The 72,089-nt window shown below is 34.7% G+C and overlaps 2 protein-coding genes across 2 annotated transcripts; both read left to right on the top strand.

Annotated features, from left to right (window-relative positions):
• The first annotated feature begins 23,129 nt into the window (after positions 1–23,129).
• LOC140808368 (agamous-like MADS-box protein AP1) lies at positions 23,130–44,155 on the top strand. The gene is made up of 8 exons (XM_073165470.1): positions 23,130–23,520; positions 26,669–26,747; positions 27,201–27,265; positions 27,431–27,530; positions 27,640–27,681; positions 27,861–27,902; positions 43,702–43,832; positions 43,991–44,155. The coding sequence occupies exons 1-8, from the start codon at positions 23,336–23,338 to the stop codon at positions 44,088–44,090; spliced, it is 744 nt and encodes a 247-aa protein (XP_073021571.1). The 5' UTR covers positions 23,130–23,335; the 3' UTR covers positions 44,091–44,155.
• On the top strand, positions 41,211–43,174 carry LOC140808367 (uncharacterized). Its single transcript, XM_073165469.1, has 2 exons — positions 41,211–41,250; positions 41,404–43,174. Exon 2 carries the CDS (start codon positions 41,517–41,519, stop codon positions 42,585–42,587), a length of 1,071 nt encoding a protein of 356 aa, XP_073021570.1. The 5' UTR covers positions 41,211–41,250; positions 41,404–41,516; the 3' UTR covers positions 42,588–43,174.
• Positions 44,156–72,089: the final 27,934 nt, after the last annotated feature.

The following is a 72,089-nucleotide window of genomic DNA, read 5'->3' as shown; positions in this document are numbered from 1 at the left end:
CTCCTGAGACTATCGATTTGAGCTCGTCGATAATATTATCATACATACATCTAGGAGATCCTTGTCTTTCTCCATTACCGATTTCAACAGATTTTGTTCTTCAAGAGCCAACGATGATACTCTCATCTCATGCCTATTGTTTAAAATCACGTTTTGTTGAGGAGACGAGCTTACATTGCATGCATCAAGCCAAACTTGAGGGCACATGGAACCAAGATCCATATATGGTGTCATATGACACGTACTTTGGGCGTCAGCCGCTCTTTGAATGAGTGCTTTTGATGTCAAGCATAACGACTTAAAAAAAATTGCGCTTTTGGGAGGCAACTCAAATTTTAGTTCTTGTATTTTTATTTTTTTTATTTTATTTTTCCAGTAGAGGTTTTAGCATAAGGCGTGGCCACGCCTTACTGAAACACCTCTACTGTTTTTTCAAACAAAAAAAAAAAAAAGAAATTTTTTTTTACAGCAGAGGTTTTAGCATAAGGCGTGGCCACGCCTTATTGAAACACCTCTACTGTTAAAAAAAAAAAAACAAAATATTTTAACCTATTTCTTTTGTTTCTCACAGCGCCGCCGCACACACCACCGCAGCGCCACCTCCATTTGCGCTCGTCCACCTTCGCATAGCGCACAGGAACCACCTTCGCACAGCAACATCGCACCACCACAGCAGTTTCGCACGGCCACGATCTCCTCCGCCTGAAAGTCTCTCGGCCTTGCACACACATCTTCTCCAGCGCACCATCGTTTCCCCCTCCGCAGCAATAGATGATATTTCTTTAGGATGCTCAACATTTTTCAGGGGAGTTCTCTAACTTCATACTATTTTATCGTTTTAGTTGAGCATCTATTTTTTGTCATTGAGGACAATGTCAAGTTTAGGTGTGGGAGTTTTTGATGTGCTGTGAGAAGTTTGACTTGATTGTGGAATTTTATATTTTATTTGATCTTTAGTATTTCGAGAAAAAAAAATTGTTGTTTAAAAATTTAAAAAAAAAAAATTTGTGACGTTGTTAGTCCCAAGCATCTAGTTCATTTGTTGTCTCTTTCTTCTGAATCTTGATTGCCTCCGATGAAAAAAAAAATGATGTTTTCTTTGCGTGCAAATTATTTTTGCATTCTCACTTTTGCATTATGAATAAGTTGCTCTTGATGATAGTTAGAGATGACAAGTGTGTGGGATTTAACACAATTGCTATATTTTCTTTGCTGAGCTTTGAGCCTATGAGCAATCATGATATCATGCTCCATTTTCTTTGATTGTGTGTTGTCATTGCATTGTTAATTTTTCTAGAACTTGCATTGTTATACATGTCTTTGTCAACACTTTGTGGTGGATTAGGTGCATAAACAAAACGATAAGGGCAATAGGTTCAACCATTTTCATTCGCATCATTTGAGCCGTTCGTTGAGCCTACCCTGATTATTAGACCCCTAGTTAACCAAGTTTGAGCCTCAGCCTTTTTCTTTGAATGAAAATAGCCACATTACAAGCCGTGTCAAATCCTTTTTGTTGGTTATCCCCCTTTTTGAACCTTGAATTGGAAAATCATATAAAATTTTCATAAATAGCATCATTCAATCCAAAATAGTGTGAATTGTTGGGATTTATTCAATCTCGAAACCTCATAGTCGCCGTCTACAAAAAAAAAAACCAGAAAAAAAAAATAGAAAGAAGAAAAGTAGACGGAGTGAAAGAAAAAAAAAAGAAAAAAAAAAAAACACAAAACAAAAAAAAAAGAGAAAAAAAAAATGCTCTTGATTGTTATAATGAGATATAAGAGTTTTTGGATACATTTTTATTTTTGGTGAGAAAAATTTGATATGGTTTCTCCAATTCCTTAGCTCATTGTTTCCTTTTATCCTACCTTACCCCTAGCCACGTTACAACCCATTTATAGCCCTTTTTGTTTGTGTATTTTAATTCATTCATTTAGTGGAAGGATGTGATATATTTGCAAGCCTATGGTAAGAATTTTCAATGCATTTGACATGAGAGTTTGTTGATATATATCCTAGACACTAATGAGCGGAATGAGCGAATCTTGTGAGGAGTTGTTAAATCCCATGCATTTTAATTTCTACACATTCTGATTACAGTGATTGTTCATGATGTTATTTTGTGGGATGCTCTGAAATTAAAATGTCTTGTTGCATGAAAAATGTTTTGGATAAGTAGCGGAAGCGGAAGGAAGACGAAAAATTGAGATAATGAGTTGATCTATTTTATGTTTGAGGACAAGCATCGTTTAGGTGTGGGAGATTTTGATAGGCTTGTAATAGTTAATATTTTATTTTCATATTTCCCGTTATTTTAACCTCCGATATGTTTAATTGACACATTTTTGTGTAATTTTATTGTAGGAGGAACTTTTACGGTCTTGGAGCAAATTTGAGTAAAAAAAGGTGATGTTTATCACATTTGAAGTTTCCAAGACAGAGTTTGAAAGAGAATGACCAAATCAGAAGAGGTCTAAGAACAAGACGTGGCCACGTCTTGTGATGATAATTCAGCTGCCAAAAATTACAAGGAGAAAATCTAGATAAAATATTATCTATTATTTTATATTTTAGGAATTAATTAGGGTTAATTAAGAGTTAGTGGGCTTTTAGCTTAAGATTTTAGACCCAACCAATTTCTCTCCATCAAACTCACGTACAAAGGAGGCGGCAACAAGAAAAGAATTCATTCCACAACCATTCCATCCTCCACAAAAACGTAAAAGAAAAAGAGGCGCACAAGAAATAAAGAAGATTGGAAAAGAATTTCTCACCTTCTCTCCAGAATTTTAGGCTAAGTTTTACTTTTGATTCAAGAGATATTTTTACTATTTCGATTTATCGCTGTGAGACTTTTTGCACTCTAATTTAATATTCATGTTTTGTTCAAGTATTTGTTGATTTATGATTTATTTATATGAAAGTTGTATCTCGGTTAATCTGACAATTTAATTCGATATATAATTTTCTACTGCTAACCATGAATTCAGTGATCCGTAATTGTCATGAATGATTGGTACATGAGTAGTGATAGATTATGTGTGTTGTGCTATCATAACATATTTAATTTAAATAAATCAACGAAACACGATCTATCAATTGCAGCTATCTCGGTTGTTAGATTTAGGATTAACTGTTTTCACAAAACGAAAATGCTATTTTTAATTAATATGGAACGCTATCGTGCCCAGTTAATTACTGATAAGTTTTGACTGGATGCTGGGTTTGGTCAATTATTTTAGGAAAACACAAGAATTTTAGCGGCTATCCCTATAATTCTAAAGTTAATTGCTTGTAATTGCATGAATAAATATATGTTAGCCGATGAACAATGATACAATTGAATAGTGGAAATCCCTTGAATCGAGCTTGATAATATTAATTTCCATTTAATTAGTTTTTCATCTTGATTTGTTATTTCTTCTTGCATGTTAAATTAGTTCTAGTATTTTATTTAATTCATATCCGAAAATCCCCCCTTTATTTTCATTTTGCTCGAAAGAAATAAATCTCCCGTTCCCTGTGGATTCGACCCTACTCACCATTACACTAATTTAATTTAGAGAGGAGGAATTTAAGTTTGGTGGCACAACGACAGCACACCAGGAGGACGAAAATTGAGATAACGAGTTGATCTATTTTATGCTTGAGGACAAGCATCGTTTAGGTGTGGGAGATTTTGATAGGCTCGTAATAGTTAATATTTTATTTTCATATTTCCCGCTATTTTAACCTCCGATATGTTTAATTGATACATTTTTGTGTAATTTTATTGTAGGAGGAACTTTTACGGTCTTGGAGCAAATTTGAGCTAAAAAAAGTGATGTTTATCGCATTTGAAGTTTCCAAGATAGATTTTGAAAGAGAATGGCCAAACCAGAAGAGGTCCTGGAACAAGGCGTGGCCACGCCTTGTGATTATATTTCAGCTGCCAAAAAAATTGAAAGAAGGGAAAAATCTGATTTTGATAAAATCATGCAAGATTTGAAAGAATTATTGAAACTCTAGATAAGATTATATATTATTTTATATTTTAAGAATTAGGGTAAATTAGATATTAGTGGGCTTTTTTTTGTTAAGCAAAAATAATTTAGACCCAAAAATTGGAAAACCTCTCACCAACCACTAACGTGAGAAGGAGGCAGCACAATAAAAAATCTTCTCCAACCAATTCCACCCTCATCACACGTGAAGAGTAGAAAAGAAAGTGCAAAGATTTTCTCTCAACTTCTCTCCACAACTTAGGCTAAGTTTTATTTCTATTCAGGGGATATTTTTACTATTTCAATTTATCACTGTAAGGCTTTTGTGATTTAATTTAATATTCGTGTTTTATTCAAGTATTTGTTGATTTATATTTAATTCTATGAAAGTTGTATCTCGGTTAATCTGACAATTTAATTTGATATATAATTTTCTACCGCTAACCATAAATTCATTGATCCGTAATTGTCATGAACGATTGGTACATGAGTAGCGATAGATTAGGTGTGTTGTGCTATCATAGCATATTTAATCTATTTTATGCTTGAGGACAAGCATCGTTTAGGTGTGGGAGATTTTGATAGGCTTGTAATAGTTAATATTTTATTTTCATATTTCCCGTTATTTTAACCTCCGATATGTTTAATTGACACATTTTTGTGTAATTTTATTGTAGGAGGAACTTTTACGGTCTTGGAGCAAATTTGAGTAAAAAAAGGTGATGTTTATCACATTTGAAGTTTCCAAGACAGAGTTTGAAAGAGAATGACCAAATCAGAAGAGGTCTAAGAACAAGACGTGGCCACGTCTTGTGATGATAATTCAGCTGCCAAAAATTACAAGGAGAAAATCTAGATAAAATATTATCTATTATTTTATATTTTAGGAATTAATTAGGGTTAATTAAGAGTTAGTGGGCTTTTAGCTTAAGATTTTAGACCCAACCAATTTCTCTCCATCAAACTCACGTACAAAGGAGGCGGCAACAAGAAAAGAATTCATTCCACAACCATTCCATCCTCCACAAAAACGTAAAAGAAAAAGAGGCGCACAAGAAATAAAGAAGATTGGAAAAGAATTTCTCACCTTCTCTCCAGAATTTTAGGCTAAGTTTTACTTTTGATTCAAGGGATATTTTTACTATTTCGATTTATCGCTGTGAGACTTTTTGCACTCTAATTTAATATTCATGTTTTGTTCAAGTATTTGTTGATTTATGATTTATTTATATGAAAGTTGTATCTCGGTTAATCTGACAATTTAATTCGATATATAATTTTCTACTGCTAACCATGAATTCAGTGATCCGTAATTGTCATGAATGATTGGTACATGAGTAGCGATAGATTATGTGTGTTGTGCTATCATAACATATTTAATTTAAATAAATCAACGAAACACGATCTATCAATTGCAGCTATCTCGGTTGTTAGATTTAGGATTAACTGTTTTCACAAAACGAAAATGCTATTTTTAATTAATATGGAACGCTATCGTGCCCAGTTAATTACTGATAAGTTTTGACTGGATGCTGGGTTTGGTCAATTATTTTAGGAAAACACAAGAATTTTAGCGGCTATCCCTATAATTCTAAAGTTAATTGCTTGTAATTGCATGAATAAATATATGTTAGCCGATGAACAATGATACAATTGAATAGTGGAAATCCCTTGAATCGAGCTTGATAATATTAATTTCCATTTAATTAGTTTTTCATCTTGATTTGTTATTTCTTCTTGCATGTTAAATTAGTTCTAGTATTTTATTAGTTTTTATCAAACAAATCCCCCCTTTATTTGCATTTTACTCGAAAGAAATAAATCTCCCGTTCCCTGTGGATTCGACCCTACTCACCATTGCACTAGTTTTATTTAAAAGGGTAGGAATTAATTTGGTGGCACAACGACAGCACACCACCATTCAATGAATATTAATAGAAATTCGGTTACAAATAGTTCAATCGATTTACATTCTAAATTTACGGTTGAAGTAAATTCTATTTGTACGGTTTAACCTTAGACTGAAACGTGTCCAAAAATTTGAACAATCACAAACACATATATTCGTGCCGCCTTTCCTCAGTTTTCTCTATTCATTTTTCAAATAGTCAAACATTCAGACCAATCTATTTTGCAGAAAAATCTACACAAATGGCACGCCAAACCCTAGCCTTTTCTTTTTCATGCTATGGCAATTGATTTTGGCTATGTTCTATCTGTTTCGAATGAATATGTTTGAAGCGTATATGTGAAGATAGAAGCTACAGGTCTGAAGCTTATATGTTTGAAGAATATATGTGAAGATAGAAGCTACACGAATATTTTGTTGCTCTTACGCTGGAAAAATTTCAAGTACTGACTGCGATCATGAAGGGCACGATATGAACTAGTCCACAATCATATTCAATATCTTGAAGAATATGGTTCAATCGTCGAAGCATCAAATGGATTTGCTCTGCAGCTAAGCTATTTGATGGAGAGCTCAGGTATTCTTTGTGATTCAGCTAAGAAAATTTCCAAATTCAAGTTGTTCAATGCCAAGAATGTTCATCCAACAAGAACAAAACTAGACATATCCCCAGCCAAATTTGTGAAAATCAAGAACGAGATCGAGATGTTAGCAACTCCAAAATCTGAGAAGACTGCTAAAGCCAAAGCTATGGCTCGCTAGCTGACAACCAAAAGGAAACTGGTTGTCAAGATAATGATTCAGAGAAAACACATTATCCAAAAATTCTGAAGAAACCGAGGTCTCAGAAGACCAAACCAGCTGATATTTTAGGAGCCATTCTAGAGATCAGATTGGTGTATAATGGTCATCCTTTTATAGGGGCTCACTGCTATCTCGATTGTGTATTATTCTCGCGTTTGAGTTTTTGAAATTTCGAAATTATATATCCATTTCCTTGGATAATATCGAAAATAATCTCCTGTCCAGGCCTGAAATTTCGAATTCTATGTCTAATTTCTATCATTCAGTAGACCTTTTATTTTGCACTACGATTAATCCTGGCCTTTGAATCCCAATATTTTCCCTGTTTAATTTCGAATTTAATGGTAATTTACCCAAAAAATAGGACTCTTGATTTTTCCTAAAATTCTCGTAGGTAAACTTTTGAATTTCTCATGCATGTATTACTTTATCATGTAGAATTTTCCATATCTATATAATTTCAAAAATCATGAATAAATACTTGAAAATTTCAAAATTCCTAGATTATATTATCCTCTTGCTTGATCTTAATCCATATGTATCAATATTATCTCAAATTTTATACCTTTATCTGATATTTTCTTGCTAAATTCAAATTTATGTCTCGAAATTTACCTGCTTATATCCAATATCTTTTTATTTAATTTCTTAGATCATAGTTTATTTATTTATCATAAGCTCAATATATATATATATATATATATATATCACCTTAAATTTTGAGCTCCATAAATATTGTACTCTGATATAATTATTTCATACAACTTTACATAGATTTGAAAATCTTGGATAAAATAATGATATAAATAACAAAATCCTATTACAATTTTAAAGTATAAAATACTATCACAAGTTAACAAATCGTGGGTTTTACAAAAATAGTTGAGAATCATAAAATGCCTAGCGTAAAAACTTAAAAGTACATGAAAGGATGAACAACTAAAAGATCACACATAAGAAGGCGTAACTCGTATGACCTAGTAAGAGGAAGAGCAAGAGAGGGAAATGATGGACATGTTGAAATCTCGTTTTTTGAAGCCGACTTTCTTAGTAGATTGAGAACACATTTATTATATTGGCAAATTGAACAACCTTGCTAATTGTACATTGAACCGAAATTAATATATATAAAAAATTAGTTTTTATTATATTCGCACATTGGACAACTTTGCTAATTGTATATTGAACCAAAATTAATATATAAAAATATATTATTTTTTTGGGCCACTCGGGTAACAGTCTAGCGAACTGATACCTTCACCATGAAAATTTCACGTTTGAGATTGACATTTATAATTGTTGTCACATTTTTTAAAAATAAAAAATATATATGATGATATCCGAGTGAATTGGGTAAGCAGGGTTGGGCAATCCACCGGATTTGATAAGAGTTTTGTTTGGGAATATGAGAAAGAAGATATGTCTTGTGGAGAAGATATATCTTTGTAATATGGCTTCAACTGTAACCTGCAAACAAGGAAATGAACTCGTGAATGGGCATTGGAAGGATGTCTAGCCTGACCACTCCGATGCTTAAGTCAACAGGTGAAGATGAAGGGATAAAAGGATGTGTATATAGGTTAATATACATGAATGCCAAGGGCTTGGAAACAAGAGTATTCGAATCATTCAAATGAAATATATATACCTGCTATTTATAAGAAAGAATGTGATGAGTACCTTGTTTTCAGTACCTACTTACTACTTGTAATCTTAGATGTTGATTTCTTGTCATGCCGTCCTACTTTCCAACATGTCACATCAGTAGTATTTTGTTAAGAACGCTTATCGAGGTAAGATTTTACCTGTTCTCGCACTCGAATACGGCATTGTTATCTAGGTACCTTGGTAGAAATCATCCGGGAACTTATATGAAAGCCCAAACTTCTGGTAGCCTGAGGAGAAGTTGTCTTGGGCATCTTCCTGCCCGGCTTCAGAATAATTCCTCCTGCAAAATTACCCTGGTCTGGGCTATCCATATAATATCCCGGGTCATCCATGAGATGAAAAAAATTACCCTGGTTCCGAAATCCTTTCCCATATCCAACCCGGCTTTTGTGGCCAAGATTTAGGCTTGAAACCTTGCCTAACTACATGTCTTCGGGCACTATGCCTTCAAGAACATGCTCGATAGGTTTAATAATGTCACGTACCATATTTGGAGAAGTAAGGGTATTCTTGGCAATTTCAAAAAATGGGGGAGTTAATTTGAAGGGACGAGGAGTGAAAAATAATTGAAAAGGGATCGGAGATGAGGATTTTTAAACAAGTTGCCCTTAAGATATATATCTAAGATCGGGAAAATCCTTTTTTTTTTTCACCAACACAGATCAAGAAACCTAATATATATATTCAGATTGGGAAAAAGAGTTTCATTGTCGTTTCTTCATATGACTTTGTTTTATTTTTATTATTTACTGTCTGAAGTTTAATTTTATGAGATATGAGTCACAATATTTATAACTTGCATTTTAGTTCTTGTACCAATAATTAACTTGTTAGAATTTTAGTTAATCAGAATTTGAACCAAACATAAAAAAACACACACATATTATATTATAGGACCGAACGTTTTCCATTGCACTAAAAGTTATAGTTGATACTAAATATGTAATTATAATTGTTTAAATTATACAACAACTGAAGCGAAATGTTTATTTCTTTTCTAGCACTTGACACAATTATTGTACCACAACATACATATATACACACACACAGAGAAGCAGCTATCTTCATTATTAAAAATTAATGAGACACCTCATACATGCTCGAGTAAAGTTAATATACAGGGACCTCCTCTTAATTGACAAAAAACTACTTGGAAAATAATAGTTCAAAACACGAGAAAATAATTTTTTTGGTTTACCAAATTTGTTTATTTTGGATTTTGATTCACTTAGTTTTAAAATTTTAGTTTTAATACACTAACTCTGAAATTTTTTTGGCTTGATTGATGATGTAACACCGGAAAATACTGACATGAAATCAGAAAATATTGGCTGATATGACATCGAAAATTATTGATTTGTCTAATATTAAGTCAACAGTTAAACCAAAATAATACAAAATTTTGTCACATTTGTCCGCTACCCCTTTGATTTTAGGCAAAAATTTGTATGAGACGGTTTCACGGGTCGTATTTTGTGGACATATTTCTTATTTGTGTCATCCATAAAAAACTATTACTTTTTATGTTAAGAGTATTACTTTTAATTGTGAATATCAGTTATTTTGGTCATCCATTGAAAAATATTATTTTTATGCTAAGAATATTATTTTTTATTGTGAATATCGATAGGATTGACCCGTCTCACAGACATACTCTTAATTTTATGGCTTTCATGTCCGCGGCCATATCTTTTACTTGGCTTTCCTTCGAAATTAGATCGAAGTAGCCATCGATATTCAAAAAGTGGAACTGAGATTAATTCCTCAACGGAAAATTTTGTAAAATGAAACTTGATTTGACCCTATAAACCATTATCCCGGAAAATGAAAGCTTGTGCGATTAAGTCTATTTTAATATAATGTAATAAGATTGGAAATTATATCGATGCATTTAAGACAATGTATACTATTTCGATTTCGATTTCGATTTAATAATTTTTGAAAATCAGTAATTATTGTTAGAAATCAGTAAATATTATGTCATGAATAGTCTCCATCCACTCTTAGGTACATGCATGTGCATAGGAGTGTTCATCGGTCGGTTCGGTTCGGTTCGGTTTTCGGTTTTTTAATTCGGTTTTTTCGGTTTTCGGTTTTACAAATATATAATCCCATTTTTCTTCGGTTCGGTTCGGTTTTCTACCGAAATGGTTCGGTTATTTCGGTCGGTTATTTCGGTTTTGATTCGATTATTTAAATTAACAATATAAATATATTATAAAATATAATATGTTATCTTTTTAAATGATTTTTTAGTAAAATATTTAAATATAAAGTACAAATGAATTACATAAACAATAATCAACTAAGTATTATTCAAAATAATTCTTCATTCACTAATATCATCTCAATAAATAATATAAAATAAAAATAACATTATTAATTTAATTAAATTTCGGTTTTTTCGATCGGTTCGGTTTTGAAATTTATAATCCGAAGCCGAACCAAATTAATTTCGGTTTTAACATTTATATCCGAATTATAAAATTCGATTTTCGGTTCGGTTTTTTCGGTTTGGATTTTCGGTTTTTTCGATTTGCATGCGGGTGAATTGCCATTTACGTCCCCAGATATCACACAGGGTGGTATGGGTACAAAGCACCCTTTTTTTTGTTTTTTTTCCCCTTATTTATTTATTATTATTATTATTATTTAAATTTTTTTTAATAATTATTTGCATTCATCTTCTATAGCAATATTGACTCCAACTACTAAATAACTTGATTGTCTGTCATTCTAATTTCTTGCAAGATTTTTCTACGTTATATGCAGGGATGAAGTCATAAATATAGATTGAGGGATTTTTTTATTTTATATTTGTATTTTTAGTGGAGGCAAGAGCAAATATTAGTGAGAAAAGTGAAAAAATATATATTTTTTTGACACTTAGTCAATAAAATTTATGGAGGACGATTGGACGATTGCACACATCTACCTCTATTGGCTCAGTCCCTGGGTATATGATGTTGCATTGGGACAAAGACGTCGTCCCATAACTAGTGTTACGTCGGAGGTGGTCGATAGTTCGAAAACTTTAAATCGGATATAGACATGACTGAAACTTAAAAAGTTGCACAATCAAATTGAATTTGATTTAATTAAGCTCTGATTATTTTGTTAGCAAACTCTCAGTTCTTTCTCTTCTTTCTTTTTGAATTTAAGTTTGTATACTTAAGTTAATGATTTTTTTTACAAAATTAAGCTACCAAACAACTTTCATGTCCGAGTCCAAATCTCTTAAAATCTGTTAAATTCTTTACAATATAATATAAATTTAGAATTAATTTGAAAATGAGACCCAAATGGGGTATGGATCTAGAACCGCAAGCTACGGTTTGAACTGAAAAATCCGTATCCTTCGACCCGGCCGATTCCTGCTGGGAAACCGATTTCGTTCTAAATATTCAAGATATGTATATGATCTTGTATATGTTAGAGTCGGTGACCATGTCTTGGACTTTCATTGATTCTAATATAAAACGGTCTTCATTTTTAATAATATTTTATGGTTTTATTCAATTATTACATTATGCTTTATGTGTATACTCATGCAAACTACATAGATAATGTGGGGACCCGGACGCTAATCAAGTTCTTAATCATCGTTGGGACTAATTAATCAATTATAAAACAGGGTCTAATTTTTTTTAAAACGCGGAACGTAGTGAAATCAAATTCATATACATATCAGTATAAAATACAATACAAGTCCTGTACTGCATGCATTCAAATTAGACTAAGGTTTAACAAGTAATGTCAAGTGTTCAAACCCTATTATATATCATAATCAAAGTCCGTAGTCTCCACTCTAATCACGATCTCTCCTCATCTCCTGGACTCTGATCCTGTCTCACCTGTTGTCATGCACACATACAGACAAGACAACAGCCGGATAACTCCGGTGAGAATAAATCCCAGTATAAATCAACGAAACATGCAATCATATAAACAAATATAAAGCATGTAATCAGGTAACAGATATATGTATCAAAATCTGAAACATAAACAATCATAGACTTTCGACAAGGCTCATAACTCTATCATTCAGACTAGACTCAATCCTAGTCTAGGGATCCCGATTTCTAAATGTGGTGTTCCTATATCGAATTCCGAAATAGAAGGAACTCTGATCCTATTACTCGATATAACCAAATATGGTGTTCCTATATCGAATTCCGTAATAGAAGAAATTTCAATTCTATTTACTCGATATAACCAAATATCCGGTGTCCTGACCTAACCGTCATGGACTGTAGCTCTATCGCTAATATTCTATCTTGAGACAATCGTGCAATGTGCCTGTGGCGATCCCACCACTATCAGGCACTTCTGTCACAAGATTACTCGTCTAATATCTGCTATCTATAATTCAATAGAACAAGTACATCAGTCAAATCAATGCAATAAAGTAAATATGTGATTTAGGGAAACTCAAGTCTAAACCGACTCAGTCGATCTCCCAATACCACATTGACTTATACCTTTCTTTCGTCGGTTTCTGGCTCAGTCGAAGTCCTGAACTCACAGCCTGTCTGGCAATGACAATACCAATAATCTCATGTCAATATACCTTTCAAATCAATAACAATTTGATAAATCTGGATTTAATTCAAATCATCGGCATAACGGTACAAATTCAATATTTCCGTCAATACAACATCACCAGATAACAGTTATAGTCCATAACCCATATCCAATACAATCCGTAATTCAATCGTAAATCAAATCTGTCTGGTATAAATCAATATACCCCAGAAAATTCATAACAATTCCATAATCAGTCTGTTTCTTAATCTGACTTCGATTCTATGATGTCTAATATGTCAAGAACAACATATATGAGTTCCATTCCATTCTGACAATATCATAATTCCAAAACATGTCACAACGTAGTAAAACTTACGTCCAGTTGTAGCCTACGTCGATAGGAACTCAATACCGAAATCGGATTCAAAATCAGACGGACGGATTTCTCACAAAAGGTGTAAGGATTTTTCACTCTTTTCCCCAGAGCTTTTCTCGATTTCCCTACTGATTTTCGAAGGAATTCATGTTATATATATATCATTGCATACATACGGCGAGGTGGCCTCATCTTTGCAAAACACGTCGCACCGCGGGTGCGCTACATTCCGGACCGCGGGTGCGCTCAGCGTACTGATCCACATCTATTTTCCAGAAACTATGACCGCGGGTGCGGTCCTGCACCGCGGGTGCGGTCTTGTTTCTTACCGCGGGTGCGGTCACCCTACTGTATCAATTCCCAAAATTCCAGTAGCACGACCGCGGGTGCGGTCCTGCATCCAATATTTTTTTCATAATTCCGTTTTCAAATACGTTTCTCGGTGTCCCGATTAATCCCTTCCTAATCACATGAAATTACAAATCAATCATCATTAATTACAGTGACTAATTATCGGGCATTACAGATAAAATCTTTGAATATACAATAGGTATCATAAGATCTGCCTCTCAATGTAAGATCTTGAAACTCATTAAGAAGTATACCGTCTATTCTAAACAAGTTTATATTCGAATCAGTAGCCTAAAATAAGGTTAAAGGTCGTTTGAGCTCGAGACTGGTATAATTGATGTAAACATCATGTTTCATTGGTAAGAGAATGAAGATGTGCATTCATATAGATGAGTAATCATAGGATGATGCATTGAACAACCCTCCCTCGGACGATCCAAGTGGTTCTCAGTTATCGAGTGGAATAGTCTGCAGTTATGGTTGTACACCATTAGTCCTTTGACACGACACAATGTAAGGACTATACGTACTAGCATGCACTTTGATTCGTTTACTGACTCCATTGAGGGTCATCAGGTGGCAAGGTTGTGTGTAGTTTCGAAATACACAGGAGCAAATGCATTGTAATCGGGGGATTCACCGTTTGCTTACGGATGAAGATATCCTATGTGATCTGATGTGTTAATAGTGCAAAGTATATTTGGTCAGAGCAAGAAATGTGCTTTAGAAAAATGTGTTTTCTTAGTTGCACATATCATGCCACTACTAATATTCAAAGATAAATCATATCATAATTGAATTCATACACAACTCTAGATATACTAATGTTTGCAGATTTATCGAGATATACGTATTAAAGGGATCGTATTGTACGTTAATCATAGCTTAAAGTTCTTGCAGACACTATAAGCAATACTCAGGGAATCATGGGCCGATGCTACTAGACGTTCTTACCATGATCCGATGGATATAATGAGAAATGAGTTCTGGTATTCTTGTTCAAGGAGTTGATTAAAATAATGAGGCTAATTAGGATAAGCCCAAATAAGAATAAATGTTATTATGAATCACCTGAAGATGTGAACCCACGGCTAGTTGTATCCTTGAACCATTGAAGGTCACAAAGTATCGAATTTTGTGTTCCCGTTTAAAAAGTCAACGTTCAAGGAATTGAATTTGGCGACTATAGTTTGATTGAAATAAAACAGAATACTTATAAAGGAGTTTATAAGTTGATTATATAAGTTGAAAGAAATGAAAGTTAACTTAATTGTTAATTGAGGAAAGAGAGTAGAACTGCCTATTTTGGTGAAATAGTTCACTAAACTAGTAGCTGCTTGATCAATGTGACAAGCGAAAATTTCGATCTTCGAAATTTTCGATTTTTTTTATATGAACAATACTTGTATTCTTGATACATCGACGGTGTCAGATAGTCGATCATGATTATAATGAGTTCAAAATCATTTATTTGATGAATTTAGAATTTACTAATTAAATTAGGGTACTAGTACTGATGACTACTAATATGTACAAATTTTCATAAAATGTTCTAGAGGAGTCTAGAATTAATTAACTAATTATGTAATTTAATTAATATGTCTATGCATGTATTAAATGTGCACGTATAAATGTGTTAATGTTTATATATATATATACACACACATTTTATATAGAGATATAAAGATGTGTGTGTGTGTTTGTGTGTGTATATATATATATATTTATATATATATATATATATATATATATATATATATATATATATATATATATTATGTATTACTAAAATTTGATAAATACATGATATAATAATAATTTGAGAATTTATTTAATGAATATTAAGAATTCTGGTGAGAAATGATTAAGAATTTGATGGGAGAGTGATTGCTGATGAGATCATAAATCATACTCTATAAATATACCATAAGGGGGCAAAAACATATCCCGAGTTTTTGCGAACAAAAATTATACAAAATCATTCCTGCTCATCCAACAAATTTTCGGCCATCTGAAGGACAAAATTTCGGTCAACTTCTTCCACTGCTGCACCGACTCTTGATTTTGGAAATTCGGACAATCCAGTCTCAATGCACAAATCATTTGACTTGTCTAGTACGATTCAAGCGTGGAACACATTATGTCAAAACAAATGTTTTTAAAACTTTCATAAAGCACGAGAAAACGATGACCCAACAATATCACCATGTCCCACACAGAATTTAATTAGTTTCAAATGATGTAATTATATTGCCATCTATAATATATTATTTTGTTTCTGGGAAGGTGTATAATTAGGTATAAATTTTGCATACTTAAAATAAATGAAATAACACGATCAAGGAATTTATTTATTTTAAAGATATATATATATCAATGTCGACCGTAGATTTTTTTATGCATGAGGCGAGAATGGTTCCCTTAAAAGCTTAATATTCATATATTTTTTCATCGATAAACATGATAATATAAATAGCATGAACTCTAAAAATAAAATATAAACATAATATATAATCCAAAAACAATATATCATAAACAAATATTAATAAAGTCATGACCATCGAAACAAAATATGAAATTCATGTTTCGAATCAGTACATAATCATTTTGAATAATATTTGTCTCGCAGTTCTGAAATGGATAGATAGACCGATAAACCGAGTGATAGGGAGCTTGGTTGTCATAGAATAATGAATGATTTATTTTTTGGGGGAAACTCACGATATATGTATATTGGATTGATTATCGATTCTTGTTGAATATTTATGAGCAAGATTAAAATGATTGAATAGATGGCGAGACTTCAAGTTTTCATCATAAACCAGTGTCTATTAATTAATTAATTATGAGATGAGTTCATGAGTTGAATATATTATATTATACTAGTAAATTTTTTTAGATTTGGGGGCTCGAAACACTTGCCTCAAATTAAACAATAATTGTCTTGTAGCAAATTAGTTACATCACAAGCTGCGGTACTTCAAAAACAAAAAAAATAGTTATAACACAAGTGGTCCATGCCATTAATTGCATTCACTATGTGTACTCTTTTTTGTAAGAACTCACAAATAATTAAAATGTAATTTAATTTCATAGGTTTCAAATTAATGATAAAATTAAATAAGACACTTTGATTACATGCCGCTCAATAAATGTATAAATGTGGACACAGTTGTCGCATAACCATAACAAATGAAATTTACAAAACAAAGAATATTTCGTAGAGATAATTATTGCATCCTAATATTTTGTGTATACAAATTTCTCATAAAAAAGTGTTTATTCGAAAATTAAGGTTTGATAAAATAAAATAGCTATTTTAAGTGGTTCCCGATACATTAAATCATCACTCAAACTTCCCAGATCTTTAATTCAAATTCGATAAAACTAATTCGAAGTCAATATAGGTGAGACTATATTATTAAGGTGTCCGGGGTGGTGCTCTCACAATACTTTATTTCTCAATGTAAGGAATATTGTTTGACATATGAAAGTTAATATGATATCACTAGTGTACGATTATGAATTTATGTTTTATCAGAATTAGGTGTTGTGTTTTTTCAATTTTAGTCATTTTTTTAATAGAGTAATGATGTGACATCGGACATTGCTTGAACATATCGGACATATAGCAATGTTCGAAGTCACATCACCAATTTTCGATGACATGATCATTTTTCGACGTCATGTCAACATTTCAATGAAAAAACTAAAATTAAAAAAACATGCCAGTTAACTAGCTAAGATCATAAATTGATCGAAAACAAAGCTAAAATGAAAAATGTGCAAGTTATATATATAAGTTGTATAATTGTTTAGACTCTAATTCAACTTGGTACAAGTCCTAAATCAAGCCTAAATATGCAACCACCCTATATATAACATTTATTGATAATCAAATAATAAGTACTTACAAGTTAAAACTGAACCCTCTATCATTAGCGTACGATATCGATTGTGAAAACAATTAATTATCATGCATTTATGAGTTTAGATAGTGAAATTAAATCACATTTTTTACTTAAAATTCCATTTTTTGGACTTTCTTAGAATTCTATTATATATAAATAGTATATGAATATATATTGATAAATATTTGACATTATAAAATAGAGAATCTGTGTCACGCCCCGGGAGGGGGGTTGGTTGACACCGGCGTTGCTCTCAAATTTACATTCGAAAACAACAAGCCTCAGAAGTACGAAATTCAGAAACCAGTCTTTTATTCATAAATACTGAATATTTCAATGTCTGATACAAACTCGAATAATTAATGTTTTACAGCGGAAATGTAAAATAAACCAGACATCACAATGTCTTACAGACGCAGCGGAAAACAACATAAATAAAACTGAGAATTAACAATCTTCTTCACCAGCCCCAGAACTGAATCTGCTCCTCTTCTTCTAGCCTTTCTTCATCGTTCTTATCTGAGATGTTTTGGTGGGTGAGTGATATGGTTGTCACTCAGTAAGCGGGGGCGGGAATAACTCCCAGTTTTCGAAATCATTTTCATACAGAACAGTAATACGAAAATATACAGAAATTCTTATTTTCATAACAGAAATCAGTGTTCAGTGTTCAGAAATCAGTAATCGGTATTCAGTAGTCGGAAATCAGAAGTTTATCAAATAAGCACTGAGCACATTCGTGAATTTCATGGCTAAACTGATATCAGTCCCCTATATGTTCTCTCCTCTAAGGGGTGAGGCCAGTAATCAGTAATCAGTAATGTTCAGAATATATATTCCTACCATTAGTTCACTAAGTTTCAGTGCTTCGAAATCAGATAACATGATTCAAGAATATACTTCGCTTTAAAACAGAAATCACCAAACGGTTTTCAAGATATTTATACATAAGCCCACTTACCGTAATTTGCTGGAGAGTTTCGGTTGAATTATGGAAATAGGCTTGCTCTCGCTACTACTTTCTACTGCTCGAAAATAAGCACTCTCTTATTTCAAATATATCAAGTGATAATTCAAGATTTGTGTAACACCAATTCAAAGGTTGAGGGTGCTATTTATAGGCAAATATTCTGACTGTTAGCTTCCCATTTAATGGTCAAAATCTACCATTAACCACCTTTATTCCGTGATAAATGTTTCAGTTACAAGTCTAAGCTGAATCAGTAACTGTCTGCTGGAATTCGCTTTTCTGCTGCTGGATTTTGTCTGCTGGATTCGATCTACTGGATTTTGTGTAGTGACCCGTTCCAGAATCACCTACTAGGCAAGAACTAAGCATGCAATTAACCTAATTAACAATAATCAGAGATAACAGCGGAAAAGTCAACAAAATAATGGTTATACAACCCAATCGAAGTAGAATAGTACTGAAAACTAAACCAACCAGATACTCACCGTCCTCCTCCTGCTCTTCCCGAGCTGTCCAACCTGAGGCCTGCCCCGAGGGAATGGGGTGTCCAAGAATAAACAAAACCGAGGACGTGAGCGATAAGAACGCCCAGTACAAAAGTATGAGTATACAAACCTATATGAAATGCACATGCTATGATATGATACCAGGGTAGTCAAGAAACAGGAATCACAAAGGATCTCAAAATGCTCAGTCTAGAGGCGCCAAGTGGATAGTGCCGCGCGGTCCAACCTCTGGGTCACTGCATCCACTACAAGACAGACGTGGACCTAAAATGTCCCGGACCACCGAAGCCCTCCCGACCCGTCGGCCACTGTGTACTCTCGGTGTCCATGCGTCCACAAGACAGGGCTGAGCGGCCCCAAGATATAGCTTATCTCGAAAGAGATACAGCTCAACAGTAAAGGCTATCTCGAAGAAGATACGGCTCAACATGAAATGCAACGTGTAGTAATAAACGTGACATAATAGCATGCATCATATGACATATATCAATGCACCACATAATCATGCAACACATATAAGAATGTATACTCAACCAGGATATCTCGGATAGTACTTTCGTACCTCTATCACAGCAAGCCTAGCCTTACGCAACACCGCTAATCAGGTCTAGAACAAGCCTACGCATCAAAAGCATACTCAATCAATACTACCATGCTCGACTAGCAAAACCAGTACTCCCTAGTACTACCAAAGGTTTAGGGTTTACCTTCGTCCGTCGACAGCCCTTTGATGTCGATTGCCTCGTAACTCAGGCGCCGCTACGCTACTACTCCTGGCAGCTCTTGGCTATCGCTCGACCAACAACTAACCCTAGAAACCTTCCAAACTCTCCAAAATGAGAGAAAACTCAATAAATTGGCAAGTCAAAAATGAGAAATCCGAGCACTATTTATAGGCCATGTTCGGATCCTCCGAACAACACTTCGGAACGTCCGAACGCTACGTGTCCATTGGCTCTTGACAGCTCATGATCGGATCCTCCGATCATACACTTCGGACCGTCCGAACATGCACGTGTCCAGCTGCTCTTGACACCTCATGATCGGATCCACCGAACCTACACTTCGGAACGTCCGAACTCCCACGTGTCGATCAACTCTTGACACCTAATGATCGGATCCACCGAACTCACTTCGGACCTTCCGACCTCTTCGGTGCTTCCGAACCATCTTCGGTCCGTCCGATCATGACTCGGTCAAAATTACACATTAAACCTTCTTAATCACCATTAATCCGTTAATTACCCAATTTGGAATTCGGGCTACTACATTTTGTCTGCTGGAAAATGTCATCTTCTGAAATATGAGTTGCTGCTGGAATCATTGGCTTCTGCTGAATTTGGCCAGCTGCTGCTACTGCTGGAATTTCAGGTTCTCACAATCTGTGATACAAATATTGACACTAAATATGGAGAAGTCATTTTGGCTTACATATATTATATGGAAAATATCAAAATATTGCCCACATTTATCCTTGAGTTGGTAGCAAAATTTAGTTTAAAATTGATAATAGAATGAAATTTAATTTACATATTTTTAAAATTTTATCACGGAATAACTACAAACTTAAATGCAAGACGTAACGTTGTGTTTCAAATAAACTTTATAAAATATAACCTAATAAATCAATCAAGAAGAATTTTCACGGATACAAATTAACATTAACGCAAGACGTAGTTTAGTATTTCAAATTTTAAAGTGTCGCTGCATTAAAAAATACAAAAAATTGTGTGAGACAGTATCACGTATCGCATTTGTGAGACAGATCTCTTATTTAGGTCATCCATGAAAAAGTATATATTACTTTTTATGCTAATAATATTACTTTTTATTGTGAATATCGGTTTGGTTGACCCGTCTCACAGATAAAAGATTCGTGAGACCGTCTCACAAGAGACATACTCCTTATAAATTTACAAAGTTCTTTTTCAAAGTTACAAAATTCTTTTTCAAAGTTTACCAAAAATACATGTACAAATGGATGTAAGTATGTGTGTCATAATTAAGATGTGAAATAATTGGGAAATTTAAATTGGGCAATGTAATTATTGTATATATTTTATTGCATGAGACATATATATTGCACACAATGAAAAAATTAATAAGGAAATTAATCCTTACTATTAATGTATTCTCTTTTTGGTTGCCAATAATGTAGTCTTTCATTATTTAAATTTAATTCCAATTTTTTTGTCTTTCCATCCATTTTTAATTTTAGCTAAACTTTTGAAAATTTTCTTGGTGAGAATCGTGGGTTGAATATAATATAAGAATTATATTATTTACGAAAATTTAATTTCATTAGTTAACTATGTACTATATTATCTGCTAAAATGCTTTTGCAGAGCCAAAAAAGGACTGGCAAACTATGGCAATATTAGTATATATATTGAATGAAGGTGGGGGGGATCGGAAAAGCTAGTACAAAATGTAATAAATATATATCACCAATGCACTTAAATGTAAATTAATTGGGAAGTTAGTGTGAGGAAAAAAATATTGTAAAATTTATAGCCTAATTAGTTCGTTAAATCATCAAAATCTTAATATATGGAAGTTTAATTTTCCAACTAAAATAATTATTTGTTCCTAATACATGATTAGTGGATTGTTTAGTGCACAAGGCTCCAAAACTAATTAACTTGAAAATTTGAACAAGGTGAATTCATGTTTTTGTAAGATACGTCTCACAAAATGACTCGGATCAGAGATACGTCTTGTTCTTGAAAATTTATATATTTGAACAAGGTGAATTCATGTTTTTGTAACAAGGTGAATTCATGTTCTTGAAAATTTATATATTAGATCGGATCAGAGACACGTCTCACAAAATGACTTGTGACGAATTCATAAGAATTTTATTTTAAATTTATTTCATTCCCTCCATATAGATACTTTTTAAAAATAAAAACAATATTTTGTTCACATTGCCTGTCAATTCATGATATTAATTAACTATTTTGTAATTTTCTTAATATAATTCCTTTTTACCCAAGTGTTGATGTAGTATTGGAAAATGATGATTTGACATCCAACTTTTCTGAAAATAACTAAAATTAAAAAATTTAATCGACTAACATTATGAATTTACTAAAAACAAGACCAGAAATGAAAATCATGTTAATTACCAAATCAAAAGTTTAAGTTCCCTTAAAAAAAAAAACAAAACAAAAAAAATGATTTATCAAAAGTACAAGTTCCCTTTAAAAAGTGACACTCAATGGTATTGCATTCAAGTCTCTGATCAGATGTCATTTTTTAAAATATATTTTGTAAACATAATCAAAATATCTCCTATTGATCACTACTCTCCCATGCATACACTAATCATGTAATATTCTAAATCTTATTTATCCTTAACTTATCCTTATATTATTTATCACATGTTTATCCTATCATGTATACCAAACTATGTCTTAATGCTTGTTTTATCATCTCAAATTATCAATCCTTCCTCCACAAAAGTATCAAAATCACAGGTTAATTATCTACATCAAAGAACTCTCAGGCCAAACTTTTGAGAGTGAGTATCATGTGAGACCATCTCACGGATCATAATCTGTGAGACGGGTCAACCCTACCCATATTCACAATAAAAAGTAATACTCTTAGCATAAAAAGTAATACTTTTTCATGGGTGACCCAAATAAGAGATCTGTCTCACAAATATTACCCGTGAGACCGTCTCACACAAGTTTTTACCAACTTTTGACAAATCATATCATAGAAACGACTGAAATAAATAAATAAAAAAATAATAATCTATCTTTATTTATGAACATCGAACAAACCAAGTGGATCGATCGGTTTGAACATAAACAAAATTGAACTCATAAATCCAAATCCGTATATATCCCCATCGCATGCCTTATCGTACGGTCATCCCTCTCAAGAACTGTGAACCCCATAATCCACCAGACAACCAACGATCCCCACCCATCGCCCAATGACAACTCGACAGCACATCCTTAAAAAGCCACCTGGTTTCCCCTCCCCGAAACAAGAGCGGTTTCCGGTTTCACATCCCATCAATCCACAACTGTACTTGCTTTACGAGACAACATTGTTGAATTACCCCATCGATGAACAAACCCCTCATTCTTTTTTCACTAAAGGGAAACAAAAAATATCGAGAAAGAAGTAATGAAAACCGAGCTGTTTCTTTTTTTGTTTTTTTACCGCGATTGATACATCTTAATCTCATTCTGTCGAGGTGAAAAAATACACGTTACATTTCAGGGTTTCCATTTGTAGGCCTTGTTTCTCCTAAATTATTGGGTTTGCTTGGTTCCAAGAAAGAGAGAAAATTTGGACAGAAAAATAATCAATGGGGAGAGGAAAAGTACAGATGAAGAGAATCGAGAACAAGATCAACAGACAGGTTACGTTCTCAAAGAGGAGAGGGGGTTTGCTGAAGAAAGCTCATGAGATCTCTGTTCTGTGTGACGCAGAAGTTGCTTTGATTGTTTTTTCCCATAAGGGAAAGCTCGTTGAGTATGCCACCGATTCTTGGTAAGTGTTCTACATACGCTTTCGATCACTTAAATCTTGTCTCTGAACTGATTTTGTGAAATTGATCTTATTTTGGAAATGGGATCTAAGGGTTCTTGTGGAAATTATCAGCTTTAGAACTAGGGCTTCTTTCTTCTTCTTTATTTATTATTTTTGTTTTGTGTGTTTTCAATGGGTTTATAGTCTTCTTCCAACTCAAATTTCAAGATTCGGGTAAAGTCCTTAACAAATCATCACAAATATGTATTTTCATAAAATTAGACTCCGAGTCTTTATTTTTTCCAAAAACACAGTCATTTCTTGTTTTATTCTCAACTTTTGGCCAAGAAAAGACCAAGATTTCCTTTTACATAGCATATAGGTATTCGTTTGTGTAAATATTTATGCAAGATTAGGTGAATAATCTCATCCAGTTTGGTTTCTATACAATCTGTTTTCCACTTCTTTTCAATTATTACACAGTAAAAAGCAAGATTTTAATTTTCAGAAAAGCTTTCCCGGCAGATAGCTTAATGAGCACTTGACAGATCATCTTATCCCGCTGACGTTTTATCCAGTGTATATGTACATAATCTATTCTATAATGCCCTTGCTTTCTGCTAACTGCAGACATCGCATATATTCATATATATATATATATATATATATATATATATATATATATATATATATTAAAAATAGATTATTCAGTAATTGACACGAGTTTTTCAAGATTGTTTTTATAATTTTTAGATCTTGGGACTTTTCAATAATATTGATATATCATTGATTAAAAGAGAAGCTAATTTGCAGAGAAAAAATAATAATAATTAGCTTTGTTATTGAAAGATTGTGAAGGAGAAGTCTGTTCGAATGATTATAGAAGCATACAACTTTTTATGTCATTTAATGTCATATGCTTGTATTTTTAAATAAGAAAATAGCAGATAAATATTAGTTTTTTCATTGCTGTGGTTGGGAAAATTCGTTCTGGTTGGTTGGCCTTTATAGATTTTTGGTACTCTTAGTCTTACTACAATAAATTATTTTTTTGCATATTTAGTTTGATATTTACTGAAATTCTAATGTTTGACAATGTGCATGTATTTCGACAAAAACAGACTAAATATGAAAAAAAAAAAAGCAAAACTTTATATAATTAACACCGAAATTTGACAACTATGACCAAAATAATATCTAATCTAATTTATTTTTGTCTTTTTTCAAGTTAAAAAAAATTCCATATGGTTGGATTAAGGGTGGCATTAGAAAACTACTTTCACTCCATATATTATGAGAAAAAAATTTAATAATAAATAAAGTATGGAAGTGATGTTTGATTTGGATTTCCATTTGACATTCTATCTCTAAGAAGTTTTAAAATAATTTTTATGAAACTTCGAAAAATGTTTGAATCGTGATTAGTTTAGCTTTTAGTACAAGTGAGATATTTTAAAATTGAAATTTGCTTTCAAGAGTAGGTCTTTTCTGAGACGGTCTCACGAATCTTTATCTGTGAGATGAGTCAACCTTATAGATATTCACAATAAAAAGTAATACTCTTGACATAAAAAGTAATAATTTTTCATGGATTACCTAAATAAGAAACTCTTTTCACAAAATAGGACCCGTGAGACCATCTCACATAAATTTTTGCCTACTTTTAGATATATGTTTTGAGAAGAGAGAGATTTAACTTTATTTTTTTTTGGAAGGAGATACATTTATTTTTAAAAGTATATAAACTGAAGTTGATTTTGGAGATAATAAATGTCCTATATTCAGCTTTTGAGCAGAGAATCTCCACTGAAAAATCAAATAAAGAATCCAAATAAATTTGAAGGAAAAATACACATCAGATTCAAACCCTTTTTTCATAGTGGATGGATATATATATAGTGCGTTATCAACTTTGTTGGCTTCATCAGACAAATTATTAAACACATATAATGATTATTTGACGAATTTAATTAACTAAGGAATAATAAATGCCTCCCATTAAAGAGAAATAAAAAGTGAGGAAAGCCTTCTGTTAATTTTAATAATATAACAAATTGTCTTAAAACCTCATAAATGCCAAATATAACATTTTTCTTAAGCTTATCCAACTTCTTATGACTTGTGCCTACACACTTTTTATGATAAGGATTTATGCATTGCTGGTTCGGGGGATTTGATGATAAATGATGTGTAATATAGTGATATGATAAATCGATATATATGTGTAACTTATCATTTCTAAAACTTGAAAAATACTTGGATGGAACAAGGATGAGTAAACATTTAGAATAGGTCTCTTGTGAGACGGTCTCACGAATTTTTGTCTGTGAGACGAGTCAACCCTACCGATATTCACAATAAAAAGTAATACTCTTAACATAAAAAGTAATACTTTTTCATTGATCGGATGACCCAAATAAAGACCTTTCTCATAAAATACGACCCTGTGAGACCGTCTCACACAAGTTTTTATCAAACATTTAATGTCTTACTTTTCCCACAAAATTTTCCACTAAGCCACTAATCCCATGATCACACCACAAAGCCCACTAAATTTTAACCAAATTGACTAAGCAATAACACATAAATTCAATATAGTTTGACTCATTTTTCAATATTCCAAACAAGATTGACTAGATAAATGCATGTGAGCTCGAAACTGTGCAGTACATATTTGCCACATTGCGTATAGTATATTGAAAATTATCTTATTGACGTTTATTCCAGGTAGTACTGAGTTCAAGTTGGTAGGAAAATTAATTACTCTTTAATTTCATTTTCATATGTGGCTTCAAGGGCAGCAGTTGATATGCATGCCATGTCCCCTATTCTGTGGCATGCATGACAACGTATGGATTCAAATACTCGTCCAAGAATCTTGCTTTGGATTCAAATACTCGTCCAAGAATCTTGCTTTAGTCATGCATGCCACAGAATAGGGAACATGGCATGTACTTAGTTGTATCAGCACATTGTGCCTCACAAGAAATCTGATGGATTTTGAACATACAAAAAACAGATATCTGATTGATTTGTTATATAGTGTTTTTGTTACCTATAACTAAATTATAAGTTTACTTCGGAAATATAAATATAATATTTGACACTCAAATTTAGAGACAACTGAATTTAACCAAAGCAATTAGCTGATTAGTTTCTTGGATGGCAGCATGGACAAGATCCTGGAGAGGTATGAAAGATACTCATTTGCGGAAAGACAACTAACTCCAAATGAGCCTCAGTCACCTGTAAGCCCTGAATTATGCATATATATATATATATATATATATATATATATATATATATATATATATATATATATATATATATATATGAGCATGAAAATTATTATTTCATTTAATTTATTTATTCTTAGGAATGAACATAACTGTTCTATTTTTTTTAAAACGTACACTTCATATATTTTCTTTTAAAATATTATGATTTTTATTACTAAATCACCCTAGGAATTTTTTGTATAACCTCTTTTAAAAAGTATCAATCTATATTTATTTGTTGAATATGAGTCCTTCACTAAAACAATTAAAGCACAATTAAACAACCAGAAACACGGAAACTGTTTTAAACAAATGAAAAACAAAATATTAAAATATATTACCGTGCTTATATTAAAAAATATCGCTAATGCACGTAATCTATGGTATATAATGGTTTTCTGGAATTACTTTTGAAATGCTCAGGCAAATTGGAGCCTCGAATACAGCAAACTGAAGGCTAGGATCGAGCTCTTGGAAAGAAATCACAGGTAAAATTACCTTATATTAGTTGAAGGGATTACGAAGAAAAAATGCAAGAGTATATATATATATATATATATATAAATGCATGCATGACATACTTATTTTACTTTATTTATTTTTGGTTCATGCTTCTTGGTCGAATATTTGAGTTAATTAATTTATTGAGCCAGACACTATGTTGGAGAAGATCTTGATTCAATGAGCCAGAAAGATCTTCAGAATCTGGAGCAACAGCTTGATACTTCCCTTAAGAGCATTCGAAACAGAAAAGTAAAATCTATCCGTTTAATCATATTTCGATTTGTTTTCACGTTTTCGATCTCTCTATTTTTGTACAAACAATCTCTAAGCCTGTGTCGTGCATGCTCTTTTCTAACAGAACCAGCTCTTGTATGATTCTATTTCTGAGCTGCAACGGAAGGTTAGGTCTTTTAATTAACCTAAAAGTTTGCTTTCTTTTTTTTTTACTAAATTTTCTCAGTGTGTGTGTCACTAAAATTTATGTTGCCACTTGTGAAGCATATTTTGAGTATATGCAGTATGTTTGGTCCACATAAATTTGATAATCTTGAATTTAAAAATTATTATATTTTTGGACAGGAGAAGGAAATACGAGAACAAAACAGCATCCTGACAAAAAAGGTGATTACTTATAAATGCCTTATATTGTCAGCAATTTTCAGGTTTATATTTGATTTTGACATTGTAGGACTGAATGCTTGACTAACACGTATCCGAAATTTAAAAAGTCACGAAACATATTTAAAAATTGTCTTTCTCAGATTTCACTCTACAGTTTCTAAAATTTCTCAATCTCAAATCTCTAGAAGAAATTTGAATGTTGTTGCAATCGATTTCGACTCCATTTTCACTGATAAGGATGAAGCAGTTATCGTAGTATTTCAAAAGATTGAAGCGCCTGGGCTTCGAAATTTCTTGGGGCTAGTTACTCAAAAAATATATTCATCAGAGCTCCTATCTATCTACGAGTCCAGCTCGGTATCTGATGATGGGAAGATTCAGATGAAGGTCAAATTTTTGATGAATAGTTTTTCAAGAATATGTTCCAACTATCAGCTGAAGGACTCTCAAGCTTTTTAGAAGTAGCTCTTCTGTTATCGAGGAGATGCAATCTCTACTCTCAGCTAGAGGGTAAATGATCAAAGTTTCAGATGCTAAGAGAGAACTGAAGCCAGAATATAAGTTGCTGGTGGATATTGCTGCCAAGGGAATCTGGGCCAAGGCTGGTTCTTTTGCCATAGTGATATTGAAAAAGTTTCAAGTGATTACAGCGATAGTCAAAGGAATCAAGATGAACTGGTCGTCAATTCTGCTCAACATCTTGAAGAACATGGTGCAATCAACGAAGAAGTTGAAGGGATTTGTGCCACAACTGAGCAAACTGATTGAGGAATCTAGAGTCCCTCTGGAATCAACCTCAAGAATTACAAAATTCAAGATATACAATGCCACAAATGTTCAGTCGAAGAAGGCTGGAGACAAGGAGGTAGCTATCAAACCCAAGAAAGCTGCCAAGTCCAAGGTAGCTGCTCATCCTAAGTCAAAGCAAAAATTGGTTTTGACAACCAGTGATTCCGAAAATACTCCATGTCCGAAGCTGATCAAGAAGCCACGGTCTTGAGACCACCAAGCCAGCTGCCGCTCCAGGAGCTCTACCTGAGCTTATATTACTTCCATCTGGAACTAAGGCATCAATCTCTGCAGTGCCCATCCAGTCAGTCCAACCAATTGCAGAGTTCAAACCAAGAACCGAGAAGACTTCTCTCAGAAGATAGTAACTGAATCGGGGGAAATTCTGAAGCTAACCGGGATTCCAGCTACTCTCACCGGAGTCATCCGCCCAACTATTTTCCCTCAGGCACAGCCAAAAGGCATGATAATTAGAGAAATAGTGGACACAAATGGTTCTGGATTAGATCTCCCTCACGCCATAATTGATCCGAAGGGTAAGGGAAAAATGATTGAGGAACCAAGGCCTCACAATTTCATCCAGACTTATATTGATCTTAAAATAGAACAAATTAGTGAATATGTTGAGTTGAATATGGAACACTTTGATGAATGGGTACAATTTAGAACTATAACCCTTGCCAGAAGCCGAAGAAGAAATCAGTTCTCAAGTGCTTCATCTAAATGGAGTTTGCAGTAATGAAGGTAGTAAAGCTACTTCAGTCACCCAGGCTACGGAAAGAAAGGCCTATTCTTCGATTTAATGAGAATTAAGAGGCTGATTAAAATAACTGCTGAACTGATTAAAAACTATGATCTAGTTTGACCAACTTGGTATGCCGTAATGGCAGTATTTCAGCAACTGGACTCATATCTCGTCACCCTCCAAGTCAAGGCCAAGAATTATGAGATGTGACATAAGCTGCACATTCCAGTTGACACATGCAGTCCAACTGAGGAGTTAATCACAACTGTTGCAGAGTCTGCCGCTGAACCAGCTGATGTAGAATCAATTCTGGAACCATTTGTCAAATAAACAACAGAGACTGATCTTCCATTAGTTTCTGAAACAGCTCAACCCTCCTACTCCATACCTTTAATCATTCTACCAGTTTCCGAACCAGCAGCTCAACTGGCCACATACACAGAAGAAGAGCTATATTTAGCCAATGTAGATGAGCCATTTTTATTAGTTGCTGAAGAAAAACAGCAGGAGCATAGGGAAGACCAAGCTGCTGATGAATATATTGTCGAACCAGTGGCTACGGAAGTCCATGCACCGGTACTGCAGCTGAGATACAAACTGAAGAAGTTCAATTGAGAACTGAACATATTACTACTGTTGAAGCAAAGCCAATAGTCTAGGAACCATCAGTTTTACCAGAACTGATCTCCACTAGCTTGGTGGTTCCTGAGACTTTCTTTGTTTCAGAAGCTTCTCACAAAACGATCTCTTCAAAGAAGACAGCTAATGCACCAAGCTGCTCACAAACTGCTTCTGACTTTATCTGTACAAGAAGAGGCAGTCAGTGAGGTAACGGAAGATGTTGGCCAAGATGCTAGCCCTGGACAGTTAGCAGTGGTGGATTTCAGTGAAAAGAAAGCCAAGGCTATTGCTGAAGATCTCTCCCCTGAACAACCACTTGCAACTGAGGTGATGTTGGACAGCATATTGTCGAATCTGACAGATCTTGGTTCAAACATCTCTTAAGTAAAGTCAACTCAACTGCTGCACATTTTAAGTCTGGATACTCTCAAGGAACATGCGATGAAGGACTTGAAGAAACTGACAAGAGGTGTCTGCCTTATTCTCGACTATTGAAAAATGAAAAGAAAGGTAGTCACAACTCCTAAAAAATTCACTTCCCAGGAAATACTCAGTCAAAGGATAATAGTCTGATACATCGTACCTCTGTTAGAAAAAGTCATCTACATGGACTAAAAGATGATGCAACGAATATTAATCATTTAATGAATTTAATGTGACCGTTGGAATCCAAAACTATGTATAGCTGATGAGTTCAGTTGAGAAAAAGGTCAACCATTCACGAAATACTACAACAAGAACAAATCATTCAGTTGTGATTCACTTTCGATTTTATTCTTTTTACAAATCACACAACCTAGCTCTTACTTAATTGATTTATTCGTAGCATTCAGGCTACTCATGCGACTTATTCAGTTATCAACCGACAAGAAAAGTTAAGAGTTTCAGTTTGACATTGTTTAAGTTGAACTGAAGTTGGTTATTACAGTTCATTGTAATCAATCAAAGTCTTTTAGTGAATTTCTATCCTTCAGATAGAAGGGGTGACGTAGGAGCAGTTGAAGTCTCTAAACTTTCATAAAACTCTATGTCTTCATCATTTTATTCATTCTGTTATTGCAATATCATAGCCACAATATTCAATCTATTATTCAGTTTGTTTCCGCACCACCATTTTAGTTAAATGATCGATATAGATATACAAGATTTCAGGATTAGTTCTTTATTCATTTTTGAAAAGATTTCAAAAGCCGAATTATTTATTCAACCCCTCTTTGTAAATACTTCACCCTTATTAACCGATCCTAACAGACATTAACAACACAATGGACTAAACAATCGGGTCTTATAAATTTCTTCCAGCTTGGGTTTGATTCGAATTAGTCTAGACTCAGGTTGCATTTGGATTGATAGATTTCAAATCTATTCAAATGTATTTTTGTTATTTTAGAGAAGCAAGACTATGAACTTTAAATCCACATTTTCATGTTTATATAGTTTTGTTGGCGTACCATTTTCTCGCATAAAAAACACGGTTGAAGTTTTAAAATTTTTGTTTTGATGTTCAAAACGTTCTTGGACATGGTATGTGAGACGACCGGGTCCAAATAAGGCGGGGTGATCGCTGGTGCCATATGGTTGCACGGACAATGAGCGAATCCTAGCATTTTTATAGGCGAAGAGAACATGGATCAACATATGCCACATCGGAATGAGAGGATTTCAAATCTGTTTAGGAATGAGACTATGCAGTTGATGAATGCTTAAAAGATTTGATATGTACTATTCATATCAAGAATGTGCATATTATTTTCTGGAGCTCATCACATAAGAATTCTAAAGTTAAGAGTGCTTGACTTGTGGTAATTTTGGGAAAGACTCATATTGGTACGTTGTGGACAGTCGTCGAATCTGAGGCGTTACAAGAACATCCGAGCATTTGCATGGACGAAGGGGTGGAGAATTAAAGTGAGGAGGAAGAGAGAAAAAGAAAATCCAAGGTTTGTTTTTCTTGTGTTGTATTATTTGTGTGTATGTATAATATCAACAATTTGATAACATATATAAATACAATATTTCAATCTTTCCAAGATTCTAACCTTATTATGATTCTATATATTTTTTATTTAAAATTCTCATATGGTATTTTCTATTCTTAAAATAACTTGACTCTTGATATATATAATATATATATATATATATTTATTATATATATATATATATATATATATATATATATATATATATATATATATATATATATATATATATATATATATATATATATATATATATATAAACTCATTGAATTCGACTATATCATTGAAAATACAGAATCCAATATTTTTGTGATCATCAAGGGTTCAAGGATGTAGCTATCCATGGGTTCATAACTTCATGTGATTCAGAGAAGCATTTGTTCTTATCCTGGCTCACCCTAATTAACTTCATTATATTCATCAATCCTTTGATCAAGAACGTTAGAACTGAAGTCTGATGGCATCATATATCAGATCGTGGTAAGAGCTTCTAGTAGTATCGCTCAATGATCCCCTAGGGATCACTGATAATATTTCTATTAACCTTAAGTTTTGGTTAGAATACAGTACGGTCCCTTCAACTCGTATATCCTAATTAAATTTGCAACCACTTGTATGTCGAGCGTTTCAAATGAATTTGATAGCTATGTGATGTATCTTTAAGCAATAATATTGATATCTTATTTGCAACCGAGGAAATACATTTCCAAAATGCACGTCTTATTCTAACAAAGATTTCTTACACTATGAAAACATCATATCAAATATTATATCTTCACCCACAGGTAAGAGGTGAATCTTCGACTACAATACATTGAATCTCACGTAATTTGAAATCACACCCAACCTCGTCACCTGATGACTTTCAATGGAGTCGGTAAATAGATCAAAATACATGCTAGTAAGTAGAACCTCCACATTGTTCCTATTAAAAGGACTAATGGTGTACAATCAAAACCACGATCTATTTCACTTGATAAGTGATAACCACTTGAAAAAACCAAGGGATGATTGTTCAGTGCATTATCTGTATGAATGGATATCTCCATGCCCTAGCCATTAAAACATGGTGTTACATCACATATGCTAGTCTCAAGCTCGAGCGAACTTTATCTTTATTTTAGGTGGCTGAATCGAGTAGAAACCAGATTAGAATATACAATGTGCTTCCGAATGAGTTTCATGATCTTATGTTGAGAAGCAGACATCATGGTACATATTGTATATTAAACAACTTTATCTACGCAGCTTACATGAGTATACAGATAAAGTAAATGCCATAATTGGATAAAATCATCAAATATTATTAAAATAAAGATTGTATTTACTAAAGAATCAATAAAGACCAAACCGCAAGTTAGCTCGCCGGGCACATACTCTAACAACCTCTCACTTACCATATAGCCAACTACCCATAGATCTCAAATTCATTGTTTCACAATGCTTATCAAACAATTGTCTTGGCAAAATCTTCTTCAGTGGATCATCAACATTATCTACAGAGGAAATCTCGCTACTGATATGTCCTCATCTTCCTACAATCTCCCAGATTATATGAAACTTGCTAATTATATGTTTGGATCGATGATGAGAAATTGTTTCCTTTCCTTGCACAACGACACTGTTTTGTCTCAATAGACAGGGACTTGATCAAATCCTTGACAAATGACACCCAACTCTTGAACGAAATTCATCATCCAAACAACTTCATTTGCTAAAACTGCTGCAACTATATATTCGGCCTCAGTGGTTGAATCTGTTCTCGTGTCTTGATTGGAACTCGTCCAAGAGACAACACTTCCCATGAGTTTGAATACAAATCCAGATGTTGATTCCAAATCATCCACATCTGATTGAAATTTAGAATCAGTATAACCTTCAAATTTTATTATCCACTCTCGTAAACCATGAACAAATTCTTAGTTATTCTTAAATACTTAATAAGAATATCCTTACGGATTTCCATTGCAATGGACCAGGACTGATATATACTTCAACACTCAGTACAAAGGCAATATCTGGTCGATTAGATACCATCCATAATAGTGGCAATGACAGACACATATGTGATGCGTCTCATAGTTTCTGTCTGAGTCTTAGGGCACATAGATTTAGATAAAGTCACACCATGACACATTGGGAGATATCATCTCTTGGAAATCTTTATAGAGAATCTTCTTAATATATTATCGATATAAGTGGATTGGGTGAGCCTTATCATCTTTTTTTTTATCTATTACTATAGATCTTTATTCCTTATACATAAGATGTTTCACTCATATCATTCATGGAGAATTTACTCGCTAACCATACTTTAGTTGATTGCAACATCCTACATCATTCCCAGTGAGTAGTATGACATCAACATAGAATATTAAAAATGTAACTGCACTCTCAATAACTTTCATGTATACACAAAGTTAATTAAGATTCATAACAAAATCAAACTCTTTGATAGTATTATCAAATATAAAGTTCCAACTCCTTGATTCATGTTTGAGTCTATAGATGGATCTCTGAAGTTTGCATAGTTTTTGTTCACTTCATATTGATGTGAATCCTTCAGGTTTAAACATGTAAATTTCTTCCTTAATTTCACCATTAAAGAATGATGTATTCACATTCATATTGTTATGGCTAGTAATATTCTAATGAACTTGAACATCCTCGATGTCTTTGAATATATCCTTGTGCTACGAATCTTGCATTGAAGAACATTATCTTACCATCCATGCCAAGCTTTCTTTTGTAAATCCATTTTGACATACCATTCAACCGAGGTGTGGTAGCTAGGGTTCATTGTGAGATAATCTCATTTTTCTTAAGGTAGTCTTGAAATTTAGTACTTAAGTATTCTCCAACTCGATCAGATTAAGCTTTCTAATACTCTTTCCTAATTGTTTCTCTACTTCAACTTTGAATTATTTGAACTTTTCAAATGCTTCAGACTTGTATTTCATCAAGTACACGTACATACATATACCTCAAAAAGTCATCAATAAAGGTAATGACGTAAGAATGCCCATGTTTTGCGCCAACACTCGGTGAACCACACACATCAGTATTGATCAAATCCAATTGAAAATGTTCATGTTCCATGTATTAAGAGAGTTTATCTTTGGTCATCTTTCCTTTCAAACAAGGTTCACATGTATTAAGAGAGTTTATGTCTGATAAGTAAAACATGTCATCTCCCACTAGTTTGTCCAATCTTCTTTGAGAAATATGCCATAGCCTAGCATACCATAAGTGTGCTTGATTTAGACTATCTTTTTTTTTTATTTGTTCTTAAAAATTTTCAGACGTTAAATTATCATTTCCGAAACATTGATGTCCCATATAATTTCTCATGTTTGTACTTCTTGAAGTGAAATAAACATGTTCCGACTTATCGGGCATTGTGGGTCTTTTAAGTATTTTTGAGATCACGCTTCTTATTGCACTTGTATTTCTTTAAAGGTGCATAACTATTCTTTCCCTTATTTTGAAACGTCTTTTTCGTTCCAAACAAAGAAACTGTCAAACAAGGAATGAGTGATAAATAGACGACGTCGTCATGGAACTCATTGAGAATCATCGATTCCGGGCCCATTACTATCTTAGTAAGCCCAATAATGTGTTGCTCATGGGCTGATGTCATATCTTGCACGCATGTAGTCACGTGCTTCTTGAAATTAGTGTGCATAACAGTACGAGTTTCAGCACCGTAAAATTTTTGTACGTGCATTCGAATGTTAGCAACATTCATTATTTCATCAAATTGTCTCTACAGTTCATTTGACATAGAAACAAACATATTACACGTTAGCTTGCATACTATGGTCTCACCATCATATATGTTTTGCCAATTCAGCAAGACTGGTATTAGTGTGTATGCCATTTTTATCTGAATTCAGAATAATTTTTCTTAGCCAATCTTGAAAATTAGGGTTCAGTTAGCTTGTTTTAATCGAGAATAACATAAATGGTTTACATGACGAAATCATAAATATACTGAATATGAAACAAATAATCATTGCCGACAATTTTAAATATTTTATATGGCATGAAATATGGACTACTATATTTATGAATTGTTTCCCACTATTTTGACATTTTCATCACCCTAGAAAATTCAATTTTTCTAGGGAGTACGCAAGACCCAGTTGCTAAATTTTGATCCCAAATAAAATCATTCAATCTTAATTTCCAAAAGGTAGAGTCCAATTGCAACCCTTGCAACCATCTCGTATTTTGCCTCACGTTTGATAAAAACCCAATAATATGATGTCATTTTCTTCACGTGTCGAGCTCACTTCATCAATGTTGAACCTTAGTGGACAGTCCCCGATAATATGATCTGAAGTCATGAGAGTTCCACATAGTTTACATCAAGTATGTCAGTGGAAGTCACAAATTTCCGGCATCAATGGCTCCTCAATAATATGAGTCACACACTGGCAGCGATTAATGTTTATCATGAAACCACATTTAATGGAAGGTAAGAAAATTTAAGCTATGTTTAGTTTTTCTTTTATTGGCTTGATATATATTCTGAGTCTTATCCGAAATGAAGGATTTAATTTTGAAAATTTTTCTCATCATAACTTTTAAAATCTTTTGCCCTGTTTGTTTGTATATTTGTCGTATTCATGCAAATCTTGCTATATTAATAATAACATATACACTAATTATTTTTAATATATCACACATGTATTACAAATAATAAATGATTATTGATAAAAGAGTTAATTTATGCATATGAGCCAAATATGGATTCAACTCCAAAATCTAGGTAATACAGAAATGCAAATGCAATATTTTATTAGCTTTCAATATTTTACATGTCATCAATCTTAAAAACTCTTGAGGATATAGGCCATCATCTTCAAATCTCGATCTCCTCCTAAGTCTAATATTTATATTAAATTTTCTATAGCATAATGAGATATAAATTTAAAGTGTAAAAACGGGCCATAAACCATGTTCACTTTAAATAATTATCATATAATTAAAAATACAAGATGTAAAAATATCCTAACACGCAGCTAACAAATCGTCACGGCTCTCGATCATATATCTACCATAAATAACACACACACACACACACACACACACAGATATATATATATATATATATATATATATATATATATATATATATATATATATATATATATATAAGTCATAATATAACATATTATCAATAAATCATATATCTCATAAATTTATAACTAACCACCATAATTTGAAAAAAATAACAAATTAAAGAGACACTTTAATTTTGTTTTTATTAATTTATTAATAATTTCTTGTAAAACTACCTTTTACCAAAAATAAATAAATACAATTATAATTATTTCACAAGAAATATCCTTGATTTTATCAAAAATGATTTCAATGGTAAATTTTATCAAAATTTTCATAAAAGATCAATTTGACCGATAATTTTTCAAAAATTAGAAAATCACATTTGGACCCAATACGATATCGATCCCTTGGGCTAGGGATCGTCGAGTTCAACTCGTGCAGCCCTAACCCTCACGCCACCCGGTGCTCGAACTCGTCGGGCAACAGCGCAGGATGTCTGCGCAGACCTTGCTTGTGCCAATATATATATATATATATTTTTTGAAAATATGCATTGACCGTGAAGCCCTCAGTGTTGTACTACCCGTAAAAAGGGTAGCGCTCCCACCGAGCAGTCGTTGCCCCATGCATGCTGCCCAAACTATTCCGAGCAAAGCGTGTGAAATTATTATTTTTTAATTTCTGAAAACGATTTTTATGGCTCTGTGATTTTTTGGAAATTCTTATGCGGTTAGAAATAATTATATTTAACATAATTTAAAGAATAAACAATAGAAAATATATGATTGAGAAATCTAGGCTATGACATCAATGTTGGCGTACCATTTTATTGAAACAGACGCGACAGAAGTTTAAATTTTTTTTGACGTTCATAATATTTTTGGACGCACATTCATAGGGTATTTAGTTTAATTTATTTTTGCATATTTAACCCTAGCCTCAACTATCCCGATGTCTAAGCGGTAAGTGCTCTAGTTTTAAAATCTCTACGAACTTTCTTCAACTTTTTGATCAAATTAACGATCAGCAACTTTGTTCCTCTCCTAAATTGTACTAAAAAAAACTAGGAGAAATTTGTGTGATATCAACAATGTCCATGGCCAATTCTTGTTTTGATTCCCAATCAAAACTGACCAAGTCTTGCTTTTTGATTCTTCATCAAGAATGGCCGAAACATATTTTGATATTTTTCAAAAAATTTGGCCTAGAATTTACTTTCCTTATTCCAAATTTGCCGAAAGGTTTTTTCAATCTAAAATTGCCAAATCATATTTTATTCTTCATCAAGAACGGCCGAGCATTTGCATGGATGAAGGGGCCGAAAATTAAGTGAGGAGGAAGAGAGAAGAAGAAAATCCGATGCTTGATTTTCTTGTGTTGTATTATTTGTGCGTATTTATATTATCTACTATTTGACAATATATATACATACAATATTTCAATTCCATCAAAATTCTAACCCTATCAAGATTATATTTTTATTATTTAAATTTATAATACATGTCAAATTTTGATAATGTATAATATATATTTATATCTTTATATATATATACATATATATGTATGTAGACATATATAATTAAATAACTATTATTTAATTACTTGATCAACTTTTAATTAATTCTAGACACCTCTAAAATCTTTCATTAGAATATTGTATTTAGTAGTCACCACTACTAATTTATTATTTAATTAGTATGTTATAAATCCACTAAATATATAATTATGAACTTTGTATAACTCTGATTGACGGTCAGACATCGTCGATGTATCAAAGATACAAATCTTGTTCGTATAATGAAAAATGCAAATTTTGAAGACCAATGTTCCATTTATGTCAGCTTCTAGTTTTGTGAACTCTTCAATAAAACAGAGAGTTTCTCCCGCATCGCTTAATTTGCAGCTAAACTAAATTCCACAAATTCCAATACATGGAATCCATTTATGAATTATTTTATAAGCAATCTTTTTATTTTCATCAAATTAAGTCATCAAATTCAACTCCTTGAATTCGACTATCTCAATAAGAACACATAATCCAATAATTATGTCTCTCATTGGTATCTGGATGCAATTAGCCGTGTGTTCGCTATTTCATGTTATTCAGAACAACATTTATTTTTATTCGAGCTCACCTTAATTAGTCTCATTTTTTTTCATCAATTCATTGATGAAAAACGTCAGAACTCAAGTTTGATTTCGTCTATCAGATCCTAGTAATTACGCCTAGTAGCATCGCCTCATAATCCTATAGGTATCATTGATAGTGCCTACAATAACCTTAAGTTATAATTAGCGCACACTACGATCCGTTCACCTGCAGGTGAAAACGGTGAATCTCTGAGTACATTGCGTTGACTCCTATGTAATTTGAAATTACACCCAATCTTGTCACTTGATGACCCTCAATAGAGTCTGTAAAAGGATTAAAATACATGCTAGTACGTAGAGCCTTCACGTTGCTCCAACCATTCTCCATATACCTACTCCATTTTGAAGTAATGAATAGTGATTCTCCAAAAATGGAGAATCTCAACTCCATCTCCATATATTTTGGAGAATGACATTATTTACGAAAATTCCATTCTCCAAAATTGCAAATACACCCTTTAATTTTTTTTTATTAATTTTATATATTTAAATGTTTATTTCAATACTTTTACTAAATTTTAATGATTTTTTGGTATTATTTAATTTATTTCAAGTTTTCTCATTTTTTATTATTTATTTATTTATTGTAATTGAATTATTTTGATGAAAAAAACAAATGAAAATAATAATTAAATAAGATTGTGAAAGGATACATTACATGTTTTTTTTCAACACAAATCGAGTTAGTTAACTTGAGATAAATTAAACATGCATACAGATTAAAACATATAAAATAGACGATCATACAACAAACCAACAACTTAAAACAAACACTCACAAGCAATGCACATTGATATATTTTTATTCCACTGCAATGATGACTAAACACTAGTACTCTCCTAGATCGGACCCGGATGGAGAAGTTCCGCCGAAGAACTGGCCAAACAGATTAGAAGATCCGTCGGCTCCATCACCTTTTGCTTCTCTTTTTTGCCAAATGTTTTGTTGTTCTTTGAGCAAGAATGCACGGAATGATTCAACAACAGACATAGGGTTCATCCGTAATATTTTATTTTCTTCTTTCCAAGCCAATAGAGCGTTCCTTTCTTTCTGAACATCAATGAGTTGTTGTCGATGGATCTCGGCATTCTCCATTGCAGTCATCATTTTCTCACTGCATTTGGCCATGGTGGAAATATCGTTTGAGTAATCTTCAGTGGCTTTTCTTTTGGCTTTTGCTTTTTTTATGCTGATTGGTCGCTGAGTACTCCCTGATGGGCTATCTTCATCTAGGTTTACATCAAACCCAGATAGTCCCAGAAAATCTGGTGTTGGGGATTCTGTGTTGGGTGAGTAGTCAGACTGGGAGGAGTTCATACGGTTTGATATGAAACCATGTAAGGTAGCGTTGGATGACCTAAACTTCTCCTGGTCTTTTAGTAAAGACCAAACATGATCCAATCTCCATGTTGACCCAGATTGCTTAAATAATTCTTTGGCTTCATCAAGCTTTAAAAACGTGTTAGTTGTATGTTATTTACACACTAAAAATTAAAATATTTAAAGAATATTTGAACATTTGTACTCACAATGTCTTTCTCCGATGCACCACTTTGGTGTCTAAGTTCCACTTGACGAATACATCCACTAAAACTTTGGACAACCCTACTTATGTTGGACCATCGACATTGAAGGGCCCTCATAGTACGATGCTCTGTTGACGGACTAGTGAGTTGCTCGTTGTAACTGGCTGCCACTCGAGACCACAAGCTATCATTTGACTAGTTTATGCCAATAATAGGATTTTGGGAGATGTCAAGATAAATTTTCACAAGAAGTTTGTCCTCCTCAATTGAGAAACCAGGACCACGTCGAGATGAATTCATTATGCTTGGAGAGAATGAATTAGTGATGGAAGAGTATTTTATAGAAGGATAGATGTTAGTGGGATAATGGGTAGTGTGGATGTCATTCAAAGGCTTTAGTGGGTAGTAATGGGATAGTGGGATGGTAGGATGTGACAATTCGATAGTGGGATGGTGGGAGTGGGATAGTGGGATGTGACAATTCGATAGTGGGATAGTGGGAGTGGGAGTGGGAGTGGGAGTGGGATAGTGGGATGTGACAATTCGATTGTGGGATAGTGGGAGTGGGATGTGTCAATTCGATAGTGGGATAGTGGGAGTGAGATGTGACATTTCGATAGTGGGATAATGGGAGTGGGATAGTGGGATGTGACAATTCGATAGTGGGATAGTGGGATGTACCCTTATTTTTGGGATAGTAGGATGCGACACTGACAGTATTTAAGACTAGTAAATGGTGATAGAACTGTTATCTCACCATTTTGTAATCCAACTCAATATGAATTTTCATGAGAGAGGTCCTTCAAATTTTTCTTTCCTTGCATCATCGTCCTCATCTGACGGAGACGAGGAGTCCGATACCATGATAAACAATGAGCTTCAACTCATTGACCAGCATCAACAAATGTTGTCTTTCCAATTTACAAGCAATGCTACTCCCATCTCCACTTACTTCCAAAAACTAGATAACACGCACCATGGAGGATCAATTCATGGCCATGCGGTGATTAATCGAGATAGAGCGGCCGCTGAGCAACGCTTATACAATGATTATTTTTCTGATTCTCCAATGTATGGAGAGGCAATGTTCAAGAGACGTTTTCGAATGTCACGTCGCCTATTCCTACATATTATGACATCCATTCAAGAGCAGGACAATTACTTCGTACAGAAAGCGGATGTGTTAGGTCGGCCTGGGTTGACACCATACCAAAAGATAACTGCTGCAATGCGGATATTGGCATACGGTGTGGGGGCAGATGCGACAGATGAGTATATTAAAATCGGAGAGTCCACTGCGATTGAAAGTGTAAAGAGATTTTGTCGAGCAACGATAGAGGTGTTTGGCGACTTGTATCTTCGCTCTCCTAACGCCGAGGACATTGAAAGACTTCTCCATATTGGAAAACAACGTGGATTTCCGGGAATGCTTGGAAGCCTCGATTGTATGCATTGGAGGTGGAAAAACTGTCCAACGGCTTGGGCAGGACAATATACTGGTCGGAGTGGAAGACCAACAATCATTTTGGAGGCTGTAGCTGATTACGACATATGGATATGGCATGCATACTTTGGTTTGCCAGGTTCGAACAACGACATTAATGTGTTGTCAAAATCACATCTCTTTGCTAATCTAGCCAATGGAGTAGCTCCTCCTGCTAATTATATCATACAAGGAAAAAAATACAACATGGGATACTATCTAGCTGATGGTATATATCCAAAGTGGGTCACTAGTTCAAACAATTCACAATCCACAAGGTCCAAAGAAGAAATACTTTGCAGCACGACAAGAGAGTTGTAGAAAAGATGTGGAACGAGCATTTGGTCTATTGCAATCAAAATGGGCGATAATCACTGGCCCTGCACGATTCTGGAGCAAACATGTGTTGAATGATATAATGACAACGTGCATTATACTGCATAATATGATTATTGAAGATGAGCGGGATGAACAGATGCCAATCACATATTATCGCGAAGCACCCATCCCAGAAGTTGAAATGGTGCGTGATGAACACGTCCGATTCCAAGAGTTTCTTGCACGTCATCGTCAAATCAAAGACAAATCGGCTCACTATGCACTCCGAGATGCTCTTATTGACCATTTGTGGGAGGAATACTCTAATTCAGAACATTAGTCTTTAAATCATGTGTAGTTTATAATTATATCGATCTATGTATGTGTTTTAATGTTGTATGCGGCTTGAAATTTGATGTCAAAGTAAATGAATTATGTTTTAGAAAAATGAGTCACATTTAATTTAATTTGTTTAATATCATATTACATAATTACTATTTTTATATTAAATAATTTGGAATAAAAAATATAAAAAATAAAGAATTTATAAAATTTAGAGAATATGGGTTGGAGAAGATTTTTTAAATAGAGAATGCAATACTCCATTTTGGAGTATAGATAGAGAATGAAAAAATGGAGAATAGGGTTGGAGATGCCCTAATGAGTTTCATTATCTTACATTGAGGGCATACCTCATGGTACATATTGTATATTCAAGAATTTTATCTTCAGCTTGTAAGTGTATAGAGATAAGGTAAATGTCATAATTGGATAAAACTATAAAATATTATTAAGATAAAGATTATTTTTACGTAAGAGTTTAATAAAGTCTAAGCCACAAGTTGGCTCGCTTAATGGTGTAATTTGAAACATATTTTACATTGTGTGACTAATGTGCAAATATATAATACATGAATTTAAGATCTGATATATTTTTTCATTATTTATAATAAAATTATAATCGAAATATATTAATTTTAAATCCATCGTATAACTGCACCCTCAATATAAATGCGAAAATCAGTCTTAATCAAAATGTTTGCAACATCACATATTTCATAACAGCGCCCCCTTTCACCTAGACTGAAACATGTATTGTTCCATGAATTTCAAAAAGATCAAGGACAAGGGGAAGGAAATGGTACAACCGATGCAATGGGAGCGGCAATACGACCCTACTGCACCACCACCACAACCACCACCACCACCATTTTTAATGGCTCAACAACTTCCTTGTTTAAACATCAGGTGAGTACTTCTATTCTCTCGTATATTATATGTTTATAGAAAATGATTCCAAATGATCCATTGCTTTGGCATGACACCAATTAGTGAGATAATATACAAAGACCAAATGTTTGGAAATGGTAAGTGTAACCTACTTCACGTTGCTTATTTGGTCGCAGAGATGCGTTCGAAGGAGAAGCTGCAGAGGCTAGAACGAATGAGCTAGACCTCACTCTCGATTCGCTCTATTCGTGCCATCTTGGATGCTTTGCTTCCTGAAATCACTGTCTATTAAATCTAGGAGATAATGCTTCGTCTCTGAGTGCTAGAGCACAATGTTATAAACATTATCGTCTCTGAGTGCTAGAGCACAATGTTATAAGTGTTCATGATCTTCTAGTCCAAAGCGTATAATCTCGAAAAATATTTAGTCATTCCATGCATGAGTAACTCATATGATTGTAATTATGGAGTCTTGAACTATTCTAGTAACAGACGAACAACTCATGGGAAATGGTAATGTAATGTTTTATATCTCTGCGCGATCTGTAACGTTAATATTCGTTCGTATCATACCATGTATGCGTGAATTTATTGTGATCTTGCATGAGTTCTCCGAAAAGTATTATACTCTTGAGTGCCTTAAAAATGTAAGGTCAAAATATATCCACGAAAAAATGTAGACTCTACATGTAATAATAAATGCTCCCAAGGTCGTCTCCAAAAAATTGGAAGTCCTAGGCTATACTTTAGTAGAAAGTAATAACTAAAATTTTTAATCAAAATTTTAGTTATTACTGTAATAAATGATAAAACTTTTTACATTTTCAAGAATATTTATTTATTGTTTAAAATTTGGATATACAAAATAATATATGTTTTTTTTTAGATATTTTATTCTATTTTTTTTTTTATTTGTAACAGTTTCACTCAGTCAAGATAAAAAGGTTAATTTAACATCAGAAAATTGTTACTCTTAAACGATATCTCAAATGATATAGATGTTTTCTATATAATAAATTTTATAATAATATTTAAATTTTAAATATATTAATTATATTATATCAATAATTTTAATAATTATATAAATATTAATTCTTACTAATTTTAATCATTAATTATATAAAATAACATTAAGTGTTTCGTAAGGTAAAATACTAGTTCGTATAAATAAGGGAGTGTGCAAAAAAAGAAAAGAAGAAGTGATTTTTCAATAATCACAAATTTTTTTTTTATTTTTAACCTCATGTTTTGTGTTAGCTTAGGCTTAATTTAATCAAAATGTCAAAGCTAGTCTCAGAGTAATTTTGATATTTAAAAAGTGATTACAGTATTCTGGTAAATAAATGAAAATCTTTTTGAACACTTTTACCCCGAATTATTTTGAAGAGAGATATGTTTATCCAATCAAGGATAATTTTTTATATTTCATTAAAAAAAATAGTATTAAAATCACTTATTTATGAAACATTTTAGTTTACTTAGGTTTTTCACTTTTATTTTCAAACATGACCTACTTTTGATTTTCTCATTTCTTCACAATCTATAATTTAATCATTTATTTATAAATATAATCTTTTACAAACACTCTTTGATAGAATGAAATCCTCTGCAACACTTGGTACTTCAAACAGTATTACACTGATCTCAAACAAGCCTCGTCTGCAAAAATTATTAAAAAATAAATTTCCCTATACATTATGCATATAAATAAATAAATCATAGACAAAACATTCGATTCATCTATTTTTTAAAAGAAATCGATAATAAATTGTATCTCAAACACGATCTAAATCATGCTACATTTTGCTCAAACAAGCTTTGTTTGCAAAAGTTATTAAAAATTAAATGCACTAAACATCATGTATGAAAAAAATAAAATTAATCATCAATAAAACATTCCATTCATCTATTTTTAAGAAATCTATAATAAATTATATCTCAAGCATGATAAATGATTAAAACAATATGTAAAATCCAGGATTTTAGAATTTCATCATGATAATATTTTGTACCAAGGTTTGCAAGATTTTCGAAATGGAATAGATAATTTTATCTTGAGCATTATTTGGAACTCAAGAATTTAAATAATATCGTGTATATTTTTCGGAATTTGAGATATGCAGAATTATACCGGATATATATCTAAGATTCGATATACCTGGATAAAGATTTAAGCAGGAAGATAACTCAATCTTGGATCTTAAATCTTGAAGAAAATATCATGGGATTTTCGAAATATTGGAAGATTTATTGTGGATTTTCGAAATTTAGGAGATATAGGGAAAAGTCTACACGATATAAATTTCAGGCTTGGGAAAAATTTAAAAGTTTACCTACCAGGATTTTTGGAGAAAAATCAAAATCTTATTTTTGGAATAATACCACTAATTTCGAATGAAGGTAGGGAAATTTTTAGGATTTAAGAAATATAATTTGGAAATAAAAAGTCTACCGAACATTGGAAATTAGACACAAAAGCCGAAATTTGCAGACTGGACAAGGCATAATTTCGAAATTTATCCAAGGGAAGGATATCAAGATTTCGAAATTATGTGGGATAAAAGATTCAGAATTCGAATTGGATCACGGATAGATCACGATTCTAGATGAAGATTTGATTCAATTCAAACACGTGGATAAACTTGATCGAGATAGCAGCCAACCCCTATAAATAGGAGCGCTCTATCACTCGAAAATCACACCTCATAACTCACCAAATTTTCGAGTTTGCTCTCCCTAGTTTCCCTAGGAATTTTCGAGTTTTGCTCAGCCGAGTAGCGAAGCGCTGCCGTCCAGTCGCCGAAGAGGAAATTTTCGAAATTTCCTGTGCAAGCAACCCTAGCTTTCCACGTTTTTCAGCAAGAATTTAAGGTAAGTGGGCTTGTTTTAAATGTGTAATTTCGGTGTATGCATTTTCGTTTTTTTTTTTTTTGAAATTTCGGTCGAGTACATTCTTCTTCTACCTCTTTTGGTTATGATTTCTGCATAGGTTTTATGTTGACACTGTGAGGATTCGACTTGATATGGGAGGGAATCCCAACTATGATATGACCCTCATACGGTGGGGATATAACCGATTCAGGCCTCGCCCCCTTAGAGGAATAAAAATTAGGAACTGAATTCAGTAAACCATTGAAAGTAGAGCAATCTCAGTGTCCGGCCAATGATATGAACGTGATATGAGTCAAAATATGCATGGTGTTTGTGGGTATGTATTTCGAAATTTTATATGTATGTTGTTGTGTACTCGAACGGCCCCCCTTACAACCTTCCTAGATAAATCCGAAGAACAAGTAGAGGAAGAGGAATCAGAAAAGTTCTGGGACTGGTGATTAATTTTCGAGAAGTGTAGTATTTCGACTTTAAATTTTCGTAATTTTAAATTGTAAGACGTTTCCGCATTTTGCTTAGTATTTCGGTTGTAAAAACATTATTTTGAGATTTATGAAATAAACTGGTTTCGGTTTATACTGTGCTACGAGGCTAGTTGTTTTCGATTATGTGATTGATGAACAACGCCGATGTCGACTAACCCCGGTCGCGGGGCGTGACACAATATGTAAATGATTTTTTTAAAATTAAAAAATAGACGAATTAAATGTTTTGTTTGTTATTTATTCCATTTTCTTCATGCATGGTGTTTACGTCATTTACTTTTTAATAATTTTTGCAAAGAGACTTATTTGAGCAAAATATAATACGATTTGAAGCACAAGTGTCGCAGAGAATTTCGTCCGCTCCCCGATAGCTTAACATAAGTTACGTTTTCATTTAAGTCCATTTTACAAATACGTAAATTTGGTTTCTGCATTAGATCACAAGTATATTAAACAAAGGAGCCTTCATACTTGTGAACTTCTTTTTGTATGTCATGCAGCAAGAACCTTCAGCTTGCAGATAAAAAACATACCACATTACTTTAAACACATTATTCTAACCAACAGAATACGAGTTGTATTTGCCATGCTCCTTCATGTGTTGGTCTGAAAAAAATTGGCAACACCATCCAAAATTAGAGATCGAAGTGACGAGAAATCGGAGAACAACATTTCTATATTCTATCCTGCTTTTCCTTGGATAAATTCCAAACAAAAGTTGGGACAAGAAATTAAATAAAAGATGAACATGTTGTCACCTAATAGAACATCAAAATCACTTTCTTTTTGTGCCTTGTGTGTTCTCCTCACTTTCCTCGACCTTTCGGACCACCATTTCTTAGTACCAGGCTGTCTCAACCTTACAACCTAATAGTATATGATTCCGTGCAACCAAAAGTGAAATTACTTTCTCTTGCTCATTCATCCACATACCAAGGTGTAAAACCGAGTACAAACACCAGGTCATGGGCACTATTTTTTAAATTCCTCTCTCCTTTATTGCGCTTATTTTGTTAAGATTTATCTACAAATTAATATGAAACCGTTTTGCATACGACCGTCCTAGGATAAAGTTGATTCTTTCGGGAAAGGAGGCTTCTGGCTCGGCCGGTCTCACTGGAGCACTCTTTCTAATGAATGTAACATTCCCCTACCTTCCCTGAAAAATAAACTGCGGTTATTAGAGACCTCTTCCCTATTGTTCGAGTGATTGTTGCCTTGGCAGATAATCCTGACAAGCCTCGCATTGAAGAAAGTTCTATAACTGGACTACAAAGTAATATGGAAACCGTTTTGCATAAAATCAGCGATGAGGAGACATGGAATATGTTGAAAATTCAAGCATAATTTGTGTTCATACTATTTTTCAAAGTTTGGTTTAAAGTTAGGCTACCAAACTTTGAAAACACATCCATCATTCACACTTCACCAACCCCAAAATTTTTCCTATAAATACCATACATTTTCATCCATTCAATCCATCCCAAGACAAGAAAAAACACAAGCATTTGAGTGTTGTATAGCCTAGTCATTTAGATAAATTTTAGTATACTATGAGGTTGCGGCAATGTCCGATCTTCCACATCAGAAAGAATTTTCTATGTGATTAGAATTGTGCGAGTTCCACTTTGAAAGTGAGATTGAGTGTGTGTCATCCAAGAATAATTTATTCTTGAAGTTCTTCGTGTCGATCCCCTAAGTTGTTCTATGGAGAGTTGTTGTTATCTCCTATTATCGTAGGAACGATTTGTACCCATTATTGATATAGTGGAGATTTTTTTTGTTGGACTTCGGTCTCGTGGTTTTTCCCTAATTTGGGTTTTCCACGTAAAAAATCCTTGTGTCGTTTTCTTCATAATTATTATCATTGTTGATATCGTGAAAATATTTTGATCCGTTATTACTGCTAAATGGAAAAAAATCAACCCTTCCGCTGTAATAAAAGTTATTTGGCTATCTTTCCCAACAAGTGGTATCAGAGCCACAATAAGATACATGGAAGAATCCATTGGAGGGATGTTTAAACTCAACGGATCAAATTATTCCATATGGAAGGCAAGCATGTTGGACCTGCTATATTGCAAAGATCTGTATTTGCCATTGAGTGGTGATAGTGCAAGCCAGAAAACATATCAAATGAAGAATGGACTATACTGCATCGAAAAGCTGTCGGTTTCATACGACGTTTTATCGAACACAGTATTTTCATCACTTCGCGAATGAGAATAAAGCTGATGCTCTGTGGACCAAAATTGAAGCTATGTTTGAGAGAAAGAATGCCTTGAACAAAGCTTCGATTATCAGAAATCTTGCACGACTGAGATACAAAGAAAATGCAAATATGACAGAGCATCTGAATGCTTACCAGGGTTTAATCAACCAATCTATCACCATGAAGATTACCCTGGATGACGAAGTTACGGCACTATTATTACTGAGCTCCTTGCCAGATAGTTGGATACTCTTGTGGTGTCGCTCAGTAATTCTGCTCCTGATGGAAAACTAACATTACAAACAGTCAAAGATTGTCTTCTAAATGAATAGTCCAGAAGGAAGGAGCAAGAAGCCAACTCTGATACTAAGGCATTAGTTACAGAAATCGTTGATAATCGATAAAGAAATTACACCAGAGGACCTCATAAAGGAAGAGACAAATCCAGAGGAAAGTCCAAGACCAGAAAAGAATTCAAGTGCCATTATTGTGGAGGTCCAAATCACTATGAAAGAGAATGCAGAAAAAAGAAGAGAGATCAAAGGAATGGGACAAAGTCGGAAGAGAAAGACACATCTGCAGTTACATGTGATGGAGATATTATCATCCTTGGTGATGATGAATGTGTCAGTATATCATACCAGCAAAGTGATTGGATTATTGACTCGGGAGCTTCATATCATATTACTCCACGCAGAGATATATTTGCGTCCTACTCAATTGGAAACTTTGGCAAAGTTAGAATGGCCAATCAAGGTTTGACTGAGGTCGTTGGTATGGGGAGCATTGTCTTGGAGACAGATACAGGGTGTCATCTCATTCTCAGAGATGTTCGATATATTCCAGATATTCGATTTAACATCATCTCTACAGGCAAGCTTGATGATAATGGTTGTTCCAGTCACTTTGGTGAAGGAAAATGGAAACTCACCGAAGGATCTCTTATTATTGCTAGAGGTATAAAGCAAAATTCTCTTTACCTCATGCAAGCAAAAATATCAAATGGAGAGGTTCATGCATCTACAAAAATCGCATCCATTGAGTTGTGGCACAAGAGACTTGGACATCTTAGCCAGAAAGGAATGGAAACTTTAGCTAAGAGAAAACTCCTTCCTGAAGTATCTGGTATGCATTTGGAAACTTGTGTTGATTGTTTGGCCGGAAAACAACACAGAGTTGCATTTCAATGTTTTTCTTCATCAAGAAAAACTCAACACTTGGAGTTAGTACACACAGATTTGTGTTACATGAAAGACAGAACTCTCGGTGGTGCGCTGTATTTTGTGACCTTTATCGATGACTTCTCACGAAAGGTCTAGTGCTTTGCGCTGAAATCTAAAGATCATGTCCTTGAGGTCTTTAAGCATTTTCACGCAAAAGTTGAAAGAGAAACAGGAAAGAAACTGAAGTGTATTCGCTCCGACAATGGTGGTGAATACAGGGGTCTGTTTGAGCAATAATGTATAACTCATGGTATCAGGCTTGAGAAAAGTGTTCCAAAAACCCCTCAGCATAATGGTCTAGCTGAGAGAATGAACATGACAATTTGTGAAAGGATAAAGTGCATGTTATCGCACTCCAAATTGCCCAATTCTTTTTGGGGCGAAGCTATGAGAACTGCAATTGATTTGATCAACCTTTCTCCATCAGCTTCGTTAGATGGTGATGTTCCTAACAAATTTTGGACAGGGAAAGATGTCTCATACAAACACTTGAGAGTGTTTGGTTGCAAAGACTTTGTTCATATACCAAAAGATGAAAGATCCAAGATTGATGATAAATCCAAAAAGTGCATATTTTTGGGTTATGGCCATGAAGAATTCGGATACAGATTATGGGATCCATTGAATCAAAAGATTGTTAGAAGCCGAGATGTTGTATTCCTCGAAGATGAAGTTGGTTCTGATGTGGAACACAACAAACAATCACAATCATCCAATTCAGAAATTCCGGTAAATTTAGATCCAGTTTATTTCCCCACAATTCAGGATCACATGGGAGAAACACAAACTGAGCATGACGAGATAGTTGAACCAATAGATGCTCAAGACAACTCTTCAACTCCATCTTCAGAAACAGAGATCAGAAGGCCCACAAGACAAAGAATACCTTCTACGAGATACAACCCACATGAGTATGTGATGATCACTGATAGCGGAGAACCAGAGAGTTTCAAAGAAGCTGTATCAAGTACACAAAAAGAAAAGTGGATTGAAGCGATTAAAGAAGATATGCAATCGCTTCAAGAAAATTACACCTACAACTTAGTAAAGCTACCAAAAGGTAAGAAAGCACTCAAAAATAAATGGGTTTACAGGTTGAAGACTGAAGAAAATAAATCACGGCTAAGGTACACAGCGAGGCTAGTTGTAAAGGGTTTCAGTCAGAATAAAGGTGTTGATTTTGATGAAATTTTCTCACCAGTGGTGAAGATTTCCTCTATCAGAGTTGTTCTGGTACTTGCGGCTAGTATGGATATGGAAATAGAACAACTTTATGTTAAGACTTGCATTTCTTCATGGTGATCTAGATGAAGAAATATATATGGAGCAACCTGAAGGATTCATAGTTAAAGGCAAAGAAGATATGGTGTGTCGACTAAACAAAAGTCTGTACGGGTTGAAACAAGCTCCAAGACAGTGGTACAAGAAGTTTTATACATTCATGATGAATCATGGATACAGCAGAACTAGTTCTGATCATTGTGTATTCGTTAAGAAATATGATCAGAATGATATCATCATATTATTGTTGTATGTTGATGATATGTTGATCATTGGTCATGATCCAAGCAAGATAGAAAAGCTTAAGGGGGAGCTTAACAAGTCTTTTGCAATGAAAGACTTAGGACCAGCAAAACAGATTCTTGGAATGAAGATCTCCAGGGATATGGCCAATAAGAAATTATGGTTATCTCAAGAGCAATACGTGAGAAAGTTCTTGAAAGATTCAAAATGGATAAGGCAAAGGCTGTTGGTACTCCACTTGCAGGTCATTTCAAACTAAGTTCCATTCAATGTCCCACAAGTGAGGAAGAAAAGAAAGAAATGGAAAGGGTTCCTTATGCTTCAGCAGTTGGCAGTCTGATGTATACGATGGTATGTACGAGACCTGACATTGCTCACGCAGTTGGCAAGGTAAGTCGATTTCTCTCGAATCCTGGCAAAGATCACTGGTCAGCAGTGAAATGGATATTCCGATATCTGAGAGGTACTTCTAAGTTTTGTTTGAGATTTGGAACTAGTCAAACTGTGTTAGAAGGTTATACTAATGCAGATATGGCTGGTGATGTTGATTCTAGAAAGTCCACATCCAGATACTTGAGATATTTGCAGGGGGAGCAGTCTCATGGCAATCAAAACTTCAAAAGTGCGTGGCATTGTCCACAACAGAAGCCGAGTACATAGCCACAACTGAAGCATGTAAAGAACTACTATGGTTGAAGAAGTTTCTACAAGAGTTAGGCTTGAGACAAGACAAATTTACGCTCTACTGTGATAGTCAGAGTGCAATTCATCTGAGTAAGAACTCCAGTTTACACTCAAGGTCAAAGCATATTGATGTAAGGTATCATTGGATCCGAGATGCGTTGAACGAGAAATTGTTACATCTTGAGAAGATACATACCGATGATAATGGTTCTGATATGTTTACAAAGTCATTGTCCAAAGAAAAGCTGGAAAACTGTAGAAGTGTGGCAGGTCTATTTGAATCTACAAAATGAAGCTTGAGGGGGAGAATTGTTGACAATTCAAGCATAATTTGTGTTCATATTATTTTTCAAAGTTTGGTTCAAAGTTAGGCTACCAAACTTTGAAAACACATTCATCATTCACACTTCACCAACCCCAAAATTGTTCCTATAAATACCATACATTTGCATCCATTCAATCTATCCCAAGACAAGCAAAAACACAAGCATTTGAGTGTTGTATAGCCTAGTCATTTAGATAAATTTTAGTATACTCTGTGGTTGCGGCAATGTCCGATCTTCCACATCAGAAAGAATTTTCTATGTGATTAGAATTGTGCGAGTTCCACTTTGAAAGTGAGATTGAGTGTGTGTCATCCAAGAATAATTTATTTTTGAAGTTCTTGGTGTCCCCTAAGTTGTTCTAGGGAGAGTTGTTGTTATCTCCTATTGATGTAGGAACGATTTGTACCCATTATTGATATAGTGGAGAATTTTTTTGTTGGACTTCGGTCTCGTGGTTTTTCCCTAATTTGGGTTTTTCACGTAAAAAATCCTTGTGTCGTTTTCTTCATAATTATTATCATTGTTGATATCGTGAAAATATTTTGATCCGATATTACCGCTAAAGATAAAAAAATCAACCTTTTCCGCTGTAAGAAAAGTTATTTGGCTATCTTTCCCAATAGAATATCAGGTCCCTCATACAAATTAATTCATGGAAGTACTAAAGAGACCATGTTCTTGAGCAACAAGCACTCAAGGGTGCTATGGAATTTTCACATGGCATATTCCCTCGAATCCATCCTAATTTCTACGCTTGGATGAAGATATATGATAACGAGATATATTTTTGTGCTTCCTTTTATGATGAGTCGTGATTGAAATCGTTTAATTTATTCAGTTCTCTCTGCCATAGGAAATAGTTTTCTTACTTGGAATGGTCCTAGGGCTCATATGGTGATCAGTGAACCAGAGTTGGCTAAAGAAATGTTGTCTAATAAAGAATGTATGTATCCGAAATCAAAATCTATGGCTTTGCTGAGAAGCTCATAGGATATGGGATTGTTATGACAGAAGGGGAGAAATGGTTGAAATTGCGAAAAATAGCCAATCGTGCATTTTATGCAGAAAGCTTGAAGGTAACTAATTAAGCATAACACAGATGGTTTAAATTCTTAAGATCATGATATTCTTAACATCTTTATATCATGGTCGTACAAAAAATTCCAATTCCGCCCCTGATGCAGGAATGTTTCAGGAAATGATTGCAAGTGTGGGACGTATGGTTGCAAGTGTGGGAAGTATGATAGGAAAATGGAAAAAGTACGAAGGAAAACAACTAGAAGTATACCACGAATTCGATCTTAATTCTAAGTTCTGAGGTGATTGCAAGAACAGTTTTTGGAATTAGTTACTTGGAAGGGCAAAACATATTCGCTATGTCACTACAAAAAATTACTCTTACAGAAGTGGTTTTTTTTCAATTTTTAGAGAGATTTTTAACCGCTTCAACACTTTTACCACTGGTTGCATAATCGCTCCTATTGTTATGTCCTTATATCTTATAAAAGCGGTGTTTTCAACCGGTGGTACAAGTTGAAGAACCGCTTCTATTGTTCATTTTAAGTGCGGTTTGATAATGCTCGTACCCGTCACGCATATTTACAACAGTTTCGAACCGTTTTTGTAGTTGTTTATTTAGGAACTGTTTCAAAGTTTTCTAAAAGGCGCGAAAGTGTATGAACAGTGTTTCACTGCTCCTACATGCCATGGATATAAGAGTGATTTGCAACCGCTATTGATGTTGGCAATTAAAGTGCGGTTTGAAACATATTCTACATATAGTAAATATTACAACGGTTTTGGACCGCTCTTACATGCCATGGATATAAGAGTGATTTGCAACTGCTATTGATGCTAGCAATTAAAGTGCGGTTTGAAACCAATTGTACTTATTGTAAATATTACAACGGTTTTGTACCGCTCCCGTAGCTGTGCATTTAGGAGCCGCCTCAAAGCATTCTAAAAAGAGTGAGGTGTAAGAACGGTCATTCACCGATCCTACCCAACATCAATGTAAGAGTACTTTGCAACCGCTATTGATGTTAGCAACTGATGAACGGTTTGACACCGATCATACATGTCGTGCATATCACAACTTTAAGAGTGGTTGCAAATCACTCCTATATGTCATCGATCTAGGAGCAAGAAATATATGACCGGTGTCAAACCGCTTTGGAAACCGTTGGCAATAAGAATGGTTTGTTAGAGATTTTCTCTAAAAATCATGTTTTTGCACGTATATAAACATGATAAACAAAAATGCGGAAGCTAAATCGAGTGTTACCTCCGGCGATTGAATCATTTTGATTTCTCTGCTTTTTTTTCCGTTTGAAGTTTTCTAAACACTCCAATCTCTCTATAGATGGCGTATTATTCTGTATGAGATTGTATGCTTAGGGACCTCAACTGCCTCTATTTATAGGCGTTTCTCATACCATCAATGAGAAAAGTCGGGAGCCGAGAGTAAAAAGAATCGTGTACGCATCTAAATTTTCTTGGCTGCCGCCAATTTCAATTTGTACACGCTACTTCTTTTAATATGTGTCACGTTTTTCTTACATTCTCCCACTTGACACATATATTTCATTTACCATAGGAGAAAACAAAATACATGAATCATGGCGATAAGGTCATCTTAAAACGAATATTATCTTCCATGTATTACAATACATTATGTCTCTCAAGTTTGTATAACTTAATGAATAAACCCAATGTTTATTATGAATAAACCCAATGTTTATTCGAGGTCCAACTTTATTAATATTTTTCTCAAGATAACTGAATATGTACATAACTGAATATGATAAATATCATAACTGAATTCGTTTCATTATCAAAACCAAATGTATATAACATAAATTTATATGGAATCAAACCTATCAGTAATTACCATATGATCCTTTAACATCTGAAATTTGCATGCCTTTAGGTTAAAAGATGATCAATTCAGTGCTAACGTGTTTAATGATCACTTTATAAACACGTTCTCCAACGGGTTAAAATACATTATGTCGATATACCTAATTCGACCACCGCTTTAGTCACAAAGACCATAACTGAATTGCAGTAATATAATTTAATGGCTTAGACACAGAATCCATAATTCTAAGCTCATAATGAAACTCCTTAAAATACACCACACAATAGTGCTTCAATGACGAATTTTGACTCAACAGTGGAAGTAGCAAATAACTTTCCAAATTGTCAATTCGTCTCACATAAGCATGTAAAACTTTAATACCATAAAGGTATCCCAAAATATTTTGCAGTTTTTTTAGTGGTCAAATATTTATATTACTCTGATAATAATTAAGCTTCCACTAGCCTTCTGGTATTCATAATGGCCCACAATATTCTCAATAATACTTAATGAAGAGATAACATTGTAAAACCTAAAATACCACTAGTGTGAGACATGTTTCAATCCATATTGTTTTCTTAATCTTGAAATATTAAATATTCATCATCACTAGAGAAGAATTCTTTACGTTGTTCGATGTTGCCTAATGAGACTTTTATTTGTTTTGAAGACTCGTTTAAAAATGAATGGCAATTGAACCAACTTTTTATGGAATTTATATGATTGGTTTCACAACACACTTTTTAAATAGAGGATGTTGTGAATATCAATCAATACATATAACTTGTATGGATGAATGAGCATCATAATGATCAATATTCTGAATTTGATCGCTCCAACTAATCAAATCATTTTTCAAGAAATTAATATCAGAGTACTAGCAATATACTGCAAAATTAATGAATACATGCTAATGTTATTAAATGAAGCAATAAACCATATATCATGTGTTACCCATGTAAATCATGATCTACATATGAATCACTAACATAAAAATTGTCTGTGGACTGAATTTTTAATTCAATTAGATTCATACAACTTAATGATATAACTATTAAATTATATTCAATTCTTAATCCATGTGGATAAATTAAGAAAATAATTCAATATTGTATCCTAATTAATTATATTTAACATAACGAAATTTCTTGTGAGATAAATTTCAATGTTCAAATATAATTAATTACAATTTATATCCATTATAACCAAATGTGATCCTCATAATTTATGTATAATTTTAATTCAATCAAAGATGTTGTGTCTACTCTTCAATTAATTAAAATCATACGAATCACTAGGATATTAAATTCTTTATGCATAAAATATTTATTCTTCATAATTATTCATCTCAAAGTATTATCAAAATAATGAATAATTTTATGTAATTTATGTCTGTTATAACTAAATGTGATTAAAAATTAATGTATAATTTTAATTCAATTAAAGATGCTGTAAGGCCCGAGATTATATCATTTTAATCCGAGATTATTTAATTTACGAATTTTGGAATGAGGAATTAAATTCCACGATTTTTGTAATTAAGTTGGATTGAAAGTGAATTAAAAGATTGAGCGGGGGCCAATTTGCAAATAGTGGAAAGTTGAGGGACTCAAGTGCAATTAGCACTTGAGTGGACACTTGTCACACATGCATTTGAGATATATATCTCAATTCTCACATTTCTTGAGTCTTCAGAGAGAAAGAATAGCGAGATTCCTCCATAATTCCTCAAGCTTCTGTTGATTTTAATTGGATGATTTTGTACAAACCGGCTATCAGAATTTGAATCCGAACACGGTACTGAGATCCTCGCGTTACAGGCTTCAACAGGACGTAAGTGTTACTACGTTTTGACATAATTTGAAAATATGATGTTGTAGGAATTTGATATGATTCATATATGGTGTTCTTGAAATACTAGACATCGTAGAATCGAAGTCAGATCAGAAAACAGATTGATTCTGGAATTGTTATGATTTTCTGATTATATTGATTGGGAATTGAATAGATTTGGATTATAGAATGATTACAAATTATATTGGATATGGGTTATGATTTGTAATTAATATTTGTTGAGATGGTATTGACGGGAATATTCAGATTGTTCGGTTATGCCGTTGATTTTGAATTAAATCCTAGATTAATCAGATGGGTATTGATTTGAGCGGTATATTGACATGAAATTATTGATATTGTGCCTGTTTTATATTGATATTACCAGATTGGGAATGGACCGAGATAGAGTCGGGACTTCTTCTTCTTCTTCTGAGCGAGAAGATAAAGGTATAAATTAATGTTGAGTTGGGATTGCACAACTCGAGGGAGGTTTGACTCGAGTTTCCCTAAATCACATACTTTACTTATTGCATTGATATTTGCATTGAGTAGATTGATATACTTGTTCTCTTAAATTATAGATAACAGGTGTTAGACGAGTAATCTTGTGACAGAAGTGCCTGATAGTGGTGGAATTACCACGGGCACATTGCATGATGTCATGAGATATTGTATTGGCGGAAGTGCCATAGTCTGTTACTGGATAATTGGCTATCGATGTGGATAGGATTATAGCTCCTTCTATTACTGGTGATCAGTATTGTATCAATGTGGATAGAATTATAACTTCTTCTATTACTGTTGATCGATGTTATATCGATGTGGATAGAATCGGAGTTTCTTCTATTACTGGTGATCAATACTATACTGATGTGGATAGAAACAGAGCTTCTCTATTACTGGTGATCGATACTATATCGACGTAGATAGAACTGGAGACTTTTCTATTACTGTTGGTCGATATGGAATGCCAATGTCTGGAAACCGGGATCCCTAGGCTAGGATTGAGTCTAGTCTAAAATGTAGAGTCACTGGACTGAGTGACAGTTGTATCTGATTGTATTGATTAATACTGATTTATGTTCCTGAATATGGTACATGTCTATTTATGTTCCTGATAGTGGTACATGTTTAGAATAGGATTTATTCTTGATATTGATTGATGTTCCGGATTAGGGTACATGTTTAGAATATGATTTATTCCTATGATTGATTCATATCATGATTTTGGTATGGGATAGGATTTGCGATTATATGCTTTTATATGGTTTATATGATTGCATGTATACATGATTTATACTGGGATATTTATATCTCACCGGAGTTATCCCACTGTTGTCTTGTTTGTATGTGTGCATGGCAACAGGTGGGATAGAAGCGGGGTCAGGACGAGAACGAGGCTGTATTAGATAGCGTGGAGATCCGGGCTTTGAAGCAACGTAGGATTCAGCACGGACTTGTAGTGGAACCTAGTCGAATTATTGTAGATCATACAATAGTTGTACGTGATATTTAATATGTAATTTGAATTTAATTACATTATGTTTCCGCTGTGTATTTTAAAAAGAAAAAAATTTTTTACCCTGTTTATTATAATTGTTTTAATTAGTCCCAATGACGATTAAGAACTGGATTAGCGTCCGGGTCCCCACAGATGCTATAGATATTCTTTAATAAATTAAAATTATACGAATCAGTAAGGCATTAAATCACAAATTTTTAAAATATTTATGCTCTTAATAAATGTCTTTCATGTGATCCTCAGCCCACTTAATGTATAATTTTGCATATTAAGGGTGATGTGGTCAAACCTTTATTATTTAAAATTAGACGGTTCACTAGACATAAATTTTGATTTTATAAATGTCCTTTATGTGATCTTTAACCGAATTAATGTATAATTTCTCATAATTAAGGGTGTTGTGGCTAAACCTTAATTATTTAAAATTATACGGATCACTATATAAATGTCCTTTATGTGATCTTTAACCAACTTAATGCATAATTTCTCTTAATTAAGGGTGATGTGACTAAACCTTAATTATTTAAAATTATACGGATCACTGGACAATTTATTTTTTTTTTAATTTTTATACTTAATAAATGCCCTTAATGTTATCCAAATCTGACTTAATGTATAATTTATCATAATTAAGGGTGGTGTGGCTAAACCTTAATTATTTAAAATTATACTGATCACTAGACAAAAATTTTGGCTTTACTTAAATCTTTATATAATAATATTTAGTAACACAATCAACACTTTCCAAGAGTGCTCACAGGAAAGATAGGTAGTGCTAAGCCCCTTTTAATACATAACTCCTAGTCAGAGCAACATTCTTCAAGGACACCAGTGACTAGTTAAGTCAGTTTAAACTGATCTATGAAGAACTCCCTCAGATCATGTTTTCTCATGTCACCTTATAATTATTATTCACTTTAATTATCTACATTTATGTGAATCTTTATTAAGCTAAATTTTTTTATTAAATAACTTTATGTTCATATTTTTACTTAATATGAACAAATACGATCCCCCATCAGTTTTTCTCTTCAATCAGTATATTGATAAAGTGAGGATCAAAATGTGGGTTCCTCATCAGTTTTTCTCTTTTATCAGAGTAGTGATAAAGTGATGATTATTTGTTCATTTGTGAACATCTTAAATATTTTATTTTAAATATTATATTCACATCTTACTTGATATGTTCATTTTAAATTATAAACAACTCAATATAATTTAATATGAACATAATGTGAATATTGATTTACCAAAATTATTTTTTATTATTATTTGTATTTTAAATTTCTAAAATAAATGCAAACATAATATTAAATTTGCATGTACACATTAAACACTTATCCATAATATTTGACATTATATCTAACATGCAAAAATAATTTCTAAACATGTATCGAACTTGGAATTATTTTAATGTGTACAAATTATTTAACCAAATGCTATATGTACCGAATTATACATATAACTTAATAACACATTAATCATTATTTATTTATTTATTATTATTATTATTATTTAAAATAATAATAATAAAAATAAATTATTATCAACATGTGGGTCCCTCATAATTAATTGTGGATCCCACATTAATTATTATTATATATAAAATTAATAATAAATAAATAAATACAATTTAAATATACCGACACATGCAATGAGCAAATGTTCTAAATAGGCGTGGGTCTCACTAATTAATTTTGAATTGATTGCTTTTCTAATAATTCACAATACATGCACGTTAATTGAATTGAGAATTCGAAGTCTTATTCATCTTCCCCCGAAAGATTTTCAGAAACCTCCGGCTTAAAATTTTCTTTTCTCAAAAAATTTTCAAAATTCAGAAAACTGTATATTTTTATCTTCAAAACTTCAAGGTGGAACCGAGAACAAATTCTCAGGTAAGTTTCTTATGATTATTATGTTCGAACTTCAAGTTTCAAATTCTTACGTAAAACTTCAAAAAATTTCTTAAAGTTCTTGATCTGAAAACAAATATTTTCAAGGCAGAGGTATCACGGCTCTGATACCAAATGTTATAAATTTTCTCTAAAAATCATGTTTTTTCACGTATACAAACATGATAAACAAAAATGCGGAAGCTAAATCGAGTGTTACCTCCGGCCATTGAATCATTTTGATTTCTCTGCTTTTCCTTCCGGTTGAAGTCTTCTAAACACTGCAATCTCTCTATAGATGGTGTATTATTTTGTATGAGATTGTATGCTTAGGGACCTCAATCGCCTCTATTTATAGACGTTTCTCATACCATCAACAAGAAAAGTCGGGAGCCGAGAGTAAAAAGAATCGTGTACGCATCTAAATTTTCTTGGTCGTCGCCAATTTCAATTTGTACACGCTACTTGTTTTAATATGTGTCACGTTTTTCTTACATGGTTTTCCTCCGTTCCTATACGTTGTCGATACGAGAGTAGTTTTCAACCATTTCTATATGAATTTAAAAGCAGTTGTAAACCACTTCGGAAAAGATATTGGATGTAGGAACTTCTTGGAACCTTTGCTCAAGCCAAGAATATTAGAATGATTTCCAATCATTCTTGAAATTAATAATTTTAAAAACACTTCCAAACCAATCATGTGGCGATAAATTTGGAGCAATTTAGGACCGTTTTCAACCGGTTGATTTAATATTTCTTTCAAATCGTTCGTAAAACAAAAGATATAGAAGCAATGTTTGAGCCGATAATTTAAAATGATTTTAATGAAATTATTTGGAATTGCTCCTAAATCCAATTTAGTAATAATTTACTATTTTACTGTATTTTATTTAAAAAATATATACATTATTTCAAAACAATTCATCAACTGCTTTTACAAACACTTTTTTTTTGTAGTGGGTTGACAAAGCTGAGTATCTCTTATTCAAAAATGTTGAAAAATTAAGTTCGAGTTATTGGTATCATGTAAACTCCACCTTTCACTCTTTCGAAAAATAATCTTTATTAGGCATGTGTTTCAAATCACTTACAAATTAGGAACTAAAACTTTCTTGTCGATGTCTCGCAGCAAAGGTTTCAAGACCAAAAGATGACATTGAGTCAGTTAAATTGAACAATCTCTGTGCGATTCTATCGTTGAAATAGTGAGGAAAAGAGAGGATAAAATGTTCAAAGGAGATGTTAAGATTGGAACTTGGACCTAACTCAACCCCAAAAGCAAGCTCAAGGAGAGAGAATTGTCCAATTTGATATATACCACTCAAAGGTTAATTATCTAACCGATGTGGGACATTTAACACACCCCTCTCACGCCCAGGAATGAACATCTGGAGCGTGGAGTTTACAAATGACCCAATTATTGGCAGAACGGGTGGCCTAATTATAGGCAGTCCAACACATAACGGTGAAACCCGGGCTCTGATAACATGTTAAGATTGGAACTTGGACCTAACCCAAAAACTAGCTCAAGGGGAGAGGATTGTCCAATTCCATATATACCACTCAAAGGTTAATTATCTAACCGATGTGGGACATTTAATAGGAGAAGTACAGCACTTTGGGAATTACTTTTTGGATCACTGCTTGCAGCTCACCATGCTGTAGGCAAGAAATTTAGGATTTCTGTTGATAATATCACTGATGAATGCAAAGTATTTTTTCTTGCTGGACATGAGACCACAAGCAGCTTACTTTCTTGGACGTTTCTTTTCTTGGCGATTCGCAGAGATTGGCAAGAAAAGGCAAGGTACGAGGTGCTTCAACTGTTTGACTAAGAAAATACGAAATCCGAAAGGGCAGCTTATGCCCTTTGAACTCTGTTCATAAATTTATGAGAAATATATATTAAGCTAACGGCAAGAATCATGATTAAGAACAAGAGAACTAGCCAAGTTTCAAGGATATCGACTTCATTTTTCGTTCATGTTTGGTCCTTTCTCTCATGTGTTTAGGTAAGCATGATCATGAACGAGACGCTAAGGCTATACAGCCCTTTAACAAGTCTTGCTCGAAGAGCGATAAACAACATAAGGCTAGGAAAGTACGAGCTCCCGGTTGACATGGAAATAAGCCTTCCCACTCTAGAACTCCACAGAAGTCGATAAATATGGGGAGAAGATGATCACCTTTTCAAACCAGAGAGATTTACAGGGGCGGCTAAGGCAACTAGAAATAATCCATGGCATTCCTTCCATTCGGTTTCGGTCCACGAATTTGAATTGGATTGAACTTTGCAAGAAAAGATTGCGCTCTCTATGATCCTTCAACGTTTCAAGTTCACATTGTGTCCTAGTTATGTTCACTATCATCCTTGTCACCGTTTGTCCTCAACATGTCTGCCAATCATTTTGCAACAACTGGAAAGATGAATGAACTGTGTGAACATGAGTTTTCCTTTCAGTTCTCGGGATGTTAATTGCTTGATAAATATGTCAGAATTTTTCTCAAAAAAATCATGTTTCTATGTATATATAAGCATGATAAACAATATGCGGAAGCGGATCCAACGTTACCTCCGACCATCGAAGAATTTGTAAGTTTTTTGATTTCCTTCCGGTTGAAGCCTTCTAAGCACTCCACACTCTCTATAGATGATGTATTTTGTTCTTATGAGGTGTGTACTTAGGGACCTCAATCACTGCTATTTATAGGTGTTTCTCATACCATCGATAAGTTTATCGAGAGCCCGAGAGTCAAAAGAAGAGGCTCATGTGTGCCTCAATTTTCTAAAGTTGAGGCAGTGCATGTACCGTTTTTCAAAATTGTAGGCTATGGTCTTCGCCATTTCCTACACGTTTTTCCTTCTTTCTGATATGTGTCACTTTTTCTTATAATCTCCCACTTGACACATATATCTCATTTATCATATGAGAAAACAAAATACATGAATAATGGCGATATGTCCTCTAAAAGCGACTATTATCTTCCATGTATTACAATGCATTATGTATCTCAAATCTGTATAACATAATGAACAAACCTTATGTTTATTCGAGGTCCAACTTTATTGATATTTCTCGAATCAATGAATGTGCGCACAATAAATATAAGAAAATATCACATCTTACAACAAAATTTCATAAAGGAACCAAGTTTCATTTTTTAGTATGATCCTTAAATTTCAGTTGTGGCAAGCCTTTAGTCAAATTATCTGCAATCATCAATTCAGTGCTAATGTGCTCGATAAGTAACTTCTTCTTTAACACGTTCTCGTATGGCTAAATATTTAATGTCGATGTGTGTAGTGACCCGTTCCAGAATCACCTACTAATCAAGAACTAAGCATGCAATTAACTTAATTAATAATAATCAGAGATAACAGCGGAAATATGGCCTAACGACAATAGTTATACAACCCAATCGAAATCAGAACAACTCAAAATATATTCGGTACAACCATATCGAATAGAATAGTACTGAAAACTAAACCAACCAGCTACTCACTGTCCTCCTCCTGCTCTTCCTGAGCCATCCAACCTGAGGCCTGCCCCGTGGGAATGGGGTGTCCAAGATAAACAAAACCGAGGACGTGAGCGATAAGAACGCCCAGTACAAAAGCATGAGTATACAAGCCTATATGAAATGCACATGCTATGATATGATACCAGGGTAGTCAAGAAACAGGAGTAACAAAGGATCTCAAAATGCTCAGTCTAGAGGCGCCAAGTGGATAGTGCCGCGCGGTACTCCTCTGGGTCACTGCATCCACTACAAGAACAGACGTGGACCTAAAATGTCCCGGATCACCGAAGCCCTCCGGACCCGTCGGCCACTGTGTACTCTCGGTGTCCATGCGTCCACAAGACAAGACAGGGCTGAGCGGCCCCACAAGATATAGCTTATCTCGAAAGAGATACAGCTCAACAGTAAAGGCTATCTCGAAGGAGATACGGCTCAACATGAAATGCAACATGCATCATAAAACGTGACATAATAGCATGCATCATATGACATATATCAATGCACCACATAATCATGCAACACATATAAGGATGTATACTCGACCAGGATATCTCGGATAGTACTTTCGTACCTCTATCACAGCAAGCCTAGCCTTACGCAACACCGCTAATCAGGTCTAGAACAAGCCTACGCATCAAAAGCATACCCAATGAACAATACTACCATGCTCGACTAGCAAAACCAGTACTACCAAAGGTTTAGGGTTTACCTTCGTCCGTCGACAGCCCTTTGATGTCGATTGCCTCGTAACTCAGGCGTCGCTACGCTACCAATCCTGGCAGCTCTTGGCTATCGCTCGACCGACAACTAACCCTAGAAACCTTCCAAACCTCTCAAATATGAGACACAACTCAAGAATTTGCAATGCAAAATGAGGAAATCCGAGCACTATTTATAGGCTATGTTCGGATCCACCGAACCCACTTCGGAACGTCCGAACTCCTACGTGTCCATCGGCTCTTGACACCTCATGATCGGATCCACCGAACCTACACTTCGGATCATCCGAACTTGCATGTAAACTGACGTGTCGATCAACTCTTGACACCTCATGATCGGATCCACCGAACCCACTTCGGATCGTCCGAACTCTTCGGTGCTACCGAACCATCTTCGGTCCGTCCGATCATGACCACGGTCAAAATTACACATTAAACCTTCTTAATCACCATTAATCCGTTAATTACCCAATTTGGAATTCGGGCTACTACATTCTCCCCCCCTTAAAAGATTTCGTCCTCGAAATCAGGCTTAGAGGATGAACAAAACGAAATAACAACATCGTTATTACATCTCAATTGTTGTTGAATACAACTGATATTTCGATTACAACTGAAAACACAAACATATACAAAGCATAACTCAAAAGAGCTCTGGATGCTCCGAACGCATACGACTCTCTAGCTCCCAAGTGGCTTCTTCAGTGCCTCTGCGCTGCCACTGAACTAAGACAAGAGGAATGATCTTATTCCGCAACACCTTGTCTTTGCGATCGAGGATCCGCACTGGTCGTTCCACGTAAGACAAATCTGAATTTAGTTGAACTTCAGAGGGATGCAAAATGTGAGACTCATCTGCTACGTATCGTCTCAACAAAGATACGTGGAACACATCATGAATACTTGATAGGTACGGCGGCAATGCAAGTCTGTAAGCCAAATCTCCCACGCTTTCCAATATTTCAAATGGACCAATAAATCTCGGAGACAGCTTACCCTTGAGACCAAATCTCAAAATCCTGCGAAAAGGCGAAACTCGGAGAAACACTTTCTCACCTGGCTGAAAATAAAGAGGTCGCCGCTTGGTGTTCGCATAACTAGCCTGTCGATCCTGAGCGATCTTAATCCGTTTCTTGATTATTGCAACCTTATCAATAGCCTGCTGGACTAACTCCGGTCCCTCAACATGTCGTTCCCCAACTTCATCCCAAAATAATGGAGTACGACAACGTCGCCCATACAACGCCTCAAATGGTGCCATACCAATACTACGATGATAGCTGTTGTTGTACGCGAACTCAATCAAAGGCAAATGATCCTGCCAAGCGGTTCCGAAATCCATCACACAAGCTCGCATCATATCCTCAAGTGTACGGATAGTCCTCTCCGTCTGACCGTCGGTCTCTGGATGATAAGCTGTACTTAAACTTAGGGACGTACCCAATACCGCCTGGAAACTACCCCAAAATCGTGAGGTAAAACGAGGATCTCTGTCACTGACAATACTAACTGGCACCCCATGCAAACGTACAATCTCTTGAATGTACAATCGAGCCATACGATCGAAAGTGAAATCACGGTTATATGGCAGAAAATGAGCAGACTTGGTGAGTCGATCCACCACTACCCAAATAGCATCACTATTCCTCGAAGACAATGGTAAGTGAGTAATGAAATCCATCGCGATATGCTCCCACTTCCATTCGGGAATAGGTAAGTTCAACAATAATCCTCCCGGTCGACGGTGCTCTGCCTTAACCTGCTGACAAACAAGACACTTGGAAACAAACTGATAAACGCTGCGCTTCATCCCTTTCCACCAAAATCGTGTCCTCAAATCTTTATACATCTTGTTGCTTCCCGGATGGACACTCAACTTGCTTCGATGAGCCTGAGCCAAGATTTCTTCCCTCAAAGTATCATCCTCTGGTACCACAACCCGATTAGACAAACACAGAAGACCATTAGACTGATAATGGAAATTGCTATCTCCACCAACCAATCGGGCTAATCTCTGAGTCTTGAGATCAGACATCTGTGCATCTCGAATCCGAGCGAACAAAGCTGGCTCAGATAAAATGGTAGCAACACGAATGCTCTCCATACCTTTCCGATGTTTGAAATTAAATCCCAATGAACAACAATCCTGGATAGTACTAATCATAGCACTGGTCTGAAGTGCAGAGGCTCTCACCTTGCGACTAAGAGCATCGGCTGTGAGATTCGCAGAACCTGGATGGTATTTGATCTCGCAGTCATAATCTTTAAGTAGATCCATCCAACGACGTTGTCTCATGTTCAACTCAGCCTGAGTGAACAGATACTTCAGACTCTTATGATCAGTAAAAATTTCAAACTTAACCCCGTACAAGTAATGACGCCAGATCTTCAGCGCGAACACAATAGCAGCTAATTCTAGATCATGAATAGGATACTTTTCCTCGTGAGGTTTCAACTGTCTGGAAGCATAAGCGATCACATGACCATTCTGCGTCAACACACACCCTAAGCCTTGAAAAGAAGCATCGGTGTAAACACTGAAACCATCAGATCCTGACGGTAACGCCAAAACAGGTGCAGAAGTCAGAAGTCGACGAAGCTCTCTGAAACTATCTTCGCACTCAGATGACCACTCAAATGGAACATCCTTCCGAGTAAGTTGCGTCAATGGTCTAGCTACCTGAGAGAAATTCACGATGAAGCGACGATAATACCCTGCCAGACCTAGAAAACTACGGATCTCAGCCACCGTCGTCGGACGTGACCAATTCAGCACTGCCTCAATCTTGCTAGGATCCACAGAAATTCCTTCCTTGGAAATCACATGACCAAGAAATACTACACGATCAATCCAGAACTCGCACTTACTCAGCTTAGCATACAATTGCTTCTCGCGAAGAATCTGCAACACAATCCTCAAGTGCTGGATATGCTCTTCCACACTGTGAGAATAAATCAAGATATCGTCGATGAAAACCACAACAAACTGATCTAGAAAATCCCGAAAGACTCGATTCATCAGATCCATGAACACCGCTGGCGCATTCGTCAATCCAAATGGCATAACTAGAAACTCGTAATGCCCATATCGAGTACGAAATGCAGTCTTGGAAATATCATCATCTCTAACTCTCATCTGATGATAACCCGATCGCAAGTCAATCTTGGAGTAAACAGAGGTACCCTGAAGCTGATCGAACAAATCATCGATACGAGGTAATGGATACTTGTTTTTGATCGTCACACGATTCAGCTGGCGATAATCAATGCACAATCGCATAGATCCATCTTTCTTCTTGACAAACAAGACTGGAGCTCCCCAAGGTGAAACACTCGGGCGAATATAACCTTTATCAAGAAGATCCTGCAATTGCTGCTTCAATTCTCTCATCTCTGACGGAGCAAGACGATAGGGGGCACGAGAAATCGGTGCAGTCCCTGGCATTAACTCAATGCCAAATTCCACCTCTCTAACCGGAGGAAAACCAGGAATCTCATCTGGGAAAACATCAGGAAATTCACAAACCACTGGAATATCATCTATACCAACACTACCTGTGGATGAATCAATCGCATAGATGAGGTAGCCTTCCCCGCCCGCCTCTAAAGCACGACAGGCTTTCAGAGCAGATACCACTGGCATCGGAGGTCGCGCTCCCTCACCATAGAAAAACCAACTAGAGCTCTCAGTCGTACGAAACTGAACAAGCTTCTGGTAACAATCCACGGTAGCTCGGTAGGTAGTCAATAGGTCTATACCTAGAATACAATCAAAATCTTCCATCTCCAGGATCATAAGATTCGCAATCAATTCGTTACCCTCAAAATCTAAGGGACAACCCATCACTAGACGCTTCGCTAACACCGAATGACCCATCGGAGTAGAAACAGAAAGAATGACGTCTAGAGAAACATACGGTAACTTATGACGCTTAACAAATCGTGCAGAAATGAATGAATGTGATGCTCCGGTATCAATAAGAACAAAAGCAGGAATACCGCATAAACGAAAAGTACCTGCTATGACTCTCTCCGTTTCATCTGCAGCCTGATCCTGGTTCAGCGCAAAAACCTGACCTTGGGCACGAGGTCGAAGATTTGAACTACCCACTGCCTGACCCTGCCTCCTCTGCTGAACAGTCGTCTGAGATCCGGAACCAGATCCTGCTCCACCTCGCAACTGAGGACAATTCTTCTTGAGATGACCCATCTCTCCGCACTGAAAACAAGCTCCCGCGGCTGATCGGCATTGCTCCGATGGATGGTTCTTCCCACAATGCACACAAGAAACCTTCTTCTTACCAAAGCGGAAAACACCGCTAGACCGTGATCCAGATCCAGAAGAAGAAGAACCAGATTTCTTGAAAGACTGAGATCGAGGGCTCAAAGTACTCGGAGGTCTAGAAGAAAGAATAGCCCTACCACGCTGGAGACTGATCTCTGCCTGGCGACACCGGTTCACTAACCCATCATAAGAAGTAGGATTATCACAGACAGTGACTCGATCAAAAATCTCCTGGTTAAGACCCTGGAGGAAATGGTCATACTTGGCCTCAGAACTGCCACTGATATGAGGGGCAAAGGGTAACAACTCGAAGAACTTCTGCTGATATTCATCAACAGACATACTCCCCTGCTTAAGATTCAGGAGCTCAATCGTCTTTGCCTGGCGAAGGGCTGGAGGAAAATACAGCTGCATGAAAGCTGCACGGAAATCGGCCCAAGTCACCCTACCCTGAGACTGGACTATCGGCGCAGAAGTCGATCGCCACCACTTGCGCGCACGGCCCTCGAGAAGAAAACTAAGGGTCTCCATCCTCTGCTCCTCGGTGCACTGGAATGCACGGAAACAACTCTCCATGCGCTCTAACCAATCCTCAGCATCATCGGGAGTCTCACCGCCGACTAAAGGCTTAGGCCCCATCTGAATGAAACGGTGCAAATCAAAACGCCTAGGACCATCCCGACGATGACGATGTTCACGATGACGCCTACGATCGTCCTGGTCACCCCAACGACCTACACTTCCCTGACTACTCTCATCACCAAAGTGGTCAGCCATCGCTACAAGATAGAATGGGGAAAATGGTAAAATGGTCAACGAAAATCCCAAAACAGAATCTATATCCCAAAATCGTAAGCATGCTCTGATACCATAAATGTAGTGACCCGTTCCAGAATCACCTACTAATCAAGAACTAAGCATGCAATTAACTTAATTAATAATAATCAGAGATAACAGCGGAAATATGGCCAACGACAATAGTTATACAACCCAATCGAAATCAGAACAACTCAAAATATATTCGGTACAACCATATCGAATAGAATAGTACTGAAAACTAAACCAACCAGCTACTCACTGTCCTCCTCCTGCTCTTCCTGAGCCATCCAACCTGAGGCCTGCCCCGTGGGAATGGGGTGTCCAAGATAAACAAAACCGAGGACGTGAGCGATAAGAACGCCCAGTACAAAAGCATGAGTATACAAGCCTATATGAAATGCACATGCTATGATATGATACCAGGGTAGTCAAGAAACAGGAGTAACAAAGGATCTCAAAATGCTCAGTCTAGAGGCGCCAAGTGGATAGTGCCGCGCGGTACTCCTCTGGGTCACTGCATCCACTACAAGAACAGACGTGGACCTAAAATGTCCCGGATCACCGAAGCCCTCCGGACCCGTCGGCCACTGTGTACTCTCGGTGTCCATGCGTCCACAAGACAAGACAGGGCTGAGCGGCCCCACAAGATATAGCTTATCTCGAAAGAGATACAGCTCAACAGTAAAGGCTATCTCGAAGGAGATACGGCTCAACATGAAATGCAACATGCATCATAAAACGTGACATAATAGCATGCATCATATGACATATATCAATGCACCACATAATCATGCAACACATATAAGGATGTATACTCGACCAGGATATCTCGGATAGTACTTTCGTACCTCTATCACAGCAAGCCTAGCCTTACGCAACACCGCTAATCAGGTCTAGAACAAGCCTACGCATCAAAAGCATACCCAATGAACAATACTACCATGCTCGACTAGCAAAACCAGTACTACCAAAGGTTTAGGGTTTACCTTCGTCCGTCGACAGCCCTTTGATGTCGATTGCCTCGTAACTCAGGCGTCGCTACGCTACCAATCCTGGCAGCTCTTGGCTATCGCTCGACCGACAACTAACCCTAGAAACCTTCCAAACCTCTCAAATATGAGACACAACTCAAGAATTTGCAATGCAAAATGAGGAAATCCGAGCACTATTTATAGGCTATGTTCGGATCCACCGAACCCACTTCGGAACGTCCGAACTCCTACGTGTCCATCGGCTCTTGACACCTCATGATCGGATCCACCGAACCTACACTTCGGATCATCCGAACTTGCATGTAAACTGACGTGTCGATCAACTCTTGACACCTCATGATCGGATCCACCGAACCCACTTCGGATCGTCCGAACTCTTCGGTGCTACCGAACCATCTTCGGTCCGTCCGATCATGACCACGGTCAAAATTACACATTAAACCTTCTTAATCACCATTAATCCGTTAATTACCCAATTT

This window comes from Primulina eburnea, chromosome 12 (assembly GCF_022965805.1).
Source record: "Primulina eburnea isolate SZY01 chromosome 12, ASM2296580v1, whole genome shotgun sequence".
NCBI classification, from domain to species: domain Eukaryota; kingdom Viridiplantae; phylum Streptophyta; class Magnoliopsida; order Lamiales; family Gesneriaceae; genus Primulina; species Primulina eburnea.
This window is presented reverse-complemented; position numbering and strand designations above follow the sequence as displayed.

Excerpts from the sequence above, each read along its gene's own strand:
- LOC140808368 (XM_073165470.1), top strand. The coding sequence starts at position 23,336 with ATGGGGAGAGGAAAAGTACAGATGAAGAGAATCGAGAACAAGATCAAC. Across the intron at positions 27,903-43,701 it reads ACAGCATCCTGACAAAAAAG|ATCAAGGACAAGGGGAAGGA; the intron begins GTGATTACTTAT and ends AATTTCAAAAAG. Across the intron at positions 43,833-43,990 it reads CTTCCTTGTTTAAACATCAG|AGATGCGTTCGAAGGAGAAG; the intron begins GTGAGTACTTCT and ends ATTTGGTCGCAG.
- LOC140808367 (XM_073165469.1), top strand. The coding sequence starts at position 41,517 with ATGGTGATAGAACTGTTATCTCACCATTTTGTAATCCAACTCAATATG.